General features: G+C 29.6%; 1 long non-coding RNA gene across 1 annotated transcript; it reads left to right on the forward strand.

Annotated features, from left to right (window-relative positions):
- The first annotated feature begins 26,501 nt into the window (after positions 1–26,501).
- On the forward strand, positions 26,502–42,378 carry LOC111033101. Its single transcript, XR_002604370.1, has 3 exons — positions 26,502–26,650; positions 39,663–39,743; positions 42,301–42,378. It is a non-coding gene; the product is annotated as an uncharacterized LOC111033101 (long non-coding RNA).
- The last annotated feature ends 29,711 nt before the right edge of the window (positions 42,379–72,089 follow it).

The raw sequence follows: 72,089 nt of genomic DNA on the forward strand, positions 1-72,089 counted from the left end.
TTTAGTTACCATAAACCGTTCATTAATGTCATACCTTTAGAATAAGAAATCAATCAGAATGAAAAAACAATTAAAATAAATGAAGGGAGTAAATAAAATAATAGAATAAACAAATTAATTTTGTATTACAAACTTGAAACTAAGCTCGTATTAACTAACGCAAGTCCTTGATGAGAGATTGTTCATTTTCAGAAAATTAAAAAGTAAAAACTACGAAAGAAGTTTCACTTCATCCTCGCTTTACCTCACCTTTTTTTTTAATAATAATAAAATATATAATTGATAGGTTATTAAACCTTCAAAATCATTATCTTCAATAATTATTTTAATTTGTAACCCATGATTTTATACAAGATTACTTAAAATCATAAAGAAACTATTCTACGTTATTGCGTTTAATCTTTGTATCAAATGAGAGAGAAAACAAATAATACACTGACATCCCTCTAAATGTCAATATTAATATTTGAGGTTTTTTTTTGTCGAACTTAAGTCCGGCGACTAAGGCCATTAGCTGTTGTAGGGGTAAGGTGGTACGGAAGGTTGTTTTTACGATTGTTATGATTGTTACGGTAGATAGCAAACACGTGTATGTGTGGCAAGGTTTTTAACATCTATGAACTCGGTTGGTCACCCATCCGAGAGCTAGTAGCTGTGGTCGTTACTTACTCTCAGTCGTATTTAACGACTGTTAGCAGCCAACACGCCACACCAAGCCACGTAAATAGGGTTAATTCTGTAATAAAAATGATTATTTTAGATTCTGAGTAGAGTGGGGCTACATAATTGTTTTTTTTGCCATCACCGTTTGTTACAGTAAAAGTGTTTCGATTTTCTTCAACAGCATCTTTTCTAGTAAGAAAGTGAATCTAGTTGATACGTCGGGAGGGTAAAAGTAAAAAATTCCCAATAGTTTTCAAAAACGGCATGAAAAACAGATAAAAAATTAAGGAAAAACGGGAATTTTTACGGAAAACCGATTTTTAACAAAATTGATTTGGATTTTTGGTGTAACTCAAAAAAAATAATTATCATTTATACATGACATTTTCACTGATTTTTTATATCCATATTTTCTAATACCATACAATTTTAAAAATATTTTGACCCGTGTTAAACTTTTTATAGGCATATTAAATTTTCGATTATTATTTATTTATTTTTAAACTAATATTTTGAGTTAGAAATTCATAAAAGTTTTTCTTTTTGTATCTAAGATTTAAAATGTAATGCAAGATTCCTTATTATATGTTTGTCTACTTTTATATAAAAAAAAATGTCTACCAGAAAGTCAAATACGGCCGACAATATTGACTTTTGTTGTATACTACCTAACCTAAATATTATAATTGTTGTAATTTTATTCATCCAGGTATAGAGAAAATTCATGCAAAAATAAAAATTGTTTGAATGATTCGCTCTTATACTATTGTTATAATATAATGATTAGTATTTACTATTTAGTACCATAGAGAATAAATCAAATAAACAACATTTTAGTGTGTTTTCTGAACATTTTTGGCAATTTTGGTGGTAAAGTATTATGGAAAAAATATAAAAGTATTCTAGAGTACATATACGTGACTTGAAACTAAAAAAAAAAAGGAAAGTTAACGGTCAGAGGCTTCATAGTGTTTGTTCTTTCACATGCTTAAATTAGATTATCTAAATTATAAGGGTGTTTCGAACGCCCAGTGAGAATATTATGACCTGCAAGTATAATATGTAGGTACCCAGTAGATACACTCGACTACGTTATCAAGTACTTTATCCTGCTGCACAATAGAATAATTTTCTTTAGCAAATACACTTTTGATATTATACCAAATTATTCACTAAGTATACCAATTCACGAGTTATTTTATTTTAATAGTACCTACATTCATTGAGGAACCTATAGTAACGGTTGGTCGTAATTTATATATTTATTTATACTCGGATAATAATATTAAGAGTTATGACAGTAAACTAGTATTGTTTTAATAATATCCATATTATACTGGTTTAAATAAACAGAGTTTTAGCATAATATTTTAACCGTTATTTCACACTATATTATGTTAACTCCAGTTGATTTAATATTTAAATTATAATATACAAATTATAACATATTTTATTGACTGGAATATGTAGGTACTTGACTAGATATTACAGTACTATACTACTATCCTATTATCATTGTAATCATTGGATTATTATAATTCATATTTTTGAATCTATATAATATTGTTATAATCGAAAATTTCATGAAAAAGTTCCGCTAATAATCTAGGACATCTAGCAATACACATTAAATAAAGTTACTTAATACGTGATTCAAATATATTATTAAGTTCGTTATTGAAAAATATATACAATATAATATATTGTAGACAGTTTGAAACTCTTAATGTACAGTGTGCACAGTGCACGGTTATAAATCTTTAGATCATAAAATTAATATCAACAGTAATGTGATCGTTTGTACATAATATATTATTACTAATTGTAATAAAAGTATTTAATCAATTTTCTACTGTTATAAAAAAGTGAGAAAGATATTAGTTTTAAAATTATTTTTTCTGAATAATTCTCTTCTCTATGCTTATTATAAAACTAATTGTAAAAAAAAAAATAATAATAACACTTGGTGACAATATAAGCACTTACTGAAATTCCCATACAAAGAAAATGTATTCAATTATATACCTAAGTTCTTACCCAAGATTTATACTTTAGAATTTCTCACCTAAATACGGTTTTTAATTAAATTTGTCATGATAAATAATATTATAGGTGATACAATTAATATTGTTATAATTATCACAACAATATAATTTATAAGGTATGAACCTGGTTAAATTGAGGTAAGTGGTTTTACTAGACATAATTATAATTTATAAGCTTCTGTTTACTCAACTAACTGATAAAATAAATATAAACAATAAGTATGACTTAGTCAATATAAGTCCATTAAAAGTTTGAAAAGCATTTATCTAAGTTAATCAATAACTGTATTATATATTTATATTTTATTCATATACATTATAAAACAATTTTTGTAAAAAATAATAGTGTTAGACGGTATAGAATTATGGAATATTGCTTTTATAAAGATACTAAATTATTTAACGATTTATCTCTTGTTCTTAGCATCATTCATACACATTATTATTATTTATGCACTAATTAATTTACCATATTATGTTTATTTCCACAAACTACCATGAAAATGATCACTATATACAACTATCATATGCTACTCGGTGCCACCCATTTCATCCTCAAATGAAATGGATCTGATAAGTTTGAATTTATAATTATGTGCTCAATGCCTAATTTAACTACTTATTATTTATTTTAATTTGGTAAAACCGGTAAAAAGATAGAAATTTTTAAGTAAAAATAAAACTCCTAAAAAATTATTCAGGCACTGAAGCACCCACGGAGTAGTATACCGATGGCTATATTATGTGTTATGTGTATACAGGTTGAAACTATCCAAGGGCCATAGTCGTTGTGGGTTTAACGAAAAGTGGTTACCTGTCGAATATTTATGACTGCTGAAGTATAATTATTCATTAATTTAAAAACTATGACTTAAAACATACTGTCTATCTGTGGAGGCTTCAGAGCCTTGTTTTTTTTTGGGGGGGGGGGGGGGGGCATTGAAGTTTTAACGGTGCTTTGCGCGTCGGTGCGTATTGACATTGACTAGTAAACGGTTTACTTAATCAATGGTATTGGACAAAGACACGACGCGCGACGAGACCTATAACATTATTTATAGAATAAGATTAAAAGTTATGACAAATAATAATTCTTATCAAGATAATATTCTTAGTATTTTCGTACTCTGTACAGAAATGTGTGCTACGCAATTCATGTTTCGAACGTAATAAAATAATAATATCATAGACAGTATCTTACTATAGTAATATATAATTTATTTATAGCCTTATAGGTTCTACATAATGTAGATAGCAGGTACATCGTACAATCGTCATAACTTTATCTATATACATACTTGTGTATGTCGTAACTCATAATATGATAGCTGAAATTATAATATGCTTTTTTTTAACAAAATACATTTATTCATAAATACGGGGTTGGGGGGGGGGCGGTCCCTAAGCCCCCTGGAGCCGCCCCTGCTGTCTATGGGTAGGTAATATGATATAAATAATCAATATATACGACTGACTGAAAGTTATTTTCCTACTAAATTATTGGTTTTGATTTATTTAATAGAAAAGTGGAGCAACGGATTGTTCAAATGTAATCCAAATTTAAATGTATCCGGTACACTCATAAATGCATTTAACTATCAATTACATTTCACATATATTACACCGGTAATAGGGATCATACTATAACTTGTTTCGATTTATAGGAGTATTAAGATTTAATAATATTATGCTTTAATTAGTGTGAACCTATAACATTCTTAACTATTAAATTACAATTAGTATAGAATACCCAGTAATTGGTATTCACATCTGTGTCTATTTTAAGACAATGGGTTCTATCAAAAACAAAAGTATCTGTCTATTGCATTATTATTTTTATATTTTTATCGATAATAAAAACAATCCCGTTAACTAATTCTCTCCTTAATATTTAACGATATCTAAATACATGAAAGTTCATTTAAGATGAATTAACTTGTGTATATTTGTTAACTTTCTTAAAACAGCAACGGAAGTTTCAAAACAATCGTCAGTCCTGACATAACCGAATAATTGCTTGTAATTTATGATGATTTTAGAAAGCAGGTAAAATTATTATTTAATTAATCCTACCTTTATATTTTCTGAAAATACCCCAAATTACATCAAATATTTTTTTAATTGTCCACGTGGACCCAATTTGTTCAGATTTGTACACTAAAAGTAGTAAACGTTGCAGACGAAAAGTTTTTTTTTTTGTTTTTACCATACTGGCTAACATAAAAAACATAAGAAGATAGTGTTGTAAAACTGTTCAAAATATCATATATATTATAAATCCAAATATTTATTATGTAGAATTTAGTTGTAAATATATATTATGTAAGATCGAGATAGGAGGAGCAGTGCCAAAGTAATGTTATAAAAATCGTCAAAACTCTTTATTCTGTAAAAAGAGAAAATATCGTACGTGTTCAATACCTGACCTCGCGATTTTTTTAAAATCAAAACAGTCTTTACACTTCAAGTTACATTAAGTTCAAATTTATTACTTATGTGATAAAAAATATATAACTTGTCTTGTGTCTACACAATATGTGAAAGATCAACAGTCAAAATTGATGTTCTAGTAGGATTTTTGTGAAGTATGAACATATTGTTCAACCATTGTGATGAGAAAAAAAATGTTAGGTTTTGTTCGTTTGGAAAAATAATACATTCAAATGTAACCTTTCTACATAAAATATTAAAATGTCATCTGGAAAAACATTTTTTTTCTTTTTAAGTCTTAGTCAACTAAACATTTTTTTTTTATACAATGTTTTTTTTATTTATCTCCTTATAACTTCAAATGTAAGAAATGCCATTCGTGTGATTGAAAGTTTAAGTTAAAAAAAAAATATATTAATTCAAATTTACTACGTACATGGCTTTTACAATAAATTTGAATGTTATTAATTTAAGACATTTTACCCACCTCCTTATGCTTACTTTAAATTACATAATTTAAAATAACAAAAAATAGTTATGAGTAATAATTACTGATATCAGAATTTAAATGGAATAATCGTTAAACAAAAGTTCGCTACATGGAAGTTTCACCGTATAATTGTGTATAAATAGATTCCCACTACCAAAAACAAGTTGTGATATTATAATAATATGAGGAATTATGGGGGGGGGGGGGAATATCATTAAATAATATGCCAAGAATTACATACTGCTTTATCAATTGTCCATACAAATAAAATGATATGTATTGCCTCCCCCGATGTCATAACGTCATCAATCATCACATCGATAACATAATAGTGTTCAATAAGTAAGGGGATAATAAATAAGACCAATATACAATATTATTTCAACGACACATTTTTGAATTTTTAACCAAATTATAAAGTTATATAAACAGCGATAATTGACACAATAATATGTATACTCATTACACCCACAAATGTGCGTAATAATTTAAAATTAATCGTCAAAATTAAATTCTAACTTCTATATTTATGTAGGTAATTGAACATTTCAAATTTGTTTTTATTCATCTAAAATTCCAGTACAATTAATTGATTGTTACCGATGTTGCAGGTTGCAGTAAGTTATATGAAGATTTTCTAGACAATTTTCTTCTTGTACAAGGACATAATATTCAGAGTAGTTTAATATTGAATTTGTCACATTAGTTATGCAATTAGAATTTATAAATTGTTTTTCTTTTATAAAACCCAAAGACTATCTGATACAACTTAAGTGTCTTAAATTTAAAAAAAAAATCGCTGTCATAATATTGCAACTATAAATAACCATATCCTCACTGAGCGAACGTTAATGCAAGTGATGATATAGGTTAGGATATGGTCTATATCATGCATATAGCGTGCTCGTGTACAGTATAATTCGACAGTGCATTGGTCATATCTGCAGGTCCGGTGACGGAAATTAATTGCTTATGAAATTGTCCAACCTTTAACTAGTATCTCAACTACCAGGGCATTACAAATAGAAAGACGTACCCAATCTTGTACCAGAAGTCCAGAACCGTATTTTATTTATGAGTTTATGACACTCGAGTCACGTCGAATCACACTCACGTCGCGAGTCTGCTTGCTATATATTATGTGTTGTCGTGGCAACAGCGATTTTTATTTTTCCTTATTCCGTTAACAATGGAGAAATAATGTAATATTTGGCTTTACTACTACCACAGTTTGGTTATCGGGGTGGGGAGGGCATTTTAGGGAGGGGTTTGGGCAAGCTTCTTGTTTGTCACCGCACGCATTCACTTAAATCCACCACCACCACTACTACCACCTCCACCTGCAGAAAAGCAGCGTCTCATCTACAGGTCGGCGAGCGATCAGTAGCAGTGGCTGTAGGATTTATTCTTAAGCCTTCGTGAGTCGTTATAATAATATATCCTCTACACTTTCATCAGTTTAATAATTGCCGGGACACGCAACCCTCTCCCCTCTTTCACAACTGTTTGTTCAGTTAATCATAGAATAAATTCACACAATATATAATTGTATTAATATATAATAATATTTATTAATAGGAGGCTCTACCTCGTGTTCACTTTTTTCAACAACCTTCTAGTGGGATCGAGCTCTAGAGGCTTTACTAAAATTTGCATCTCGGAGTTAAAAATATTTAAAAATAAAATGTGCAAAACTTTTTTAAATATTAGATAGTTATAAGAACTTAATTAATAATAATTTTTTTTGTTTTGGTTACCATTGCAGTTATTATGTGGAAGATGCAAATACACACAACTTTTACTATTAGAAATATAGTCGAGTAAAAGCCTTACAAAAAGTTAGGTTAGGGTCTTATCGTCCAATTTTATAATAATAAATAAATGTACCTATCAATTACTAATTATTAATCAGACAATAATAAGTTTTGATTATTAACCACCAAAATATAAGTGTAATGATAGCATTGATAAAATATTTTATACTACTATCATTTCAACTTAAAATTGTGATCCAGGTCAGTAAAATCAGAGTAGGACGTATTAAAAATTGGACAGCAAGATTTTAATGATTTAATGTTATTAGCAATATTGTATTATTTAACCAGTCTATAAAAAAATTGTTGTTTTCGAGTAATTACTTATTTATGATAAACACTATATATCTATTTACTGATCAATAAAAAATAAAAACCATTGTAGATTGTACTTAAAATACGTTTTGATGCTGAAAGTGAGTCTCGGGTTCAATACCAGTGCGTAATTGTTTAATTCTCGATATCTTTTCCAACACCAACCACAGCACATGTGGCCAAGTGGCCGAGTCAATTCTCATACACTTCATACGAATCATATTATATTTTAAGTTGTGATTATATTCAACGCCATGATACGAGCTGCTACTACGAATTCGTCGTGGTGAGACATCTATCTCAGAGATTCAAACTAATGGTTCACAATGCCACTGGTTCTTTTCATCATTTTATTCATTTGAAAAATTTTTTTACTTAAAAATTAAATAATTATGAAATGTACGTAGATAAGTAAATATTTTTCTGTATTATTTACTACTATATATACGAAATTTTTCCATCCTGGTATTGCTGTAATATTTGTACAAATATATGACTTGTGTTGTTAGGTATTTAATAATAAAAATATTATTTGTTTTAGATTAATATATATATAATAATATTAAATGCAGGAAAGTGGTCGAAATGAAAATAAATATATTACGTAATATTTTAATATAATATGAATAAAGTGAGCAAAATAATCTATTTAATAAGTACCTGGGGGCTCTCTACACCACTTGTCTTACTTATTTATGTATAGCCCTCCAAGTAAAAACTAATATTGCTCCTATGTCACGTTATTTCGTTATTTCGCTGTGTAATGTGTTCACTTTGTTTCATAAGTATCATGAATTTAAGTGAACTGACGAGGATATGGCTGAATGGTTTGTTATTTAAGGTATTTTGATTTTAAAATACTCTATGAGCTTACTGTAATGACGACGTGCTACAGTTCTCTTTAATAATGCGTTTTTGAGTGCTATAAATAAACGTGTCTCCGCTCAACTATTTTCGCCCTCTATATTACTTACCCGGGTTTCTAGTTATTTAAAAAATCGAAGTTTTTTAAAAAAAGACCTATAAAAACGATTTAAACTACCTTAGTTTTCCAAACTGTATGTTGCATCGACAATTGCTGTTTGGTGTTGCTATTATTTATGAAACATAATGATAATAATACTCGAGTATCCGAGTATGCAGCAAACGCTCACAACAATTATTGGCCTGCGGACCATCGATGACGAGATTCCTATACATTTTTTTTTCGGTAAATAGAGTACGCGCGAATAATAAATTTTACTCTTTTGGGTGCAAGCCTACCAGTTTCATAATTGTTCGGCTTACATCTGTACATTACATTTTATTGATTATTTTACTTTAAAACGGAATATGTAATCAAAGATGATACGCACTTTTATGCCACCCTAAAGATACATAGCCGTATAACTATATTACTGTTGCTTGAAATCACACGCATCAACGACCGGATACCGGTGAGCATAAATAGTATTTATTCGTTTGCAGTTCATCTAGTTATGGTATCATAATAATGTGATGTGCATTTTACGCATTTTCGCCAGCTTATCATATTAATCATATAGAAATTAGAATTAAAGGTATAATACAGCCTACACGTATACATATATAGGTAGGTACAGAATGGTGTTCCATCAAGAATGCGCAACCCCGTATTTTTTAAAATCCTAGTCATTTTTATGCGTTTTAATCCTGTAGCAACACAAACGTATTTTCAACGAGAACTTTTTTTTACTGAGAGTTGTTAAGGATATATTTTTTGCCAAAATGTTGATGTTTATAAATCAAAATTCCAACTGGTAGTTTCTTACAGCTGTTTAGCTTTAGGTACTTAAGATATAAGTCAATGATACTATATTATATTGAAGATATGGTTAGCTATGACAATTTGAAAATTATTGAAGGAAATTTAATTTCTTACAATTTTATAATTTTTAAAATTGATTTATTAAATCTTACATCTGTTTTATATTTTACAAGAAATCATTGTTAAAGACCAATGGCGATAATACATAAATGTTAATAAGTAATAACTTAAAAAATACTCGGTTAATATCAATTTAGATACATCAACTTAAAAAAAAAATCATCTCAATGTACAATAGTAATATTTTCAATTGAAAAAAAAAATTGAAAACATTACTATACAGGATACTGTTTGAATTGTAAAAAAACCTAAGTATTTAAATATATGGTCTTTATAAGTACCTATACATGAAAATTTAAAAAATCTGTAACAATTAGAATACACGAATAATTAAAGAATAAAAAAAGTGGGGCGAACAATGAACATGCTTGGTAAAAATATATATTCGTACTTTGATACCATGCTTTAGTTACAAAAAGGTAAAAACTGCCAGATATAATTAATTAAGTAACTTATTATTATTAGGTAACTTAAATTTAAAAACAAAAAATAAAAACAATTTATTGATAAAAACAAAAGTTTTGACTAAGTTAGTTAGTTACAGTTAGTACATTAGTCAGCTATTTATATTGCACCCTATAGGCTGGTATATAATAATTACGAGTTAATAACCATTCTAACGAAAATAAATTCCGAATTTTTGGGCGTTCTGCGGCCTGTGGACCGGTCGGGCGCCTTTAAACTACGCTACTCTTCAGTAGAATTATTATCATTTGGTAGGTACACTACAGACTGCAGACTTGTATAATATAATGTAGTAGATATTATTCATTATCGATCTACATAATAATTAACAGTATCATGAATATGCATAATATGTATATATTGTATGTATGTATTTATTTATGTATGTGTGCTTGTATGTTTGAGTGTATGATGTATCTATTGTACCTCTATGTATAATATAATATAATATATTAGGTATACAAATATTCAGTGTATATTCATCCCGACAACAACCTAATGAGAAATAATATTATGGTATATGAATACTATTGTATAACAATAAGATCATATGGTGTAAGTGTCAACTTAGTTTTGGTCAAAATTGAGACCTTATTATTTGAATTAATCCTTCTCAAAAACACTGGCCATCACAAAATCTACTTAGTTACTTATATACAAAAAATACAATTCAACATTTCTAATTTTTAAGAATGGTTCAAGTATAATAAATACTAGATTCATTATAACATCTATTTTATATTTTTGTAAAACCGTTTTCAAACTATTATCCCGATTAAAAACATTTAAAAAATTGAAAAGCTTCTAGTTCGCATTTTGAATTAGGTACTTCAAACTATTTTAAAAAAATTATCCGCTACAATATATTTTATAGTAAAAAAGAGGGGTAATCATTGAAAAACAGAAATTGTTATCATCCCAAAACACATTTCAAGAAGTATACAAAATCTCAACGATTTTAGGATATAGTCTTTATGTAAAAAATAAAAAAAAAATTTGAATTTGAATAAATTCATTATTATAGGAAATATGGAGGTGAGCATGCATGGTGAATTGCCCTATATATAGACATTATAAAAATAATTCTTCCGGGGACAACACTTCATCTTTTGATTTTGATTTTCTTTAAAACATCGGAACTGGACACAAAAATCGGGTGTTGTTCTGAAGACATTATAATTTCACTTGGGTCATCTAGTACAATACGTGTGTTGAGGTTAGAAGTATTTTATACCAAAAAATTATTACGTTCGGAAAAGAGAGTTAAAAGTGGGTTATTATATATGCATGAGGTACCTAAATTAAGTATAGTGTACAATAGTTCGATTAAAAATATGTAATATCGTATTCACTTGAAAAAAATTCAAATTCAAATTTATTAATTTCTTTGTATATTTAACACGATTGTATATCTAATAGTATTTTATGTGTGTAAGTATTATTTATTTACTAAAAAAGTACCTTTTTAAGTTCATTTTCAGATTTAAAATAATTTTAGAGAAGAACTGATGAGTTTTATTTATTCAAGTCTTGTACATGACTAAAATGTAAAGCTAGTTATTACTTACTATACTTTATAGCACACGACGTTGGGCCGAAAATATTTTAGAGTACGAATAAAAATCTAAATAACCGTGAGTTTAGTAGCATATATATGGACATTTTAACCGAATATAGGAGACAATTTTACGTAAGCCCGTAGCTTTTTATCAATATTTAAACCTAGGTTCTCAATTCTCAAATCGCCGCCTAGCTCCACCAAACATAAAAAACAAACGCTTGAAAAAGCAATTTCCCCGCAGCTAAAACATATGCTGTTACTTTGGCAGTGGGCACCGCAAGAAATTGTATGACATAATATTTTCAAGTAAATTTTGTTAGTACATAACATAGTATAAGGTATTGCACAAATATACATATCAAAATCAATGTATAATATACAAGGTGATTCGTAACCCTGATCTAACCAAGCATGCTCACTGCAATTTTTCCTTCAGTAATGCTGTTGTTCAAAATCTGATTTTTTAAATTTTCAAACATTCGGATAGTAGTGTTCTGTAGATGTACAAACTTCTGTTTTTTAAACGATAACCACCCTTTTCTACTGTACATTATCAAGCAATTAGTTTTTGAGGAATTTTACTTTGTGTAGGTACGAAGGATATAATAGATTCAATATACTCATTACTCATAACATACATTTTATATTTTTATAAAACCATTTTTAAGGACTATGGTCCTTAGCATACACATTTTAATTATTCATTGAAAAAATATAGTCGTTTGAATTGTTATTTGGCTACATTAGCATTATCAAATAATTTTCCCCTACATAATTTAAATTGAAATGAGGGGTGTTACTATTTGAAGTATAAAAGTATAAATCGCTAAGGACGATGTAAAAAATCACCTAGGTTATTTGAAAATTTGGTCTTTAAGTATGTTATATTTAACAATTGTAAATACCAGAAATTGAGTAAATTTATTACTATAAGAAAAAGTGGGAGCAATCATACTTGGCGGTATACAATCTGTATTTATTTTATGAATAATGTTTTAATGTTCTATGTATGTGGGTAGGCGTTCCAGTATTTGAAACTCCAGTAGAAAATACACATCATTCCGGGTAGTTTATAGAAAACCCCCACCTTAGTCTATTCAATTTTTTATCGTATTCATAATACAATTATTCGTAACTATTACTATTGGTTGATATGATTTAGATTGTTCTATTGTCGATTTGCATCGACTTGTATATTATTATGTCAGCTGCATACTTATCTAAAATTATTAGTAACAATCGCAGAACGCAAAATATAACATAATTTCAATAATTTGTTGAACATGTCGTTTGTAAGACACAATATAGTAGTAATGTAGATATTAATTAAACAATTTTAGGAAATTAGGTATTCGGTAATATTTCATTTTAATATAAATATAACCTAATAATATGAAGGGAGATAGATGCGGCATCATATCCGGGATACTTGGAACTTCAATTTGTGGAATAACTAAGCATTTCTAGCAAAGTCTGTACATCAATCATTTAAGCACAATAATTAATAGCACTACAATAGTATGTTCACCCACGGTTGTACTCTACAGTTATTTGATATAACAATTATTGATTTCAAAACAACGTTTACTAATTTAGTATTATAAATATACGAATGATGTGCAATTCGAGAATATTAAGTAAATGTTTATTTTTGATAGTTCTTAAGTGGTGTGGTATATCGTCACATACTTTAAATTATAACGAATGATGTTCATATTCAAAACAACAAAACGCCCATAAACGAACTCCTATTATTATTCAACAAATTCATTAAATTGTTTATAAAAAAAATGGTTAGTTAGGTTATCATTTGAAAAACAGAAGTTTGTATAGCCACAGGACACTCCTTGAGTAGTAAAAAATATCTCAAAATGTTGAACTTAATAATATTATGTTATTTATTTTTTAAGTATATTTAAAATTGCCAACAATTAGAATTCGAAGAAAAAATGGGAGTGAAAAGTGTGAAAATTCATGACTGGTTATTCAATTGGGAATAATCAATAACTTTCCCGTCTTTAATGTCAATGGATATCAATTCTGCGATCCTGTTATAATAATTTATTGTATCTAACCGTGATTCTGTTTTCACCATGTTATCCGTTAAGTAATCATACAAATAAAATCAGGACAAATATTTTTCGTTTGCTTTACATCTTGTTATTATTTATTACATAATATATTATATTATATAACAATGATGATGACCCAAATTTTTTACTCATCATTATATCTCTTTAAAATGTATTTATTTATTATTTATTATTTATTTATTTACTGACCCTCGATTTTTGTAAGATTGGGTAATTTTTATGAAAACATCAAAAACTTTATTTTTTGACGTAAATTACAATAGTAAGTCAGTGTAAATAATAATAATGACAGACGCGATTGAAATAGTTAATGTTCTTGTGCACATTATGTTATAAAATGTTATTTTAATACTCGAATAAATCACATTAACATGTATGTATTATTATTTCATTTTACATTTTTTATCATTCAATTTCATTCAATTTTCTATAATTATTCAATACCTACTGTATAATTATAAAACACGTATCTAGAATGAAGTACGTGATTTTGATGATGTTATTATAACACTTTAAAATAGTTACTATATCGTCGAAAACCGCTTTTGATGAGACTTGATGTTTGACTAGAGTTTTTTTTTAGAATCTTTATTTTAAAAATTAGTCCGTGAAAGAAATACGTATGATAATACAATGACTTTAAAACGGTTTTGTTGAATATTTTACTGTTTTTCACAAAAATCAAGGAGATACTTGAATATAATATTATAAAAATTTACTAATGAAATGTGTTTTGTTTATTTAAAAAGATAAAAATAAAAACTTTAATATTTATAAAATTCATATTTATTTTCATACTAAGAAAATAAGAACATACTAGATTCAATTATTTAACCATATGTAAGGACGTTAATACTTTGGTTTGTTTGAATAAATCTATTTCTAGACGATTTTTATTTTGCTTTCAGTTTCGCTATGGCGATGGCGGCCACTTTTGAGTACACTTCACTTTCTATTATCTATTCACCCTGCACCTAGCACCCTCGATGGTGTACACAAGTTAAACACTTCAAAGCATATTATATTAGATTCATAAAATTCACGAACACCCTGATTGTGAACGTACACGAATACAAGATAAAACTGTGATGGTATAAATAGTATAATACTCACAACGCTTCACCAACCTGCGAAATATATCCAGTGTGTATATAAACTGTACATGTGCCATTAAATTAATTTTCTAATAGTCATTCTACGAAATCTCTAGGATGAAGTTTTTGGATTTAAAACTGGACACTATTATAGAATTATTTTAGGTAGTATACCATCTATTTTGTTTATCATAAGAGCCGACGATATACTATAAATTAGTATAGAAACTATAGTCAGCAGTCTTGAATTAACGAAATGAAATTACTTTTTTTAGCTTATTTTATTATTTCTTTTTTTTTTGTAATTTTTCTTCGAATTTTTCGAATACAAATATTTACTTTTCTACGGTTGTCAGTTATTTTAAACCGATGAAAATACGTAAAACGATCTTCGTACTATACATCTCATAATGTTGTACATATGTTAGTAGGTACCATAATTAATGATAAAATAACAATGTTTATTCATATTTTACTTTTGACTTTTGAACTACAAACATGGCCTCAAATCCAATGAATCTAAAAGTTGTTGATTTTTTGTTGAGTAAATAGTTAGGTTTTTACACTTGCGAAAATTCTCAGCAGTCTCCACTAAATTTTTACTTTCGAGCAAAACTTACTGATAACGTCCACGATTGTTGAATAAAACAAACCGGGCTGTAGGTACACAGTATGTAAATTAATTGAAAAGTCAGTAGCTCTATTTTAAAATATAATGCAAAAATATTTTAGTGCAGTTTTTTTCAATGTAATATAATATGACTAATACATTACAAACAAAACAAAATGAAAAACCTCTTAAATTTTTTTTTGATTTTTAAAAAAACAAACTCTTTTGTGGAGTACTTTATTTGTAATAATATGGAGAAAAAAACAATTTTGAAGTCTTGAATTTTGAATGAACGGAATAAACTTCTATATCCAAAAATACACCATAATATTATTGTACAATTTTATAGATTTGGTACTTGTAATGCTCATTAGAATATTATTTCATAATAGTTTTTATAATATTGTTCAATATGTCCACTATATACTACTAATTATACATCCAAGTCAGTTTTAACTTCATCGTGATCTTAATCAAAAATAGTCTAATCTGAAAAACGTTTGAATACCTTGTATTTAAATTATAATTTTTGTAGACATTTTTGAAAGTACCTAAATAATAATACTGATATAGTATTATAAATTGTATATTCTGGTGAGGTTATTGATACAGTAATGTGTCATTAACATTACCTACCTATTTTGTTAAAATTACATCAGTGCATTATGCAGGTGCTCCAATAACTTAATTAAACATTTGTTAGTCTTAATTTTAATTGTATTTCATCTTATTTGTAATTTATATATTTGCATAATAATGTATTTAAATCCTAACTCCCATGGACTGCAGACATTAACTATCGTTTTGTAAACGACCCTTTATTATAAGTATTGCGGTAAATGTTGACGATTGTGACGGGATTTCAATTTCTTGTAAAGTAAGAGTTGTATAATGTCAGGTAGAAAAATCTTATATATTTTGACTTACCGAAACACGTTTTTAGCAAACCCATTATTTTTATTTACTTGGATTTTACGTAATTTCAAGCAGTGTATTTTGTACGTTTCGCTCAAAATCTAGTAAGTAAAATAGAATCTTGTCCAAAATAATTTAACGTTTAAATAGTAAAGACAAATAAATTGTAATATTCAACTATAAATGTTAAAAAAATATAATATTATAACTATAGATAATTAGCAACTTAAAATATCTCAACAAACTTGAGTAACTTTGTGATTTTTTTTAATATAATTTGTATTTTTTACTAGAAGTAAAACTTTATATTTTCTAAAATAGTTATGACTCATTTTTATTAATTTCTATATTAACACAATATTTTGAAAATGTTTACTCTTAAATTTAAGACTTTTTAAAGTTTTAAAATATTCTCGACATACATAAATAATAAATATATATAATACTTTATAACTAACCTAGTCTCGTTTAGAGTTTGTTCACAATACGATTTTAAATTTGAATCATAATAATAAAACAATAGTACAATACTTTTGTGGTAATTTAAATGGTATCCATCAGCATTTTAATTGTATGATAATTAGTGTAGTGTACAATTGCAAGTAAATGCATATTGCATAAGTTTGAACATTTCGAGCATAATATTGAACAATGACGTATCATAATAAATTATAAAATATGCACAATTATAATATTGTCGGCCATACGTTTACCTGTAGTGGTCAGTTAGATATACAATTGATATAAATATACATAAATGCATATTAATATATTATAATTCGTATAGGTATTAGTGTATTACCATATAATTTAGTTGTATTGAATGGTATTGTAATTATTATTAAAGTTAATTTAATTTGGACACAACTTACTATATACAGGTTGATCCATTTAAGAGGGTACACTAATTATTTCAAAAAGTATTAACTTATTAACTAGATTTATGCTTTTCTAAAACTGTAATATTATAATTTTTTTCACCCTTATATTTACTGGTGAAAACACTATCAACTTTTGATTTTCAAACGGGAACATATGAAAAAGAGGTCATAAATTAATAAAACCACTTTTTTTTTCATGAATTTTCCCATTCAAATTTTTATTTTTCGTTATTTAGTTTGCAAGATGCAGTTCCTTAAAGTTTGGTGGTTTAAGGAGGTGTTATAGTCGGTAGTGCTACAAATATCCAGCTATCCAAATAACCAGTTTTCTACTAATCATTCATCGTAATTAGGTATGTCTAATTAGTCGATATGCTAATATATTTTTTGGGTTCAAAGTACAATGGTTATCACTTATTAATTGTTACCTTTGGTTGAACGGTATCGAATTTATTACTTATAGCACCTGATCTTTACAAATAAATAAATAAGTATAATCAACACCTGCTTGAACCACCAAACTTTGAGGAACATTATCTAACAAACGAAATAACGAAAAATAAAAATGTTTATGTTATATTCACGAATAAAATGGTTTTATTAGTGTAGTTTGACCTTTTTATCATATTATGTTCCTATTTGAAAATCAAAATTTGATAGTGGTTTCACCAATTAATATAAAGGTGAAAAAAATTAAAATATGACACGGTAATAGTAAAGCATAAATCTAAAAGTTTAAAAAAAAATTCAAAAAAAGTTAATACTTGTTGATATAATTAGTATACCCTCTTAAATGGACCACCCTGTATAATAATATATTTATCAAATTAAAAATGTTTATACATATAACTAATATTTAGTTTAACTGATAGTAATATTATTCGAATTCTGGGGATGGATCTAGGTATAAGAAAGCGAATGGAATAATATGCACTTTTTAATCCATATAATTATAAATTAAATTGTACCTTTCTACCTATACATATTATTAAAGTATTAAGCTATAAACACAACGTTGACGGTATGTCAACCTAGGGTCAAATTATTTATTGATGGAAGAAGGTAATTTGATGTTGTACGTTCAATGGAAAATCTATACTAACATGTAGTTTGAAGTAGTAGTTTAAATATCAAACTAGTTCAAGGTATTTTCTGTTCATGAATGCATAACAGTGTAGCTGAAATTAAGTTAAATGTCATGCAATGTACTGTATTTAAACTATACCAGTGTATATCATGTAGCATAAAATTGATCCAGCTTAAATGATGCCCATTTTTAATTGATTTTAAATATATATAGAACAAAACTGGGCCAATTTTTAAACGGATGGCCAAAAAGTAAAATATCAAAAAATAAAAATTTGTGGTGGTAAAAAAAATTGCATACCTAAATACATTATATATTTGTTGTATCTTGTTAATATATTTCATAGTAAAATAACTACTTATGGGCCGAGAAGCAGTTATAGTACAAATTTGATCCACGGTACGTAATTTTCCCGTCCCTGGTGCTTATATAGTTTGCCCATTTAAAGTATAATATTAAATATTGTACGTGAATGAAAAAAAATGTTATTGTATTACTTCAATAAGTATTAATATTCATACACTTAAATTATTATTCAAAATAATATTTGAAAAGTTATCTGATGCTTACAACACTGTAAAGTGTTACGCATTTTCAGGAATAATGTAATAGGAACTAGAAAGGTATCGTTAATAACAGCCTCTTATTTACCCCCGTCATCGTGTAACTCATAGTTAAAGCTAAATATGTATCATTACAAAAATTTATAAAAATACGAGAGTAAAATAATAAAAGTATCCATAGATTCATACTTAAATCGATGATATTGTTTTCTACAAACAATTTACGGAATTTTAGCAATAAAAGTGTAAAATGTGAATGATTAGTGGAAAACATTTTTTTTTTTAAATTTCGGTTTGAGGGTATTTACTATTTACATACTATACAGAAGAACCATTGAACTGGCTGAAATTAATTTCATACCGTTTTGGTATTGTGTGTTGGTGTGAGGGTGGAGGTGTCGGTAGGGGTGACTTGGAAAACGACATTGTTATTTATGATCGAAATGAAACAACATTCTAAGAAAAAAATAACACCAAAAGTCTCAACAATAATAATAATAATGAGATATTAACGTACAAGAAACTTTTATCGGACTTCTCGGGTTAAATAAATTCTTGAAAGTATATTATATATTAAGTAAAAGTTTTATTTTTATTGAAACTATATTGAGTTGCCTACAACAAACTATATTTTGTTCCTAGTCAGAAGAGCCCAGAGGTCAGTCGTTTGTCATGAACTTTTCAGAATAGCACAATTTGTTTTTAAGCTGAACAGTAATATTAATTACAAACTACTAATTAGCTAAGTATTTTAATATATTATTAATGTATAACAAGTATTTATAGAAACCCATTTGATATAAAAAAATGCAATAATATATAGATTGATACGTCATAATTTATAATATTGATTGCAAAGCCTTTAATTTGGTATGTATTATTATTCATGAATTTTCAGTATTATGCAACACTGAATACTTAAACTTTAATATTATTTTAATTTTTTAATTATTTGATTTATTATTTCATAATGAAATATGTTAAGGGACATAATATAATATCTTTAATTACCATTATTTACCCAAACTAAAATGGGTTCTATGGTTATTACTTATTTGGATATCCACTTCTGGTTTGCTTTAAAATGAATTGAAAAACCTAAAATATATCACAAAATACAATTTTTTTGTTTTTAAATGTGAATAGGTTATAACTATTTTATGAATGGAGTAGTTTTCGTTATTATGGTATTAAATGGGAGAAGTGTAGGTACTAAGTCTATACATAAGAAATGTTTGATACAATTATCTACAAAGAAATCTAGTTATTAAATGTGTTGATTTTTTAAATTAACTTTAAAGATAGGTATATTTTCATAGTATATTATAATTTATTAAAATATAATATCCATGCGATATAATATGATTGGTGCATCGTTTTTGGGTCAGAATATTAATTGCATAAAAAACAATAATTATTATATCATAACTAAAAATAAATCATGTTTAATTAGTATCTATTACAATTTTTAAATTATTTTAACACAATATATATTTTTGACAATTAATTGTATATTAATTTATGATGTAGTGATAAAACATAATATACAAATATTGTCCAATGCAAACTTAGTGTTGATTAATACAAGACCTAAAATATTCTAATTATTTTTTTGATTTCACTACCCATTTATAAAAGATTTATTTTGGTAATATTTATCTTCTAGGTACTCAGGTCCCTATGTATTAACTAAGAAATATATTTGTAGGTAAAATAAATAGCTTATGTAGTTTTATATTCAATTAAAATAATATTAAATTCAATATTAAGATAATACATCCTAATTAAGTAATATCTGTTATTCAAAAATAGATACAACATGACTATTTATTTAGTTTAATAAAATTCAATATCATCAATAGATGAATTTGTTCAATTTGTTCATCTACTATTTGTTTTGTACAAAAACAATTTTCATTATACTTATTATAAATTTCTAAAACTAAAAATTAAAATAAATCTCGAAAAAACCGATGAAAAAATATGGCTGAAACCCAAAAAAATCTGTGTTTGACGTATAATAATATTATAAAAGTGGACAATCGTATATCTTACCTTGGGAATTGGCTATAGCGATTATCCAAAAGCATAGAGCGCTTAACTGTAGAAATCCGCCAGTCACTGTACACATGTCGTATGATCCTTATTTATTATTATTATTATTATTTTTTTTTTTTAGTCCGGACGTATAACGTTCAGCGGAAAATCCTTCATGCCGAAACAATAATAATAATAATAATAATAATAATAATAATAATATATGATGATGAAAAATCACATAACTGAAATAAACACTCTTAAATTAAAAAATAATAATAATAATACAGAATGCTAATAGGTATGAATTATTTTATTTCAAAGTACGAACTCGCATACCGCACTGACGATTCGATAAAACTATAATATTTTGGTTTTTATTTTCAAAACGAATTTTGTTTTATTCTTTACCCGCGGCAGCGAACGGAAAATTGCAACGGCAACGGCAACGGCAACGGCGGCCGTTACACACTCTACGGGGATTTGTGATTCACTAGCCGACTATGCCGGTCTCCGCGTTTGGCGCCGCCCGAACGTGGGATATTTTCTCGATTCTGCGCTCCGGTTCGCGACCTCCGAACGCTAAAAACAACACTTACATGCTCCACCATGGTCACCCCCAAACGTAAATTATACGTACAGATGCAACAAAAAAATGTACTTAAAAATGATAAACTTGATAATCATTTGCAACATTTGAGTTTCCAATATACTGTGTGGTTGTTTGACTTAACAACAATGTTAATGCATCACGATAGTATTATAATATTATTATATCGATGGTGAATTATTAAATAAACGATACGCATGGATAATATTAATAAATTAATATCACGTGTACCTGTAGTAGGTATTTTTCTTTTACGACTCGTATTATTTTTTATTATTGTGTAATAAGTAATAACTAATAATGCATGGCTAACTTTTTAAGAAACTTGTTGGTCTTAATTGTTTATTGGTTTTCAGAATAAGTAAATACCAGACTTATTACGACTATAATACATCATATTATAAATTAAATATTTGTAAAACAGTTATAGTATAGAAATATTTTAAATTATATAATATAAGTAATACTCGTAACATTTACAACAATACAAATAAAACATAATTTAAATAATTCTAATTATCAGTTGAGAAATCTAATTGTGACCAAAATCTTAGTCAAAAAAAATTCAAATTCGTAACACGTATAATAATAAATTACCAAGCAATTAATTTGATTATTAGAAGTAGGTACTTACTAACAAAACGGTTTCAAATTATTATTAGTTCATGATTACCACTTTAGACATTACGAGTTTTACTTTAAGTAACTAGGTAAGTACTTTCGTGCAGAGTAAACACGTGCAATTATTAGAACATTGGAAGTAATTAGAACGATACTGTGTTTAAGACTTGAAGAAATGTAATGCATTATTTCGTAGTACTATACCTACCTATGTTCTTGTTACAAAATACCTTTGGACATTATTTGAAATATTTGAACGAAAATATATGCAACTACACTACCATATGCAAATATATATTTTACTGATATTTGTATATTTTAAATACGAGGGTAAATGCATTTCAAAAATAATTTCAAATAGTTGAATCTTAAAATTTAAATACTTCTGTATTGATGCCTTCTGGCACAGCTTATCCAATCGATTTATTTACTAATGTTCTGAGTATACCTTATATTATTTTGAAATTTGCTATTATTCGTGTGAATATTTGATCGTTGAAGTATTGAGCACGCCGGTCACCCTGTTGTAATTAAGTTCTTTTCTTTGCATTGGGTGCATAATATAATATTTTATTTCATACTTCATAACACTATAGGTTCTTAACAATTATAGCGAGTTTAATCATGTCAATTTCAGTTTTAAGATTATTAAATATTTTAAACCAACTGGTGAGGTATTTTAAATATTGTGAAATCTCGCATTCTATGTTCATAATCACCCCTTATACAGGGTGAACACATTCAATTATTTTAGTTTTTCAGACACTTAACTAAATTATTGGTACTATTGCTTAATTTAAATACCAATCAGTGTATTTTGAATTATATTTGTTCACTTCTATACACTTTTTTACACGGCTTTCAATTGTATGTATATACTTATTATTTATTATTGAACTCGTGTCCTCATCAATTCCTGTGTGGCAATTAAATAAATAAATAAATAAATAACAATCTTGGGCACACCTGAACCTACCGGTTATCTACCAGTTCACGTGAAAGGGATTAAGTGTGCCACGTGGTAGCTGCAGTAGCTATATAGGTTAGGTAAGCAATGCGCAGCTCATCAGCTACCGTACGTACTCGGACTGCCGATTTTTTGTGTAGTGCTAAATGGCTAGTTATAAAATATTTTTATGACGTTGCGAATGGTGAATATGTGACAATGTATATCGTGAAGAGTACTTAAAGATGGTTTCGTGGTATCTATTTTGGTTCATTCATTGTTTTTGTCAACAATTTTTTTTCACGTTCAACTAGTCATAAATAACAACTTAAATGCTTTTTAGTTGTTATTCATAAATGTTGGTGAAAAATATTATTATTTAATGCATTTGTTTGAATTTAGGGTTATTTGCATACATTATTTAGGTTGCTCCAGTGGAAACTACTGAAAACAATTTTTGAAAGTTCCCCACTAGCTTGTAGATCAGGACTGAAATGGGCAGTAAATATTATAAAGGAATATTATTGTTATAAAACACACAGACATGTTTGTGGATACAACCCCGAATTTTTCGTTACTGTCTTACAGCCGTACAACATAACACATTTGTATTCAGCAGAACCGATTTTCTATTGTCATTTGTAATATTAGAGTGAATCTACTAATGATCAAAATCAAATTTATGCAAAATGTCTGTTTTCGAAACTTGTTCCTTTAAGATAAATCAATTTTAAGTGATCTATGGACATTTCTATACTGTGTAATATTTTACATACCTACTATTAAATCATAACTCAATACATTATTCACTCTATAATATTTTATCACGAGACACTTAGTCCAAATTACTTGTATTATATTATTTCTGTGAGACTTATATTATATAATATGTTTAAAGTTCACGCGTATGTGTAAATAATTATATTAATTTGTGAATAATTGATTATTACGGCAAAAGTCAAATTTTTCAGGTTTTACCATAGGGGCTTGTATAATTTATTTTTTTAATTACTTTATAACACGAAATGATTATAATTAGTATTATTTTTATTTGATATCATTAATATAATGAAATTAGCTAAATCTAGAGGAATATATATTATAAAAAGTAACTGATGTGCGATATTGATTATTCAAAACAATTAAATCTAAAAAATGGGTGTATTATTTTTCGTCCAACTATACTTACTTACTTATAGTGCTTAACTAAGGATAAATATTGAAACTTTCAAGTATCAAGAATGTTTAAAGCGACTCTGTATAGGTAGTAGGTACCTATCCCTGTTTGAACTTGTTTATCTCTTCAAAGCACGTACTGCAGGATAAGTGGTATAATAATGGTATATAATACAATAATTCTACGATAATAGTTCTAATTCGTAACAACTAACAGATAATTTGCAATAAGCGTTATCTGAGATTTTGAACAATTAATTTCGACTATTGATATTGTATTGTCCTCTTTGTTTTGTATACCTATATTGTTCAATATATACTTCAAATATTTACATTATTTATAACTATAAATCAATAAGTAATTCATTTTTTTACTTTTCACCTTAAATATCTTAAAAATTAAAATTAAATCAATCGCACGAATTAGTAAATTATTTACTGTGTACATAACCTTACTTATATAAATATATATTTATATTTAGCCCCATTAACTTTTATATTTAAATAACAAGTTTTAGTAGAGTATCGTGTAAAATGTCGCTGTTTAAACTTTAGATAAACGTTATTCTGCAGTTTAACCTTTTCACTTATATGTTTCTTATTTTGTATTCAACTGTTTATGTTAGCCTGCAAAGGTCTTTTTTAATGTAAAAATCTGTATACTCGTTTAAAAAATGTTGATACTGGTTTATAAATTGTAAATCCTCTATGGACATTAGACAGACTTATTTAGTTAGTTAATAATATTACAAGGATTCTAAGATATCAAGGTTAAAATTCAAAGGCGATAAAAAATAAAAGAATAAATAGAATGGTAAAATATGAGGGGTATATTATGTTTAAACGTTTATTTCTGGCTATTTTCTATCTGGGGTCTTTCATTGTACCATTATCCATGAAATTCGTTCAGTGGTGCGTCGTATAAATTAAAACGTTAAAAGTGAATAATGGTGCTTGTGTGATTGGATCGAACAATGACTAGAATAAATTACCCTAAGGGAACTGAAGATGTTTAGGCTTTGGTGTTAAATAAGAATGCATCTCAAATGAAAAAAATATATGATCGGTCAATTTTCTGAGTTTAACTGTCTTATGGACAGTAAATTTAATATTTATACCCATATAAGTTGTATTACTTATTACATATTTGATCAACATAAAAGCATCATAACAATTTTTTTTTTTTTTTATTGATCTTAAGCTTCGGCAACTGAGGCCATTAGCTGTAGTAGGATTTGTATTGTAGGTTTGTTTGTATTGTATATTTTGGGACGGTAGGGGGGAACACGTGTGTGTTTGTTTTTGGCAGAATTTCGAATGGGGCACCCGTAGGTTTCTGCCATGCCCCGGGGGTGGGGGATGGCAGCACTTGTTCTCCGGTCACCGCGACTTGTCCGGAGAAAAATGCCGCCCGGTAGCCGAGATCGAACCGCGACCGGCTGCGTCGCAGCGGACGCGTCAGACCACTCGGTCACCTCATCCCCCCATAACAATTTTTATAATTTGAAAAATCGTATATAAAGCTTTTTGTAACAAATTATTCAACGTTATTATAATATATTATTATACCCTAGTAACTTGTACATCGTTAGATAATATGTTCAATATTCATCAATTATTATCATATTATGCTTAATCAAATGTATCAATTTCATATAACAAAAAAAAAATTATTATTATAGCATATTTTCTTCCCAAATGTCGAATTGTATTTTTTCTTAATATCTAAATGCATTCGATTTTCTCGGATAAATATTTTTTTGATTTAGAATATAATGGGTAATTTTAAACCTGGGGGTATTTTGCACTACAGCGATATGGATACATTTTAAAATTTTTTTATCGTGTATATTTTTATTTTTCCATGTTGACATTGAATATCCTTATCAATTGTATCTGTTTTTTGATTTATGTAAAATAATATTTACAATGTATTGTTAGTAATTTAACATTTAATACAATGACATTTGCTAATAACATTGATTTGTTTTAGAAAAAACAGTTTGAAGGTAGACAATAATTTATTATATTTGTGTGAACTAATGCACCTTTTAACAACTGTAATATTAGTATTAAGTACCCAGATGGCATAAAAATTGTTGTTAGATACATATACATTGGATAAGATCGTTTTTTTTTCAAGTTCCTAACAGTTTTTATTTTATAGGCATGATAAGAAACTCAGATTTTGGATGTTATGTGGTCATAATTATTGAGTTTATACTTCCACGGTTGAAAACAAAATTACATTTATCAGTCATCAGTCATCGACGTCAGTGTTTGAAGAAGCCATTCTTTTATTTTTAAGTTGTTGTCAACATAAAAAAGGTCAGTATAATACATTATTTTAAATTTCACCTGAAATTTTTAAGTATAAAATATGTCTACGTAAAGAAACATACACTTGATTTAGAACTGCAAATTAAATTATTATAATATTATTTAAAAGAAATCATGATTTTATACAGCTTACTTTTTTTACCGCATTATAATATGTAAATAGTATTTTTTTTTCTAACGATTGTGACACGTTAAATTATTGCATATTTAATTAAAATATCAGCATATTTTAGATTATTGACTTTGTCGGCATATTAACATAATGTGACCAACCAGTCGGACAGTAGTTATTGATTCCTGGTTAATATTTTAATTAAAGTAATAACATAAACAAGTGTGGTAATAATATTTGTTATAACACATATATTTAAGTTACATCATTTATAGTTCTAATATAATTTTCATCGATGATTGAATTAAAATATTGTTCGTTCAAGACTATTAAAAAATCGGAGGGGACTAAGATCTTTAGTATGATACATTTATGTGAGACATCTGGTTCACTTTTACTGTTATAAAAGTTACAAATTTAGCGATAGAGCAGGCTGGACTCAGGCTGTAAGAACCAGAATATTTAGTAAATTATTATAATACTTCTTCAGTCCTCTCTACCAACCTTGCTAGTCTCGCCGGTCATTTTAATTAAAACGATTTTATATAATTTTGAAATTTTCGAAATAATGTTTTATAAAAATTAAATTAAATGTGTACCAAAATAATGTACTAATAAAGTGCTTCATGCTGTATACAATTATTCAAAAGGTCGAAACCAATGTCTGGATGTGTTACTTGGCAGTTGGCGCCTGAGCTAAATAATAAATTACATATTAAAAGTGATATCAGACATGATTTAAAATAACACAAAATATAACCTATGCTTATTTTGTTAATGTGTTCCAAATATATCACCAAATTTTAATAAAAAAATAAAATACAGTCTCGTAAAATGTTATTGTCTGTGTAAGAAATAAATGTTCTGTTTTAATACGTTAAAGCGTATTAAAATCACCTAGACTCATTAACTCATTCGATCATTTTATAATATATGTATAAGTTAACAATTTTATAATAATTCAAAAAGTTGGGTCTGGGTAAAGAAAAATTAATTATCGTACTATTAAAACAATGAATACACTGTAAATTATTAAAATGTTGTATTCATTCAGTATTCAATATAATAACTATTAATAAAAGTTTTCTTTTTTTTATCATTCCATTCTAAATTCCTGATAAATTTTGATGTATCAGTATTATTATTTTTTAAATATTTAGTCTTCAAAAGGTTATAAACTAATATATTAGTTATCTATAATTATAGCATAATCGATTTAATTATGGTAGTTATGTATAAAATATTTATATTAGAACGTTGAACAATTTAATAGTACGTACAATATGTTTTGAATTTGGTAGTAGTATGATTAATTGTGATGAATATTGAATATTTTTTTTATAAACTTTACTTAACTACAACCGCTTAATAAATATAATATAATATAATATAATATTGTATGTTAGTTACAGTTATCAGAACTAAAATTATTTTCTTAGTTTTGAATTCGTTTTACGATTTTATTCGTATGTTATTCCATGTCCAAACGAGGTAGAAAAAATATTCATTTTAAGGCGTGTGTGAAACAATATATTATTTTGAAAAGTCTACCTTTATTCGGATAGATCCCATCGAGAGGACATAAATTGTGTGGAGTCTACTTCAGGAAGTAACCATGCAACGATTTCTACTCAAACCACTATAGCTGGTGGCAAATTCAACAGCTTTAATAGTGCTCTTTAGTATTTGGTTAAACGTCTCTTGTACACGCCATGTACTATGCCTACCTACCTAGTAATTTTAGAGTGTTTCAAAGGGACATTAAATGTCTTAAACCAACATTGCTTATTTATAAATAATGTAAGAAGCGAAGTTTTTAAAATTGTCTACGTAGGCAGCTTGCCAATTCTACATTAAACAATTCTAAATCTTTCATAAATAATATTGGGTTTACTGAAAAAATATTTCGTGGTTTTCAAATTAAATTGTAGAGATCTTTACATTTCTATTGTAATATCGTAATATTTATATAGAAATACGGAATACAATTAATTCGATTTAAGTTACACCAAATGTTCACATTTATATTTAGTCACCAGCTCATATGCATTTTTATAACTAGTTTCAAGTGAGTGTGTAATTTTTATCAAAAAAATTGTTCAGCTAAAGCTGAAACATAAATTCTTATAAACAATGTCTTGTTATTTTCTCATTTATACTTGAATTGTAACTTACTGACCCATAGTTTACATCATACAATATTTACAATATATACGTATATATGTGTGAAATTATAAAATTATATATTATCATAATAATATAGTTAGTTGTAATTTGATTACGTCAGTTGGTTTTTTAAGACGTTATTGCCCACATTTTTTTTTTACAAAATATTTAAGGCGTTACAACTTTAACTCCATTATTCATTGTTGTATCAATGAAGGAACTTGTGGATCGATGGTCGTTCAATTATAATATTATGTAGTATAATGATGTTTTATACATTTATGTATATAGGTTAAATTAGAAAAATAATATAGGTATAAATATTATTATTATCTTATGTACTACGTACCAAAATATATTAGAGTTGAAAAATGATATTTGTGGTGGACAATGTAAAGTTGACGGTGTGTATGATTTAAAGAAAGTATATGATTTATATTATTATGTCGAGTGAATTGTATCCAAGTATTCCAAACAGTTTGTATTATTAATATTATTATTTGGATGGCTACAAATAATTTTTATTTAGTTGGGTATATTATTCATCTCGGCAAATTTACTACATTGTATGATTATGAATTGGATCGAAAACAATTTTCATTTGACTTATAATATGTAACACGTACTTCCTACGATTTCTATTGTGATTGTTTGCAAAAGTGGTCTGACGTACTGCTAGGGAGAACGATAAAATGTTTGCTTAAAATAATAGTAAAAACTCACGATGGCCCGTTTAATAAGACTGGCGGTTTATTTGTTATTATTTTGTAATATTAAATCCATCAACAGTTTTAAACTGAAATGGTATCCTGTCGAAAAATTCTAGGAATACTGTACATTTTTTTTTTTTGTACTTTTGAATTGAAACCTGACATTATGTTGTTTCTACGGAATTATTTAAAGTTTATATCGAAACTTAATAAACATCTCAATAATTTAGTGAACAATTTCTTTTTCTGTATTATAGTTTTTGAACCACTCAAGTACATTGTTGTTTTATATACCTATTGCATTACACATCTCTATTTTAATATTATCGACAGAAATTTTTTTTTACTTGTTGTACGTTACTGTAAGAGCACAATAAGTCTCTATTTCACTATTAATTTATTTTATCTGAAATATAATATTTAGTTATTTGATTTTATAGATGTCTGTTCCAAGTAATATTATTTGTTGGTAGGTAATTCGTTGAAATTGTTATGTATCATAAATAATTTTACTTTTAAAATTACTTTTGAGCTAGTATTATACTATAATAGTATGATATTAACACAGTTATAATATTTTGAAACGTACATGGTATTTGTATTAGGTGTTGAAATGTGACATTAAATCGTACGGAATTTAAACTGTCACGATGAACAAAAGCTGAATGAATTTTGAGTTGAATATGGTCTTATTTATACTTTCAATAAACTATTGAATGATGGATTTCTAAAATGACAGCGTGGAAATAATAAATTGATAAATTATTAAGGCAGAATTCCGTAACAAATCCAACAGCTATTACAGGGGTAATTTTCAATTCTCGTAATCATGGTTCCCACCACTCTTCTGTACAAAGACAAGATCATCGACGACGCTTTTCAAACTAATGTTCTTAGAAATATATTTTATGCAAAGTAAAACGAAAAAAACAAATTGAGAATAACAGCTCATATTACAAGCAAAAGTATTTTGAAACTAATGTCTTTATATTTTAAATAAACCGGAGAGGTCGCTCTGCTGTATAGTAGGTTTTGAGTGTATCTCGTCATTGAGTCGGTCACTTAAATAGATGTGCTCAATTTTGACCAAACCAAAAATTCAGTTTGATGTCAGAAACCACCCATAATATTAGAATTTGAAAACATTTTAATGATCAAAAGATTATTACTGACATTTAAAAAAAGGCATATAATAACTGTAAAAGTAATACACGCATCACTCTGCTCCGAATCGTACGCTAAGCCTATTGCGCTTCATAGTGTTTTTATTATTTAGATTTGTTTTCAGCCTGTTTGTGATTACAATATAATAACTGTGAGGGCCGAGATAAGGTAATTTATAAATTATTACTCTGCTGCGAAACTCAGTTGGGTCATCGGTGGAGTAGGATATTCGAAAGAAACCTATTCCGTCGACGTATATTATGTATTCGTAATATATGTATGGGTGTATAATATATATATATATATATGTTTAATACGTAGGTAGCTGAATGATGAAATGAATACATAAAAGATCGTCGTCGAATTGCATTTCGAATACCCACTGTTCATCTTTTGTGTGACCACTCCGTGGTGTGTACCAATATATTATACACATGTTACAACTGCTTTTCGTTTTAGTAGTACGCCGCGTGCAGGTATGCATATATATATATATCATATATACATATAACTTGTATACGAAATCGAGCAGCCCACATATTCCCTCGAATAGAAAAAAATAAAAATAAAACATTTAGGTTTTACACCCCCGGATATGTTCAGGTGGAAAAATCCTGTTATACGCGACCGAGAAAATTCAATTTCCAACACTATATGTATTTGTACACATACCATACCGGCGCGGACGGGAAAGACTATTATATGATCGAGGAGCGTGGTGCGGGGCAAAGGAAAACATGGGTGGTGGCGCGGTGGTGGGTTGGGGTGTGTGACGGGGTGGATTGTGGTGTTAAAATAAAAGTTACCCCGGCGGTAAGTTATTTATGTGTTTATTTCGTTTGCGGGCCGAGTGGAGGTTAGATCCGCAACAGCAGCGGTGCAGCGCACAGCAGAAAAAGAACAAAAACAAACCCGATACGATTCGGCATTGTAATATCGGCGGCGGTAATTTTCTTTTTAATTTTGATGACATCGGGCGTGATGATAATATTTTAATGATTAAATTGTTATACTATTTTAACATTTAATGATATTTTATACGTGCGGGTGCGCGAGTGTATAATAATAATTATTACTATTGTAAACAATACACTTCGTGCTATTCGGTGCTTGCGTATCGTAGATCACAAATAATGTGGGTACATGCATATAGGTATATCGTATATGAATATAGGTACGGTGTTAAATGTGTCCAAAAAGTTTCGATGCCCTTACACGACATTAGCGGTGGTGAGGATCACACGCACATTACTGCAGTATTGACATAACGGGAAACGATCGGACATAACAATAATACTTATTGCGGCCAGCAGATAATTATATAGGTAGGTACACTTCGATCGGAAAACTTTTACTATCACGTCGTCACCTCTCGTCACTTCGTGAGTAATTCGGTCGGGTACTGCTGTATAAACATTATACGTGGTTGTTTAGTTTCAATCTTTACACACGATTTATCTTATTGTTTTTTTCATAAACCGCGACAAGCACAAATTTTATTTTATTCCTATTATACAAACAACATTTTTTTTTACAATAATATGATATTTCAATGATAACGGGACCACCAAAACATTATAAATTATTGTAATTTACCATGTTTTATAAGCATCATTACAAGTCTCAAATTTAACATTTTTTTTTGATCAATATACCTATTATAGTACACCTGATTTACGACTGGGTAATTAAAGTTTGATTTTGGAAATAATCACTGTGTAATACGTTGAATCGAAAGAAACTTTAATCGTTCCATGTTATCTAAATGTTATGTTATGACGCAGGCAGATTAGTGTACAAATTGAGGATTTCCAAACTTTCTACTCCCCCCACACACACGCAGACACACGCACACACGCATTCATTGTACCGGACCTGAGTATAGAGTTTTGTTTTTGGGCAATCGCAATATTTCAGGAGGTAAAAAAAACATCACCGGATGTATGGTGAGATTCGTCGGCTCCCCCTTTCCCCTGACTCACTAAACGTCCACAGACGGATTGTCCGTTCAAATGGCCGAAAATAGCACGAGCTATAGTACCTGACCTTTAAAGAGAACGAGTGTTTCCGGCGGATAAATGTTCGAATTCGTGGAAAATAAATTGCGCGTTTCCTTGGCATTTCACGGACGTAGTTTTCGATCCCGCTGCAGTATTATTCGTTATATGTCCGAAACTGGTATGTTGTTGCGTTTACGTGTTTTTTTTTTAAACGATCCAATTTATCTGCTGAGTGTAAGCTATGTATAGAAAATTTGTTATATTTGTATGCAAGAATGATTTTGCATAATAAAAGTGTTAGCATATTATGATAGTTTGCAATTGTTTGTGTTTGTCGTTTTTATAGTATTCAACAATACTAAGTGGCTGTTTAAAAAATGTGATAAATATTAAATTCAAAGAAACATACAATTTAAATTTGGAGACATTTTTTGTTATCATTCAATTAGTCATAACAATAATCCATTGTTTATCAATACCTATATCAAACATTGTGTTTTTGAAAATAAAACATAATGCTGCTGCTCGATTTAAAAAAAAAATAATATTATTTACAGTAGCGGTTGATTGCTATAAGTTAATCGATTAAAAACTAAACGATTAATTAAAAGTGCTTAACATCGAAAATTGGGTTTTACTTAAATTTTTCATTTCAGCTGAACAATAGAGAAGTTTAGATAACACAGCTCACATTGGAGACTATCGACTAAATTTCTTATATTATCTGCTCCCCATACGCCGAATCTATATAATAGCTGGAGAAACAATTGTTTATACAACACAAGATGAAGTTTACTACTTACAAACATTTTATGACAATTAATTAGTATGAATGTTGAATACAACAATTATTTGGAACACTCAATGTTTAAAATAAATAATTTTAACCACTTTTGTTGATTAAGGAAATTAAAATAAGAGGATAACTGGTTATTTTTTTTTCTAAACTTTTCAGACGAATTAAGTTTATTTATTTATTTGTTTATTAATAATTTAAGTAGTATTGTCATTTAAGTTACAAAACATTTCAATTTTTTTTTAAACATAAAAAATATATATTAAAATTACCTAATTTTTAAATGATAATAAGTTTTCACGTATTTTCTACACATACAATAATATACATTTTAAAATTAAATTATTGTCTATTCCGGTCTATTTATTTTACTCCTACTTATATGGTCAGAATGTCCCAAAATCTTTATACTATGCCAAATGTTATTATTATTATACCCTGCAAGACGGTTTGAAATTTTAAATGTTCAGTGTCATTATAATATAATATGTATTCTTTTTTTAAATTTCAACCAACGTTTCATTTTATAACTGGGACAGTTGTAGGTGGGAGTTTCACTAGTATAAATGTAAACTGAAGTGAGTTATTTGATTTCTATTATTCATAAAATTATGATTATCATAATATAATTGAGTTATAATTTTTTTTTACAGTTAGGTAAAGATGATATTATTAATTGTATTCTGCTGGTATTATTTTTTTAATTATTTTTTCTCTTATATCTGCGTGCATATTATTTAGATTGACAAAGTTTCAATAATTAAGTAAACACTTCTGTTCTTCTTTATCTTTTCTTTCTCCCGTTTCTCATTCTCAAGCAGGATTATGATATACTCGCAGCACTCACTCTAAGAATTTGTGTCTTCATTACAGCTGCACCCGTTCGATGTTATCTGTATAGTGTTATACTACAGACTACAGTCTATCATCTAATCACATTGCCTAAATGTATAATATAATGTATTTCTGGTTGTATCTATAATACCTATATAATCGATATTTACATTAGACTACCTACGTGAGGTATATTCCACTTCGAGTTTCATAATAGGAGCACTCTCGAAATCCGGCTAACATAAATATTTACAGTTCGATATAAGGCTATAACTATATATAACTATCTAATTAAGCTACGATGAGTTTATGGCTTACACATTTAATATACAAGATGAATCACCATGCATGCTTAGCTTAATTTTTCCTTTAATATATAACGAATTTGTTCAAATTCTGATTTTTTTAATTTGAATGTATATAATAATATCTTCAAATACTTAGAATTTTTCATACTATCTACTTAAACAGTGTCCTGTGGTGATATAAACTTCTTTTTTTAAAACTAAAACCCAATTTTTTACTGTAAATTATTAAGTGGATGTTTTGAACAAATACAAATTTGAACGAGTAATTTTATTGTTGAGTTATTTAACTTTGTGTGTTAAGAATAATTATAGGTCCGTGATCATGGGTTCATATGTGATCATATGGGACCATAGTGGATCATATAAGGATTATATTATAGTTATTTAAACATTTTTGGTAATTTAGATTTTGTTTAATCAATCAATGTATAAACATTGATTGATGAAACAAAAACAGCCCAATAAGGTAGGTAGTCGAAATACTAGATACGATATTATAAATATTTTAAAAACCATTTTTAGGTCTATTATCCTTTCAATACATACTTTAATAACTGAAATACTGTCATTAGAATTAGATACATCAAAATTTGCAAGAAAATTATCCACTAAATAAATTATATAAATATATGATAGTTTAAAGCATTTGAGAAACAGAAGTTTATATCACCGTAAGACACTCCTTAAGTACTACAAAAAATCTCAAGAATTAAAAATATGGTCTTTAAATATCAGAATTTGAATAAATTCTATGTTAAATGAAAATGGGGATGAGCATACTTGGTGAATCGCCCAATATATTATTTAAACTAATTTGAAAAATAAAGAAAAATATTATATTGAATAATTTTATGTATGAGTGATTTTTATAACACAATTAATATTTTATTTGATATTAAATTGGCTACATTTGTACTAATTACCAGATAACAAACTGCAGTCTCGGTCTGATTGGATAATATTATTTCGAACCAAATCACATGATAGATAGCTCTTTATTTTTTGACGATAATAATTTAATATTGATTATGTATATATATTCTTTAACCATGTGAAACAAGACAAGTAACATATTGCCACTCCGTTACCTATTGAATTTCTTCACACACTGACTGCAAATATTATTTTTAATTAAAATAATAATACTAATGCTTGTGAAGTGATATAATGTATCGTTTAATCAAAACATCAAATCAACTCGAATCATTATTATGATTATATACGAGTAATTTCGCATTAAATTAGAAAACACAAGTTATTGGAAGACTGAAATTAGGTTTTCCAAGAATTTATATTACGCTTCAAAGTAAAAAAATCCAATTCGATTATAAGTTATAATTATAAACCATATAATATTATGCTATATTATTATATTTTATTAAATTAACACAGAAAACAGAATCCATACAGCAAAACACCAAATAATATATTTTTCATGATATAGCTGTAAAATAATATTACAATTTATAACTAATTTTAATGTTATAGTAAACTTTTATAATTTTTGAGGATTCAATAAAATAAATAATAAATAAATAAATATTTCTTATTTCATAACAGCCGTATAGTGTATAAAATATAATTTATAAAATGTCGACGCATTTAAACATTATGTAACAAAAATTATTGATCATTTCTTATTTTCTTTTAATACCGATTTGTATACTTAATATAATATTATGTATTTATGTATTTATGCAGTGTATTATAATCGTGTTATTATTTATAATTATAATAATAGAGTGATAAAGTTGTAACGTTAGATAAAGTATCCTTTACAAATAATTTCATCGCAAGTATCACATGCATACAATAAATAAATACGATTTTTACGAAAAATATTGCTGGCGCAAGCTGAACATTTCATTAAATTATTGGGTGTAATTAAAACAAAACGCAATTAAATCGCTAATCATTAAATTAAAGACGAGCACTTTGCGCCCGCTGCCTTTTGTGTCGAGGATCAACTCGAACCATTGATAATAATATAATATCATCGTTCCGGGTAGCGATGTTACTTTTTCTCTTAGAGAGAAAAAAATCCTTTTAATCGCTCCGTTTCGTTGTCCAGAATTGTATATGTCGGAGACTTTTCATAAATCGATAATTTTCTAAAAAATAAATTATTTAAATACCCCCCGCCGACAGTGATTTGCATAATTTGTTGGAAAAAATAAGCTACGGTGTACAAAATAATATATTAGTTGAAATAAGTCACGTTCCATAGAGTTTTCTGAAAAATATAATATTTTTCATAACGTTGTTGTGTTTTTTTAAAATTGTTCTCAGCGTCTTCTACCATTAAACCATCACATATCCTTACCATGCAGGTAGTCTATACACTGTGCTGTAGTTTATTCGAACTACCCATTGAGGTTTGTCTACGAAAAATTCCAAATCGTCTAAATCGATTTATGAACTTGAAACTTAAACTGGGTATATAATTTGAATTCGATTAAGCCAGGGTAGGCATAGGCAATAAGTGAACTTGCAGGTTGACAAAATGTAGGTAGGGTTCCTACATCATTAGTATGGTATGAGTTGAAATTAAACTAACGCTTAATGTTATTTAATTGATATATCCTTAAAAAAAAAAAATGAAAAAGATGTCCGTCAATAATATACAGACAACCTGACGTCAGTAAAAATCAGAATAGGTAGAGTCTTATTTCACCGGGGTAGTAGAAATATTTATAAATTTCTTTGGTTTGTTGAATGATATGTAATATACACTGGTTAAAATTTATTGAAAATGAAAAATAAAATGAAGACTTATATATTATTATATATATGTGTAATTGAAAAATACTGAGATCCCACTGGGACACTTATCAACGTTTCTATTCTGTCGGCGCGTTGTGACCTATACTGGGATCTATATACGTGGTATTGTAAGATTTTCTTTCAAAACTTTTCATACCTGAAATCCGCAAAGTTATACATGTTTTTTTAATTTAATATTACTGCTCAAGGAGAATTGTTAAGCGTATTCTAACGTTGCCATAGATTCGTCGTTCACCACACGACATCTCACCAACTAACCTAGATTCAAGTACCTATTTTATATCTCAATCGTTTTACCCGAGAATCTTGTAAACCGGCGGATATCATCACCTCTGTAGTATGTATTAAGTATATTTACTGCAACACTATTAGAATTAAATTCGTCACCGGTTTATTGCACATAAGTCACGCACTTTATAGTATCTAAATCTAATGAGCTTGAAGTTTTTACCGCAGAATAGTCTAACTGATTTCCAAATCCAAAATGCGTCAATGTTAATCATTTTGATTGTAACCTCGAGGTTGCCGAGTTTGAAAATTCTGGTCCCCAACGATCGTGTACTTGATATTTGAACCTAAGCGTTTTGCACATTGTTGTAATAATACACGTAGGCGTCATTTTTTACGACGCCAGTGATTTAAAACGTGGACTAAGTTTAGTCGCATGCAACACTTTAATCCAACATGCAATAGCATACTTAATTATCTTTATTTTTTTTTCATAAAATGTTACCCTTTTGTATTCATTATATTGCATACGCGCGAGAGCGCATGTGTGTGTGTGTGTGTGTGTGTGTGTGTGTGTGTGCGCGAGAGTATGCGAGTATGTAAAAAATGTATTCCCTAGCACTGTACAATGTTGGACAAAAACAAATACTGCTGTAGTGTATAATTATAATTTTTGAATTTTTATTCACTGCTCGTACTTTTGTTAATTTATGTACATTTACTATATCATAATATGAAATATATGAATTTAATTGCTACGTGTGATAGTTCTTACAACTTCACAATAATATTGGTATCGTGGTTAAAATGTAAGTAAATTTAACTGGATTAAATATTGTATTATGGAGAATAATCGTTTAGTTGTATACGAACAAATGTGGTAACAGGTCTTCTAAATCGTCTGTGACAAAAATGGTGGGGATAATTTTAGTTCTTAACATAATCCCCATCATTATTATCACTTTAATTTTGGAAACCATGGTTTTTACATGCATGTATAACCACTATTATTAAACCGTAATGTGTATGTTACATAAAAAGGTACTCGTTAAAGTATGCTACCTACATCAAAAATGCTACTCTCCTCTTAAATTAATTCTGTTAATTATATCACCGACATAATATTAATGTTCCAATAACGGTCTTTTGGCTTACTTATAAATTTTGTACGGATAATATTTAAGTATTGTTTCTTTGAAATAATTATATTATATATTGTTTTTTACTTTTTAGTTATATCAGTGTCCATTTGATCGAATAATCGGTAGGATAATGTACATTATGACTTTATATTTATTTATAAGTTTTCCAGATTTCTAAATACTTAGGTAATACGTTAATACAATACAAATGCTTAATCACACATTATTCAAAACTAAGACACTAAGTTATTTAAAATGTATCCTAATGTGCATTATACTTTTAAGTCATAAAGGTAATAAAATCGTAAATAGCAAATTTTGTGAAGCCGTGTAGATAACATATAATGTACGATTACTCTTAAAAATATAGATCAAAATAATTAAAAAAATTAATTCAAAATCATTATAAGTAGAAGCCCCACGTATCAATGAAAATAAGTTAACAACAAAATTAATTAAAAAAATGAAAGAAAAAAACGTTTGTGTGAAGTTGACACTTGTTTTAAAACTGATACCATGACTTTAATCGAACGAAGAATAAATAACTCAATAATAACAGCTTTTTACACAGTTAACCATAATATACCATGTAAAATATATATTTATATATTGATATTTATATCAGGGAAAATTAACTATCTAATCAAATAAAGTTACCTGTTCTTGTCATATTATACCTAATATAATATAAGTATCGTTAAACGGCAAACTGTAAATATTAAATACGAAGGTTCTTAAAAGGTATTTATTTTTCAGTGTTATCTTCTCAAGGCATATGACATCACTTCGCTTTGGAGTTTCCGTCAAATCCTCGGCCTGAAAAAAGAAAATGTTAAGGTAAATATAACATTATTACAGGCCGAATGCCTGATGTATTCTTTGCTTTTTATTCAAGTACATAGGTACGTACATATTTTACCTTCTACGCGGAAGAATCAAAACTAAAAACCTATTTCGACGTTTGTGAATTATAACTCTGTTCAGTGAACAGTCTTATTTTTAATTAGAATGTTGCTTGGCTGCTCGGTGTTTAATGGAAGTACTATCTTTTTTTCTACTTCCCATTTGCCGTCGTGGGACTCCGCCGGGTAGAGACGGTCCAATTTAACAGCGTCTGCGTTTCTTCACACGTTACAAAGCACATCCAGTTAATTTAGCCTGTAAAATCGGTTAATTCGAAAACGGCCTTCCCCGTGCCACCGCGTGATCTGCAGCCAAAATTCTTGCGGTATATATGACTTGGACTTTGGGCCAAGCACGCACGGTCCCTTATAATCAAGAGACGAATGCAGGCAGCCAAGGAGATAATATCTATTATTATAATATTTTCGAGGTTGCCTCCAGTTTTTTTGGTCCATATTGGTACACGATTCACAAAGAACATGCAGTTTCACGTGTTTGATTCCCACGATCATTCCTAAACGACGTGGCATTGCCAGAAGTGTTTTGGGTAATTTGAATTTTTTCTGTTATTAAATTCGTATTTTAAACTACTGGCCCATTGCAATTGTATGAATTTGATGAATATTCCGTTATCACTACAACATTTTTTAACTCGTTTCATTTTTTTGATTGCCATTAATAATTCATCACCGTTGATGACATGTTTATTGTTACTAATAAATACCTATGGGAAACATTTATTTTAATCCGTATTGTATATCTTAACATCAGATTCTTACTAACTTCTAGTGAATCTAATTTTTGCAGAATGGTTCTGCTGTAATGTATAATGAATAATGATATAATATAATATATCTACCGATAACAATTTTAATACGAAGATAATAATATTAGGGTACAAATTGAACGAAGCGTAAATCCATAAATTTCGCCTTCCGTGTATATTAATATATATAATTATAATGTGTATATTATGATACTATAATATAATACACGCGTTTGATCATTATTATTTGATTAATGAAAACATATTCAATTTCTCCCCGTTTCAAATATAATCCGAATTTAAATACACGCACGATTATTTTTTAATTGATTTCAGTCTGTGTGAAATGTAGAGTAAATATATATTATGTTTTTACAATATGTTTAAGTTCGATTTTAATACTTCATATTATTTAATATTAATAATATATTATTGTATTTACTGCAATAGCACTATGATAGTTTAAGATATCAACAAATATAATATGCATAGTAAAGTAGTTGTGATTCGTGATCATGAATAAATAGAGTTAAAAATGCTAATAATTTCTAAGTACACCTACGTTCAATTTTTTAATCCAATTAATTTAGTAGGTATAATAAGAGGCGACCGACTACACTTACAGAGAAGTATGACTTTTAGAACAGTATAGAGACAATTTAAAATTAAATTAAGTACATAAATGTTAATGTTTTATTTAATAATTTCTCTATCAGTAATAAAATTAAAATCTGAGATTATAACCTTTTTAGGTTAATTTTTGCAAATTTTTAAAAAATGTAATTTCTACCTATTTGATTAGATCCAATGTGGTTTTTTATATAAAATGTTTTATTTAGGCACCTACATTTATTTTTATTAGTTATAATTAACAGCTATTTAAATACATTTCTATATATTGAGCTTCCACGCCGTAATAGATGTGTACACTGTCACAGATTTCAAAACGATTCGTATGTAAACATAGTCAATTATATGCCGCACATTTTGATAAATATTCAAAAACAAAATAATTCAAAACACTAAAATACGTCTGTGTTTACAATGTCTTAAAATTATCTGTCAAAAACCATTTTATGAATTTTTAAAAGTTTAATATATTTATAAAAGTTGTATCAAGGAGGAATCGAAAGAACACTAACATAATGAATTTTTCATAGTCTAAAAGGAAAACTCATGTCTCATATATTTACTTCCAACTGACACGCTGACACTATATTAATAATACACTATTTCATTCGAATAAGCTTAAATATACGAAGCTAAGATATTATTTACATTATGATATTATGCAATATTAAAAGTCGTTTACATTAAAAGTGATATTCGTCTGACATAAAGTACAGAAGGTATATCGATGGAAAAATAAAAATATTAATATATTGTTTCTATAAAATAGGGGAGTGTTATTCAAACGCGCTATCCTCCTTAAAGTATTCAAGGGGCAGTGAAACAAAATAAAAATATATTAATAGTAACTATTTTTGTAAAACGTTTATCTGACTGAAATTTTCGTCGTTTTGTTTATAATGTTTATTCGTATGTTCTATTATAATAATAAATATGGTATTTAAATCGGTATTGGTTTAAATCACTAAACGACTTTCGAAATACGTAATACATGTAAAAAAACCCATTGAATCTTTGCTATGTGTTTCCCGAGTTATAATTATTTTAACTGATTAATATTAATATAATATGCTTATGTTTATGTATACGATTTAGAGCATTTGGCGGATCAAAATGGCGCCTAAAATACCATATACAGATGAAAAGTCATCAGAAGGAATAAACAATAAAGCTGGCTGGTAAGTAATTGCACCCGGTAATTTAAAAAAAATAAATATTCACTTTAAAACAGAATGCAATGCGTGTGCGACGACTTCAAAGCTGCGCACAGTTCTTCTTTTGATGTACTCCGTCGTCGTCGTCGTCGTCGTCGTCGTCTGTCTGTCGCGCTCGATGAAACCGTCGGATGATGATGATGAAAAAAAATCCTTTAAGTTTTTTTTTTTGCCGTTCATATTATATACGTTTTTTTTTTTTTACCTACGACGAGAACAAATCGTCGTCCTCCGAGCACTATACAGACTGCGCAAGTATTATCGTCCGCTCTTGTTTTCCTCCTCGCTCTGCGCCCTCATCGCGTATCACGATCCGTTCCTCGACTTCATCATTTTATTCACCGTGAAAAATAATATAATATACAATATAATAATAATAATAGTATATTATTATGATATTATACCCGCTGCAGAAATTGCGCATAACACTTTTCTGTATTTCCGAATCGATTGACGACTGTACGGGATTTAACCCATTTCTATGTAATATATATATATGTGTACGCACATACGCGTTCTTACCGACCGTGCTTCCATTCGTTTTTTCACCTTTCAAACCCATCGAGAACCGAAATTTAATCGCTTTTTTTCTGCAAGAGCCTCCACGCAGCCAGCACGAATTCCCAGTAAAAATAATATCGCCATACTCCACGCACACTCTCTCTCACACACACACACACACACACACGCGCGCGCGCGCGCACATACTTAAATATATGTGTGTGCACGCCATACATTTTTATATTCCAAATAATATTTAAATCCCATTACGGCGTTAGGGTCGTAACGTTGCCGGTGGTGTTCGTCTTCGGGATTTTTCGATATTGGTTTATCGGTTCGGTTCTACCACGGTGCCGAAATATCTCCTCTCGCTTTCCATACACGACTATACCTCTGGCTACATATTATTTATACGTACGGCGTAATGCCCGTAACCATATAATATTATACGCATTTTCAGCCGACGACGCAATGCGGACACGAGCGAACAATAATTATTATTATTACATACCGTACGGGCGGGTGGCGCGTAATCGGATTTCCTCAATAAATTACAATATATGTACCTACACGGTTTTCGACCGTCACATTTTACATTATCAATAATAATATAATGAGTATTGAAGGTACCAGATACGCGCAAGAATACCATATAAAACGTACGCCAATATACGCCTCAAATGATGCGTTTAGCAGTGCACTCGACCTGACTAACCCTAGTCGTTCTCCTCGGCGTGGGATACGTAATGGTATTATGTGGTACGAATTGTACGCCTAACGAACCGTCGCGTTTAAAAAACGTTTCTGTACAAAGCTTCAATTGTAGAAATAATATCGATGATGCAAAAATTATGATATTAAAATCGTTGTCGAAATGTAACTTAAAACGCACTCGTAAAAAGAACTCAACAAGTCAGTATAAAATAATATTACAGAACGCTCTAATAAATAATCCTTTACGGCTCCCAAGCATTGTTGTTTTCAGAATAACCAAAATCGATTTTGTTGAAAACTGTTATCCGCCCCCAAATGATAGTTGTTATCCATTGCGCTCTGTGAAAATCGGATGAGATTTTCTGTGCAAAATATGTTGCAACTTTAAATTCAGCCTAATATATTGATAACACGCTCTGCTAAAAGAAAATATAATTTAGCTTCTAGCTCTACTGAGATATAAAAACAATTTTAAAATTGTATTTCGCAAGGCGATTTGGACACAATTCGGTGAGCTGGTACCTATTATTTATTTACTAAAAATCGTTTTACGTCATAGACTGTACACCGACGCCAATACAATTTACAACTGAGTTTTTTTTCTACAGAATTTTAGTGATTTTCGTATAATTCTTATTAAAAATAAAAAATGTCCAAGACTACTCGTCTACGCAAGTACTTGTCTTAGCACAGCACTGCAAAGTTTTCAGTCTATATAGAACTGTAGAAGGGACTATTTTAAGGGATATTGTACTGTGAATTTTCGATTTACTCGAAAACATAATACAATAGAAAAATCAAAAATCATATTCAAATGATTAATGAATAGATAACATTATGAATCCAAGATCAACAAATTTTATTGTTACCAAAGTTGCAATCAAAACACGTTTCGTTCGTGTGAGTTGATACTTTTTGTAAGTAGATTAGTTTTATTCCGTAGGCGATGGTTAAGCGTTACAAACATGAATCTTATGGTTTTATGAAGTAATTATTTAATACTTTTGACTAATTTTGGATTCAAACGAACAGTCTGCGCGAGCAATGAACACAATATTATAATATCATATTGCTCACTAAAACTGACCGCCCATAAAATATTATCGCATGATATGTGATGTTAATAAATTGACGAGCGCTTAAATTTCAGCTGTCAATTATGTCCGTAATACGCTCAAATGACACGCAGTCACTCGTCATATCAGATTCAAATTGTGTCGGTAATTATTATTCATCTAGTTTTTAGCTGGAAAATCAAATTTAATTATTTATCTCACTCGATTTTTCGACAGCGTTATACTATATTATTATTATTATTATTATGTTGTCACACTTTTAGCGAAATGGTTTTTTGGGGCTATTATATCGAGTGAAAATTGTCTAATATTGATGTTGGCTAATGGCTGATTGTTGATTGGATTTATTCGAGTGCATATAGTCTAGTCGCTCATTAGGAGAAACGACTCGGACGTATGGATAAACCAGTATACAGAGGTGACTCGTTAGCTATGTATTATGCGTATTAATATAATAGAAAGATAGGTACCTACAATTTATTATGTAACTTAAAAAGCTTTGTGAATTTAAACACTTTTTAACTTTGCCGCTTCGTAAAACACTTTGTATATGTGTGCAGGTGTGCAACATAGAGTTAAACTATACATCGGAAAATAAACTCACCTGTAATTGTTGGTACTTATTTGAAAGTTACATAAGTATTCATAAACTTTTTTTTTCCTAATAATTTTTGTTAGGTATTTTTAATTTCTAGTGTTTTTATTTGGTTTTTTTCCCGTTAGGTGGTGTTTAATACATTATTTTGGATTTTAAGCGACGCATTTACATTTTGGGTTAAAATAAAAAAATAGAGCAACGTTTGTAAGTATTTTTGTGCACCTACTACATAGGTAGTTTAGTAGTCGAGAAGATAATAAATACTTTACATAATTAAATGTCATCGACACCTACTAATGTGCAGTGTTTATCTCGGTGAATGTTTAATATTCATTATGGTACCTATTTTAACACTAAATCTATAGTATAAAGGGATTGTTTAAATAATAATTTTCCTGAATTTGTTTCTATTTACTCGGGCATTTCTATTCAGCCGGTTTTACGCATACGTTATTACGGTAATAATTAATACTTCACCATTAATCGTTTCCGCATACATTCTCATCGTGTCAACGATAATAATATGTGAGCGAAACTGTAGTTTTTCCGGTCGATTGGTATTTGGCGTAGGTATTATAATTACCTACCTACAACCTTACACGTCCTTATTGTAAGTACACGCGTGTAACATTACAACGTGCAATATTATTGTATTCAAATATTATATTAATTTTAAGTTATTAATTTTCAATATAATATGCATTTACGGCATTGACAACTAGTATAGGCTTATAATAGCCAACATTTTTAAGGAATTTTTTTCAGAACAGAATGGTAATATACCTTGTGATTCATTTAACGGAGGAAACTCATTATTTAAAAAGTATTAATTTTTCTGAAAAAAATGTTTTCAGTGGTTTCAAGCCATTACTATTTATTCTTATAATTTTTTAAATATTTTACTTTTTTGGATAAAAATATATAATTTTAATTTCATCTTCAAATGCAGAATATTTTTCAAATTCAGGATGAATAGTTTATAAGTATTAAGACTTTAGAGTACAGATAAGCGGAGTATTTGACTATCATTTTGCGGAATAATCGCGTACAACTCCACTTCGCTCATCTAAACTTTAAATACTTATAACTTATAAGCTACTTGTCCTAAATTCGATTTCATGAATCGAAATACTTAGAAAAATATTCTGCTTTGGAATATGAAATTAAAACTGTATGTTGTCGACGAAAAAAGTAAAAATTTAAAAAGTTAATGTCAAAAAATATTGTTTTTTAATATTAAAAACTAGACAGAAAATTGTACTTCAAAAACATTGTATAAGTTTTGGAATAAAGAGTGTTCAATAATATAATAATCAGCCGGTATATATTTGCAATGTTTGATTTGCTTGTGTTTACAAATTACAATATTCAAGTTTGTTAAGTAAATTAAATTATTAGAAATAAAGGTGATCATTTTTATAGCTTCGTCTTTGCTGAGGGCTTATTTTATATTATGCGAGAGATTACGAGTGCTTGTGGTGATTTTTATCTTTTTAATTCTTTGAAGATATATTTCACAATTAAGCTATATTTTTATTTGTGTCGCAAGGCCCGAAAACATGTTTCGCTCAAAAAACCCGTCACAATAATATTGATATATTATAGTAAGTACCCCCGCGATAGCTTATTCATATTATTGAATGGTAGACAAAAAAAAAAGTTGTCATTATTATATATTGGTGTCCACAAACGCGAACTGTTGAAGAGTAGTTATACTTGTCCTTTTCAGGACTCTGTAAAAATCGCTAGACTAGTTTGGCCATTTTTACCTACTTGATTAGGAACGTTTTTGGCAACATAAAATGTTCACCTACTATTGTACGTAGTGCATTATTAAACGCTTATTTATACCTGCTGTTATAATATTATTATTATGATTGTTGTTTTCAAACTCACTTAAACCCGATTCAACGGCGGTGCTTCCGTTGTTGTTGTTGTTATTGTTGTTGTCGTTGTTGTTGGTGTCGTTTTGTTTTTATTTTGTGTTTTATGGAGTTGACAACTAAATGCAGCACCGAAAATAAACAAATACTGTTCTCATAAAAACGGCTAACCAGTGCAAGAGTTATACACATTATACTTGATATATTTATACACGTGAATATAGGCATGTAACGTCATAACAATATTATGTCATTCGACTTGATAGCAATCGTATTTCGCACGGTTAACGATAAAATATATACTGCGCGTATATATTATATATATTTAATACAATATAAATATATATATATTTAATATAATATATATATACAGTATACACACATGTATGTGTGGCCCGGTGTGGGTGTGTGCACGCATTCCTGTTTTATGATTAAATATGTTTCAAAAAGCCGACTTTACCTGCCGACTAAAAAAAAAAAAAAATGTTCACATTTATCATTGTAGGTCAGAAATAACTTTTGTTCAGTGTACTATACAATTAAAATCACTCTTTTTAAAAATATATATAAACGCACATGATATGTGTGTATGTGTACATAATATATTTTATCGTGTCTAATGCGTGAACGCAGTTTTGTTTTTTTCCAGAGTTAAAAAAAAAGGTAATGCGTTTGGACGCCGACAAAATATTATTTCTATAGCAATATAACAACTAGGTAGGGATTTTGTATAACATATTTTAATTATTATTATTTTTTTGGCAACAATTTAAGTACAATAGCTATAGCTATAAAATTGTGGATTAGTTAACGCTGATGTTATGTCTATTTGTAGTTAGTCAGTGTAATGTAGTTAGTGCTTTTTAAATGTTTGTTATTAATTATTATAATTGTTGATTTTTATTGATCATTAATTATTGACTTCATAATTATTTTGATCATATCAATGAGATGATCCACACTTAGGTAGAAGAGTAGGCCATATTTTCATATGCACCTAATAATTAAAATAATCTTATATAGGTGTATATTTTTTGTATGTATTCACAATATTTCCAAGTTTTTTTTTCAACTTGTTTTTATTGTATTTTTGAATTTTCAACGAACATAGAAGTAACCGCATCGCATGTATGGAACGTCTACGGTCCAGAAAAACTGAAAAACCAAATTGAAAAAAAAATAAGTTGTAAAATTGAGCTACTAACTACCTTATCCGCTGACCATGTCGAACACAATAAACAACTTTCGGTTTAGTTGCGCCACTTGCAATTTCTTGCAAGTTGCAACATACGAGAACCTATAATCGATCATCTTAGCCTTTGCAAAAACAATTGTCGTCCAATTGTTCCACGAGTTGATTTTGTATTTGATATTTCAAAAAAAAAAAAACATCGTACAGGTCCACCATTGATATAATAGTTATAATTACACAGAGTATCATCACCCATACATCTTGAATACAATCGCAGACAGCGCTGCAAGATTTACAGTATCATGCGTATGCGTGCAGGAGTGTCTAATAAACGGCAGGTTTTTTTACGTTATTTCCCGTAATATGGGATAGAATTTATAAATCGTTGTAAATTGTTAAAACACCAAACGAATAGAAAACATTTTACGTATGCTGTGTATATGTATACACGCATGTATATTTACCGGCTCTACTGGATGCCCCTGCAACACACCATCCTGTCTACCGTTGAAAGCCCAATTCGCAAAAGTAATTTCCTGTTTCGAGATTAATAGTATTCATATCAGCAGTATTATTATTATTATTATTATTATTATTATTATTATTATTATCAACATCATTATACACGTAATAATATTCGTAATCAAGATTTTATATCTGCTGTGACGTTTGTCATATTTTTTTATCGTCCTCGTAGTATATTTTTCATTTGTTTTTTGTGACTTATGGATTTCAGTTGACATTTCTTAATTCTCCGCCTATTAACTGCAAATATTGACTGTACCATTTGTCAGTCGTTAGAATTCTCATATATTTTGGAATCTAGTGAATCACTCGATATAATTACAGAAATATTCACATATTTTGTTTGTTTTGTTTCAACAGTATACATTAGGTATAGAATACAGATATAAAAAATATTATTTTACATTTTTAATTACATTCGTTGTATTATGCACATGGTATGGAATATCATCATAAAAACTACTTACATTTTATAAAAAGTCTATTTTTAATATTTATCTCTTTTACAAGTTGCTATTGGGAGAGCAGGTTTTCTGTCTTGCGATATATTTTAAACGGATTTAGCAACTCCTCAGGTCGAAAAAATTCAAAATAATATTTGCTCAGGTGAATATGTCAATCTCATTGCATTTTGACGAATATGCTATTCCTAGTTTACTATGGTATAAGGTTTAATAATGTTGAATTATTAGTATGTGAACATTTAAATAAAATATTTTTCTTTGAAAGCCAGTAACGACTTGTAATAGTTATATAGTTTTAAAAATATTTTATGAGTAATATAGGTAATTGTTTCTTTTTTGACTATATTATGTACCAAACACTATTCCATCCAATAAGGTTTATTGAACATATTGATGTGCCCACCCACTCTACACTTAAATCTCGTTCGTTGCTTGGGTGAATTAAATTAAAACCAAAAACCGTTATGAAACGAGTAGAACAAAATTTACAATGTAGGTATAGGTATTCGCACGACTTTTGCATTATAAAAAGAAAAAACCCTCTTTGCGTTCGGCGTCGGGATATTATTTTTACACGGTACCCGTACAGCTACAACACATTTACCGTGTACGAGTATTTTGCAAATTGCAATTAGTAGGTTAGTAAGCGCGTACCCACGGAAATAGATCTTAGGGCGGCAATTAAACGTTCGCGGGCTTTTAACTCGCTATATCACCGGAAATCGTGGAGCTGTTTTTGTATAGTCTTAATAATCATTTTTAACCGTATTCGATGGCTGCTGTGTCGTGGCGGTACTTGACAGCGGTTGGCTTATATATTTTTTACCTCTTTTTTTCTTCTCCTTATCGCCAAGTTCTTATCCTGTCCTACCCCACCATCACCGTGACACATTACACGTATATTATGTGTATATACTTTGAGATTCAACGCCATTCGCCCCTCACCTCGCTCCGTCGCTTAGTTCCTGTTAACACCACAGACTTAGACCTGCGAGTGCAGGTGTGTGTGTGTGTGTGTGTGTGTGTGTGTGAGTATCATAATATTGTGTATGGGTACAGTTGATTTTGAAGCATCAATTAGGAAACTTTGTTACCGTAAACTGCTGCTGCAGTCTCGCTGCCGATGTTTACGCTGCGGTAATGCGCTCAGCCGGGAAGGAGGGAGAGCAAAAAACTGAAAAAAAGCTCGTCGTATTTTCTGTTCGTCTCTATCCCTCCTCCCTCTATAAATAAATACTGTTATATTATTATATATACCTGGGTGGTAGGAATAGGATTGGTGGAAGGAAGAGTGTGAAGAGCGCGGTGGACGCACTTTCCCCCTCTAGAAGCCGCGAGATAACGTTATTGCCGCCTGACCGATCACCTGACGTTGTTTCGTAATTAATTAAAATGATTAATGCGCCCCCCCCCCCATTTGCCCTACACACAACCATGATTTTCCCGTCCGGAGTGTAGAGCTTGTCGTACACACAAAAAGTGTGTGTGTGTGTATAGGTGTACTTGTTGTTTTTGACTTTCCGACGTTTAAAAACATCTGCTCCGACGTCGGAGACGTTCGACGTGCACGAGACGCGGATAGTAGTCCTATATATATGACGTATAATTTATCTCCGCTCCCGCCGCACCTCTCTGAGAGAAGGATTTTACACTGTATATTCGAGGAGTACCTATGTATAGCTATTAGCTGCAGATAATATACACCTAATTATATTACATCATATAATTTACACGACCGTATTTCTCGCGAATTTGCTCAACGATAATTGAAAAGCAAGAGTACACATTGTATTTATATATATATGCAGCTGTATGAACGTTATTGGGAGACTTTGTTTTTGTACAGGTCATATAATATTATAGGTATAGGCCATAGGGCCATGTATTATGAATGGACAACGTATTATATATTACCTATATATTAAACTGTGCCAGATAACGGCAGTAAACCTGCCAAATTGTATAAAACCATACCGACCATAGTTAAACTTGCAAACAGCTTGGATGACTGTAAGCAATCAACAGAAACACCCGCCATACATGAAACGTATATAGTCCTAGGTTAATATGATGATAGGTCTCACCCTGACATCTCATTGTGCATACTTTTTAGCCTTTTTGCAATGTACGTATACTTACGAGCATTTCGAAAAGCGCCATCAATAAATTTGAAAATTCTAAAAAAAAATGTAACTTGTTAAGGGCTCCACCAAGTCGATATGTTAAGGGTACCGAAGAATCAGTCCAATGACTAGGTGTTTGCAGTATGGCTTAGGACTTAGGTGGAGTATATTATTCACCAAGGTTTTCAGTGAAACAAAATGAGAACCTTTGTTTCTAGCTATGTACCAAGAAAACCTTAAGTGGCTCTGTTACCAGAAATTGATCCGAATATCCGATTCCATCCACATGAATCCGCTATAAATTCAATATTTAAATAACCGACATTTAGTCCATTCACATTCAGCATTCATAATCATGAGTCATGACGATTTATCCACTTTTTAGTATAATATTTGGTACTGGCTATTGCTGTAGAGTCGTTTTAAATTTGTGTAAATAATTTAGTAATTTGACTACCTCACAAAGTTATTTATTGGATTATTTTGTATGGACAAGATTCAATGTATTATTTCCAAATTGTTTAGAATTTGAATAATATTATTTTTATATCTATATGATATTGCATAACACTCGCTACCGATATCATTATGCGCAAACACCTCCTTTCTAAATCTATTTTCAAATGAACACATTTCTCATGCCCGTGGCAGTCTTCCCGATCTAATTTTTTCTAACTCCAACCAACTATAAACGTTTTTAGCTGCCTCAACTATAGTCAATCCTAACACACCTATCATCTCCTTCTTCATAATATAAATTCTCCTATGCTAGCCATTCCATTGAAAACCCCACATATACTTTCTATATTAATTGAAATCAGGCGTTTTCGTCCTGAAAATATACTGTTACTAGCACCCTTTCTTTCACGTCTTATATTTTGAAAAGCTTCGAAGAAAAACTCCAAGTAGATTCTTGGTTCATCGATTTAAAAAAAAAAAAACTTTTGGCTCGGTCAATTGTGGGTGTCTCGTGTCTGTGCTTGACACACTTGATACCTACTGCCGTATTTGTGGTTATAAAATACATTTCATCTTACACACTATGTCACTAAGTATAACTATATTACTTGTTAGAAATTTTACAACTTGCCAAAGGCCACAGAACATCAAATAAAACAAATAAATCGCATTACCATGAGTCCAGATTTATTGCACGAGATTGATTCGTAGCCCGTTGTGTCAACAAATTAACAAAGCAGATCCATTGTTTTATTTGTCTATTGTCTGATGAATATAATATTCTTCAGTATACTGTTATTTTACTGTTATATTATTGACTTAAGTCTGTAAACATATTATTATCATTATATAAAATCTTCAGCTGAAACTGGTAAAAAAATATTGCAGTTTGTATTATAGTATTATATATAATAAATCAAAGAAACGAATTATTGTTTGACTCTTTACGACATGCGTGTTATAACTTATAACATTGTATAATATAGTGTAGTATCCAATGTAATGCATCATTTGGGTATTTAATATTGACTTCGAGTTCCTAAAACTCTCGATTCGAGATTAAAAATTATAATAATACAACTATAGAATAGCTGTAAAAATATCACGTTTGTAAAGTTTATCATTATTTACGTTGAGAAATATATCATTTTTATCTCAGAGCTCCGACACGTCACATACAAAAAAACCAACAAAAAAGTTGTTTATTTAAAGACAGTGCGTATAATATATTTGAAAAATAATTGGAGCACGAATAACCGTTGGAAAATATATGTATACGAGAATGATACTCTCAAGGATAATTTTTTATGTTTTCCCGTTCAACTTTGAAATTTGTAAAATATGATTTCAATTGAATATACATATATAACAGTACCTATATAATAGTGTGTTTATACGCAGGAATACAGAAATAAGTAATATTAAAATGATTGGTTTTTTTTTTTTAATAAACAATTTTATGTACAATACATTTGCCTTGGAGTTTATGTGTGTGTAACCAAACAATCTACAATTTTATTGCGTGTTGAAAATAAAAAAAAAATGTTCATAGTAATATTTCATAAACATAACAAGAAAAAAATGTCGTCTAATTTTCACATAATATGTTCTAGTAGGTGCTATGGAATGAAATGAATAATAATATATTTCTATTTCTAAAAATGTGAATGATACCAAAACACAGTTCACAGTCAAATATTGTTTATGTACCTATTGTACCTATACCTATTATAAGTTAAAGGTGTGTGACTTTTTTCAGAAATCGATTGAACATTTTTTTTCAAATCTATAATATGTGAAAAGATCAAAACAGAAAGTAGAAACTGAAATAATATACATTTGACGTATACATTTCTAAAAATGTCGTTGAGAAAAGTGTGTCACTGCAGTATTACTACATTTTTACCAATATTCTGTACGTCACTTTACACTCGTTTGATGTTGATAAAATATATTTAATATTACATAATATGTGATTGTGATAGGTTACTTCATAATTATGATTGGGAATGTGTAAAAAGTAAAAGTATTACTAGTATTTATTGGGGTTAGGTGGGGGAGTGAATTCCTGAAGTTCGAATATTATGAATATATTTTGAATAATTTTTTTCATTATACCTATAGTTGCATAAAACTCGTCAACTTTTTTCTTTACTCAGTCTAATCGTGTGCAGGCGAATCGTACCGATATTATTTAATTGAACGATTATTGATCATCGACCTAGTGTTTAAGTTGATAGGTATAGAATTCTATATATGGCGTGTTTGAATCATGGGTCTTATATAGTAATACAATATGTTTGATAAAATGTGAAGCTACAACACCGGGTCATTGAGTAACCAATTGATAACTATAATCAAGCTGACTTTCTGATGTACGTATAAGTACATGATAACTGCAGTCGTGATGAGCACATTGTAGATATTAACATTTACCATTTATGACTTGACTTCGAATTGTCGCCACGTTTTAAGTTAATATTTTATATTGACATCTGAAAATAACATACAAGGGACATCTTCTATTCTTTTAGTATAGAGTTTAACAGCATCACTATTTATTTTGTATGCAAGTAAGACTTCTAAAATATGAAATTTAATTGTAAATGTAGTGGAAAATAATTGTACATCTCCCAAAAAATGTTATTAAAACTGCCTATCATTTATAATAAAAGGAATTTTTTATGAGATACCTCCCCCAACATGGATTTTCAAGTAGATAAGTACTGCGACCTAGTGAATCTTTTAGTTCAGCTTTAGCTGTTGTTAGTATTTTACCTATGTAATAAATTAAATTACATATTTATAATTAAATACTTGTAGGTTTTATGTGTACGAGTTAGAAGTATGAAGATTGATACATTTTTAAGTCTATTATAAAACAGTAGCTATCATAATATCAACTGTTGATTAAATATTAATCAATATTAATAAATTAAAACATTTAAGTTTTAATGTACCTATTTTATTAAATGCAATTGTACATTATATCATTCCATCGAAAATGCTCTGTTCCCAAACACACAACACATTTATAATTAATATTTGTTTTGTCTGTACTGTTAAATGTATATCAATTAAAAGAAAAGTACAATTTTTTTAGTTTTCACTTCTAATTTAACTGTGTAGGACGTAGGTACCTATTGTATTCCATCATAACATTTAGTTACCAATCATAAAATATCATTGTTAACTATCAATAAATAGTAATTAATTTTCGTGAATTTTCGATAGTACTGGAACTACAGAGGCTAAACCATCTTCCCAGAATTTATCAACACAAATTGTAGAGACTAAATAGGTCATCCTACATTATAAAAAAATTAATTACATAGTTCGTACCATGAAAAACAAAATGTAAAACCAGTTTGATTATAAAGTAGAAATAGTTTAGAATCTCTCATTTTCTAAATATGGGTCTGGCATTATGTAAAATATAAGGTTTGTGCACCACAACATATTACCATATTTATGTGACGTTAAACCGTTTTTCTTGTCAACTTTTGAATTTTATTATATTTTTGTTAAATTTAATATAATCAACACGTATTTGAAAATGCAATAAATATTCGATGTAAATTAAATATTTTCATTAAATTAACGATTAATATAGGTACCTAGGTAACTTTAAATATATAAATGTGTTATATTCTGCGCATTATTTCTACTTGTCGAAAAATCTTTGACGTGGACCGTTATAATATTAACACTGTTGTATCTACTACAACTTTATTATAATAATTAATAGTTCGATATTCTACGAAACGACAATGATATTTTGATTTACAGTGCATAATATTATAATATTATTATACAATAATTATACCGATAACTGACACGGGTTGTTGGTAAATATCTCCGCTTGTCACAAGGCCCTTCCGTTTTCTTTGACAATTTATTAAGCCGGGATTTGATTTAACTTTATGTATGCATCGTGTGGTTGGAAATAATTCTAGCCTTCTGTCCCGGCGGCTTAGGATTATTGATGGCCGAAGTATTTACCAAAAAAGCTGCACTCAGTCTATCTGCTGCAATTCCGTTTCTCGTAAAACCCTTTTCTTTCGAAGCGGAACACATTTTCCTCATATGATGTATATATTCAAAAATCATCCGACCGCATCCTTTTCGAGGTCCGCCTCGGTAAATGTTACGTCATATCCAGATAAAAATATTTGCTAAGTTTACTTCATATTATGATAATAATTGATAGGTGGTTACTGGTAATTGTTTTTGAAAAAAAAATGTTGCGTATTACACTCCGTGCATAATTTAAATACAATATTATGTTGTTATATATCTGCCTTATACGAGTCAAAGTTTCAAACCATTATGAGATTTCCCAGCTCCCCATGATTTTCCGCATGCTGGTTAGTGGTTTTACTGTTCAGGCGGTTTTTCCACGAATTTGTATGTTGAACGAAACACTACGGTGCCGGAACGACCGACGACACCGTGAAGATATTATTATTACTCATTAATTAATATATTATGATGTGATTGGAATTTATGAAAGTGGTGGTTGAATGAGTTTGTAAAGGGGTAGGGGTGTAGCTGATTGCTTAACATTCACTATTTGATCATTAAAAATAATACAATTTATGGTTATAAATATTTTTAAAATAATAAGGTCATAAAGGGAGATTTTATCCAAATTTGACATCCACCGTATGCAAATGCGATTTTGTCATTGGTCCCTTACCTTCATAACTGCATATAAAATAATAATGCACATAAAAATATAAGTGGACCACAAAGGAGAGGTATGAAAAAAAATACGCATATGTATAATTTACAAAGTTGACTGTGGATACAAAAAATAAAAAAATACATTGTTGTAAAAACAATATTATATATATTTTTTTCTCCACTCGCAGAACCTAAATATAAGAAATCCAAATTAATTTAGGTATTTCAATGTTTTACTTTTATATTTTCTGTGAATGGTTTCGCAAATTTATCAATAATAGTATGATATATTATTTTAGGTGCCCATTTCACTTTCAATTGCAAGTGTGATTAGTTTGAAATAATGCGAAATTGTCCAATAATTTCGGTTTTATTCAGACACCAGACTATTAAATATGAGGATTGGGAACCTTGTTGACCACCTATAATGAGTACATTTACATTAAAACTATATTAAATCAGGACAAACAAATTAATATAATAATGCACGAGAATAACCATATTATCCAAACAATTTTACTTTTGCACGATAAAACATTTCGTTTAATATAATTCTATAGAAACCTGAGAAGTATAATCATAATAATGATAATAATAACATTATAATATAATAGTAATAATTATGCATATTGAAAACAATTCGAAATTCAATCCGACGTTTCACTCGGGTTTTTATTATCATTTCGTTAACGAGACATATTATGTTATGATGTCAGGTTTGGAATGTTTGGATAAAAAATATAAAATATTTGGGCCACCACCAATCTCTATTGTTTACCGGCGGCAATAGGTTGGATCTGCCTAAATGAAAAAAAAAATGTTGGAACATATTATTATATACTATATACAGTAGTTAGGTATATGAATAAAAAAAAAAAGTAACCAGCTGACTACGTTTATTCGGCGCGGAGAAACCAAACACACGTCATTACCTCGACGACTACGCAGCCCATATAATATATATATATATTGTACTCTGGGCACCATGTTTTTCAGCGATTTATTGTTGTTCCGGAATCTCTAGGAGAATAGGACCTCAGCAGATGTGGCTCGTTCTCATTGTGCCCCTACAATATGACGGTAGACCGGAGTTAAAAGTGTATGTACAGTACGCACACACCGGTGATTGTAGGGGTGGAGGGTGGAGAAATATGGCAATATTGTGTTTTGGCCGCCGCCAACTATTCGTATTCATAAACTGCTTTGAATAACAACGAATATGATACTATATTATGTACGTACGCGGTATGTACACACCACTGCTACTGTAGCACCACCACAATAATAATTATGGCCATATTAAAATGTTTATACTATGAGCAAACATTTATATTAAATGAATACAGTGTGATCGTTTTAAAAACTAGTGTTAATACTATGTCTTTACAAATAATATTGTCTACTTCCATGTTACTGAAATAGTTATGATTGGATATATGATTTTCGAGATGCGATGAAACGCGTTTCAACTATGAATTACGATGTGCAGGGCTTATGCAGTAATGTTACATACAGTTGAATAAAAACTATATAATTGTTACTATTTATTGTGCTTATATCGTATTTAAAGTTTTCACGGGTTTTCGCGATATATTTTTGTTTTTATTTTCTCATTCCCCGGATCAGAATATTTTTCTGAGAAATTTTATATATGTATATAAATCGTATATCGAAAAAGTACCTAGTCAATTAAAATTTATATGTTTAGATGAAAGTTGTCTAATGGCACATGCAGGGATGTCCCTTAATATGATTGGTCCATCACTCCGATTATATTCTAAACTTTAAATAATTTTATCTAGGACACGGATCTCAATGCCAAGTGCATTTTTTGGGGTGCTATAAAAAAATGCATTTTAAGTATAATATACTTCAGTTTGTGTAAAAGATACTTCAAAAGCTTTTATTTTGCATTTTTAAGTCAAGTTCATTTAAACATAATATATTTTTCGAGTGTTTAATGTAAAACTAAGTAATTGAAAATATTATTACCAGAAATGTTGTTATGTTTGTTACGTCGCGCGTCGTAGTAACTATAAAATATTAAAATGTCTATATCTATGATATGGTTAATCAGTGCCTTATTAATACCAATAAGGAATAATACACTTTAATAGCAATAGACTACCTATGGAGTGGGAATCGTAGCTATATTATCAAGGATCAGTATTATAATAATATAGTGCCAATTAGTAATAATTATTAAATATATTTGTGCTTTTCAGATGGAGCAACGGATTCCTGCTCGCTACGGTGTTTTCTCCGGCAATATAGCGACGAAACATCAATTTAGTAATTAATTATTTATATATAAATGCATATTATTATATTTAGTACTTCCCTGCTCTGTATGAGAATGTGTATGAAATAAAAAATCAATTACTCTCTAAGTAAAACGAGTACAATGTAAATGTGCAATACAATATAATATCAATACGATTTCGCATTATTTGCATATTTCATTAAATTAGACTTTTTTAAATTCCACCAAGTAAATCTATTAAGTTTAGTTTCGATATGTAGGAATATGAAATATATTCGTCCGCCATATTTCGTAGTGGAAATAGCGTTGTATTTATACAATGAGTTACGCCCAAGTTAAGCAATAGTGAATACAATTAATTAATTTTCTATTTATTTTATTGTTTCATTTAAGAAAATTATATTTTATATAAATAATTCATTTTTCATCTTTTATTTCAGAATCTTGGATGCTTTTGAGTTTTTGAATAATTTAAATATTTTTGCTTGTACAAGGATTTACATAATTATTAATACATCAACTAGAAATTGTATTAAACTAGGTCACTGTGCTAGCAGAAACTAAATTGGACAATTATTTATTTTACATCTAACAATATTGTAATATTTTGATAATTTATAAATATGAATTTAGTTAATTTAATTGTTTGATAAGAAATGTTTTTATTTAGTTCTATAATATAGACTATGGTTTATAATTATTATATTTATTTTCTGCAAATTTGAACTTCTTTGGGATAATTATCTATACCCGATTGTATCTTAGGCGAGGAGTAGGTGCGCAGGTACACTTGAAAAATTTAATTATATCTATTATTATTTATTTGATGAACTGGTCATTTTGTAGAATGATACAACAAATTCAACGGATATTCGGGTATTGTCTCATATTTTTAACTAGATAGTATAATATACTAACATGTTTGTTCAAATCAATTAATATTTTTAATCAAAATTAATAATAATGTTGTGAAGGGCCACTGTCCAAGATAAGGCCGTCGTAAGTGGCAATCGCCGAGTTTTCCGAAGACCTTTCCGTGGTTAACAATATAATGAAATAGTTATGCGCCCACTCGTATATTGCTGTGTATCGACATCGGTTGGTTTCCACTTTTAGACGGCGAGGTGGGTGGATTTCGGTGGCCAAGCCCTTTTGAATAATTCCTAAGCCTCCCAAAAATATTCAGAGATTAATTTTATTAAAAACTAAGGGTTTGTTTTTATGTTATTAACAATTATTGTATTCAATTTATGTTTATATTTAGAGTTAATACAATTTTTACCTTTAGCCCTAAAACCAGGGGAAAAATAAAATACATTTTTTTTTATTACCTAGGTATTGCAAAGGTATCCAATAAAAAGTTACGCACATATTTTTTAATGTTTTGTTGTTATAGAACAACATGATAATAATAAACAAGCATCATAATATCTACCTGTACAATAATATATTAAGTTATAATAATTGTTTATTATGCAATCTTAGATCATACATTTATGATAAAGGGAATAAGAATGTTTGGAACATTGCTTAGAGGGAGTTTAAGGTCAGGAAAATTGATGTTAGTACCTATACCTAAGTATTTTTTTAAAGAAAAATATTCTCACCTTGCAATATTATATTATATCACAACCAAATTCACATAATATTATATTTTTATCGTTCAGGTTGCCGCCAAAAATCATCGTATAATACGGGTCCATTTCGCCAGTCGCAGACCTTATACTCATAGACGGAGCATAGTGGTAGTTTCCAGATTTTTCTGTTAGTTGTTACAGAAGCCTGTGCTTGGACCACATCAGTTGGTGCATAGTTAAAAACAAAAACAGCAGAAATCTGTAATAAAATGTTATCGTATTATATCATTATTAATTAATATTTCTTAGAAGTTTTTAAACGAATCAAATGAATTTTAATTAAACTTATGTACCGAGTATTACTTTTCTGGTTTTCGATTTCAAGGAATTCGTTAAATTGACTTATTATAATAATACATCACTGTAACGCAATTTGCCGGCACCGCACCAGGCGTACCACCCTGCAACCCCATCGGCCTGGAATGCTCAGTCAAGTATATGTGGTCATCTTCCGATTAGGTTGCAGGTATTTTGCACCTATAGCGACCCAATTTTGGGTGGCAGGACTGCGAAATGCACGTCGCGAATCTCACACTCAAGCATAGACGAGTGCTGTTTTTTTACTCCAAGTTGGCGTTGATGTTTTCTGATTGGTCGTCGACAGCTTTTTTCTAAGTCTGTGGGTATAATTGTATTTTATACGCGTTAGTGTTCCGACCGCGATCTAGACAATAATTATTATTATTTTTAGTGCATTGTTTTTTAATTTTTTGACCTGTTACAAATGAGTGAAATATTATATAGTGCGATCGTGTATACGTCAACGGCGTTGGTCATAGTTTTCGAGACTCCTGTGGACTGAACAAACGGCGACTGCGGTGAGTACTTACAAAATGATACAATAATAGGTAGTGTGCAGTCTTATTATTAGGATTATTAGGATCATTTCAGCACGCCGTTTACCTCAGCGATTCTATTTCACAGAACTGTTATGCCGTCTAACTTACATGCTCTAAGTAGTGTACAGAATATACTAAATATAGGTACCTAGCTATAGCTATACACTGGATCAGGATATACGTATCTCTATTGCCATTATAGGTACGTAGTATATAATCGTTAGTACAGTCGAACTTGGCTAAACAGAATTGTTTTAACTCAAACTTTTTCCCGATCCCTAGAATTTCTTATAATTGTATTTTCCATTGGATAACTCAAATTCCTAGATAAGTCGAATTTTTTGGACGGTCCCTCTTTATTCGAGTTAATCAAAGACCGATCGTTCGCTGTAATGGCGCATCGCTCTACGCCTACGCGATACGACCGTGAACATTTGGGCATAATATTTGACGATTCACAGCACGAAAAAGGGTTTTTATTTTGCCCTTAAGAACAACGAAACACCGACGAATTCGATGCGTACTGTCCGCTGGACACGGCTGTCGACGCCTCGGCGCCACATTGGCGGCTGTACGAGATGTCGATGGCGCGTCGGGTTGATGGAGCGATTTCGATTGTATTGGTAGTGTTGTGATCATGGTATAAATAATATGTGATATTATAGACACTTTTACGAAGCTGAGATATACCACCTATACCGGTACCAGAGTATACCAACTACCGGGACAGGTGGCGCGCTGAGAGTAGAGGCTCAAATTGAGTTGCAGGAATTGCAAAACCAATTTGCTGATATTATTACCGCTGTACAACGTTTTTAATAATTACCTGTAAATCAATTTTGGTAAATCGTAACTTGCTATTAGTGTCTTATAAAAGAGTATATAAAAGTACTATAAAGTATAGTATTAGTATTATAAAATATAAATCAAAATACATCATGAGAATTTATAGATTTATCAGAACCCTGATGGTAACATTTAATTTGTTCATTCCACCATAACCAACACCTCCGTCATCGTCATCTTGACGATTACCTACCTAAAATTAAATTATTTACTGTAAAGTATTCCTATTCAGTATTACTGATCAATATAAGTAACAGTAAATATTATAGATGTATTATGTAGATATTGTACTTATTATATTACTTGTTAGTCATCTAAGGTTGTCAATAGCTATGAACGTAACCGGTTATACACCACAACAGTAACGAATGGTAGTAATTATTTTGTTTATTTTTCAAGAAGATAATAGACCCTACTGAACATTTTCATTTTCAAATTATAGAGTAATCTATATATATAAGAATCTAACTTGATTTTGGAGACGAAGGAAACCGGTTTTGAACCCTCATTATAATAATAATAATAATTAACTAATTACCAATTATTTTCATATATTCACCGATAACGATGTCTGTTTCTTTTTTTTATTTTATAATCGTTGTATTATTTGTATAGCCAAAAAATAGTCTTATGTTTTTAAATTAAATTATAAAAAAATAATTTCTTCCGGAGGAAGGTCGAGCAGCTAGTAACTAATAACTGTCTACCTCTTTCCAACCTCACACATGTCCCATCATCGTGTTTTTAAACTGGATTGTATTCATAGTTTTATATAACAAGTTAAGTTGAGATAAGATCAGTTAATACAAATTACGATTATAACAAATATAAATCTACCTGTAGATTATAATAATTACCTTTAATATATTTACAGTTAGTTGCTGCGCCCATATTATTTAAAGATTTTAAAGTGTAAGGTGCAAATATATTATATTGATTACAAAAAGTCATTTTGATAACATTTCAATACCAATCAAGATAAAAGCTGTATATCTTTATAGGATTCTTATACTTTAGAGTAATCATTGTTTTGATCTTTGGTTGATACAATCTGATAAAAAAATGTGTACTATTAAAAACACTTTAAAATATTAAATTGACTAAATAAAAGAAAATAACTTTGTTGTGAAGCTTATATAAACTAGATACTGATAAAAACAATTAAACATTTTACTCGTCGTTCAAAAGCTCCCAAATAAATAACTCGATCATTTTAGGACAAAACCAGAGCATTTGAAATGTGTGTATCAATTTCTTAGTTAATTTACATGTTAGAAGTTTTTTGAGACTTTTCTATCCAAATAGGAGGTTCCCGAAATGACAAATTTTTTAGAAGGCAAAACGCATATGGATTACTCACCGCGAGTACGATATTAAGTCAAAACTTAATTTTAACCAGGGCTTGCATTTGAAAAATAAATTTTGTTTTACGTTATTTACAATCAAAACGTTATACAAATTTTGAGTTTATCGTTATTCAAAATTTAAACGTTATTCAACTTTTGTGTTTATCGTTATTCAGAATTAAAACGTTATACAATTTTTGCGTTTATCGTTATTCATAATTAAAACGTTATACAATTTTTGCGTTTATCGTTATTTAAAATTTAAAAGTATTTAGATACCTGTTTTAAAAGTACACAGGCCGCAATTTAAAAGTATACGACTATGACCTTTTTTTGGGGACATAATTTCCCTAATCTGAGTTTTAAGTAGGTATTGTTTAATTTTATTTATTTAATTAAATGGGTTAAACTAATATAAAGAAAACGTATGCACGTTAAAACTAAAAGTATATTAGTATAAAATATAAATATTAAACATTTGACAACAATTAGACAAACACTGACGAGTGAATGAATCTGAGCAAACTGAACACCGAACACAATAGTTGAATAACTTGAGTGGTATAAATGTCGACCGTAGTACAGATAGTACAGTACAATATTATCAGAGCATCACTATTATTAGATATTGGTAATTAAATTATTCTATTAATAACTTCTTATTAAGTTTTAAAATAATATCTAATACGGGATCTCCCGGATAGACCGGATACGGAATAAAATTAATTCTTGGATTGAATAAATAATTGAATACTACTAAGTATTATTAAATAATTGGGAATTAATTATTTCGTTTAATGGAATACAATATATACCGTTTTGCGTTATGTTTTGTTTAATGATACATCATATATTTTGTTAAACGTTACGTTTTGTTTTATGTTATTTATTTATTTACGTTTATCGTTTTCCGTTATAATTACGTTTACAAATTTCAATCGTTTTTTATCAAATATAACGTTATAATCATAACGTTATTATAACGTTTGCAAGCCCTGATTTTAACCAAACCAAAAACATGTGCCATATTAAACTGTTTTCTTCTAACATTCACTATAGCTTTGTTATCTTTCAATTTTATTTTACACATATTTTTCTACGATTACTTTTTGAAAGTCGGAAGACTATGCCACCGACGTGTCTTCGTAGTTAACTCAAAATGTTTGGTGATATATGAATGTATTACCTACATATTATAAATTGCCAGATAAATTGGGTGTGATAACCAGCTCTAAAAATATGAGTATAAATCGTATAGTTAATTAACTAGACCGTTTATGCGGATAACTGTCTTTGTATCATCTCCGAAATTGATCTCGACCCGTACCACTGTAATCTGTATTGCATTCTGTTATTCACGTTTGAAGACATTTAATACAATTATGATTTTTGTTTTTGTTTCCGTAAACGTTTTTAATGAAAATGTTTGCGGGATCCTAATCTTATTGTTATATAGAGTTTCAAAATTTAATCAACACTAAATGTGGTTTTTATTATATTTTTTGACATGATGAATTTAGTATGTTTTCTTGTATAAACGAGTTATTTTTAGAATCTGAGGGAAATGTCACAGATTTGTGAGTTTTTTTATTTATTTTAAAGCGTTTTTTATTTCTATAGTACTTATAGTAAAAGTTCCTCCATATAACATGTACTACATCATTAATTTTGAAAACAGGCGTATAAATTGTGTATAAGTATCTACAGCCTACAGGGTGGGTACCTTGGTTAGGTAAAAATTGTAAATATTTTAATTTTAAATACAAAGGTAAGTCAACCAGAAAAATATCTACATTTAATTGTTCTTATATAGGAAATACCCGTATCTAATGTGAAAGATTTATATTTTATTTTATAATTTATTGAAATATTTTTATTTTTCAATAAAAATAATAAACACTGAAATGTGTAATTAATTGTTCATTCTATCCAGATGCCTATGTTACAAGAAAAGTATAGTTATATCACATTCCACTCTAATATTTTAAAAACGAAACAAAGAATTCTATCGACTATTATAAGTTAAGTGTAAATAATAAATTATTAAATTAAGATTAGTGAAAAAAAATAGTAAAAAAAAAAAATGAAACAGTATTGAAAAATGTATACAGTTAACAAAATGATCGCAACTCACTTACTATCTATTTAAAGAAAAAATATTTAAAAGTAGTGCATCTTATAAAAAAAAACTACTTTAAAAAAAAATAAGAAAAACACTGACATAATTTTTTTTTAAATGCTGATGATTTTTTATTTTTATCGTCAATGAGAAAATGATACAAGCAACGTTCTGTGGTAATCTTATCTGATAAATATTGTGATATTGTACAACGCACTCGTCCAGTGCGTCTACGCGCGGAAGAGGGACGTTAGTTACCCGGTCGACCGCGATGCGAGACGTTCCCTTAGTAATATTAAAATATAAATTGTGAAACCTATACAAGTGTGTTGTTCTTTTATTAATTGTTTTGCAGTACCTACATAAACCCAGCTCGTCTAAACTTCGACGACAGATCAGGTGTGGGGTCGTGCGTATGGGTACTGTTGTAAACTTTTAAAGTTAACGTGTTTCGTGAGATCGGTAACCCTCTTTGTTCGTTTTTCTCTGATCAACGATTGTAGACCGCGTGTGCGCTAAAACCGTTCGTGTTTTTTTTTTTTTTAAGTGCGTATAGCGCGTATAGTGGCACGGATGGTATATGTGTAATCCGTGTTCGGATTAGCGTATTACCATATTATTACGGTCTGTAGTCTGTACGGATATATTGGTTGTGCCGTGCGACGTTTAAAAAAAAAAAAACCTCGTGGTCGAAATAAAATACGGCGTGTGGCTCAGTGTGTGAGTGACGATATTTGCTCAGTGTGTCAAGTTGTCGAGTGTTCCTGGGAGCTTGTATATTGCCCAATTATTGTGGTGCAATGGCTAATACGGACGACAATGGGATTGATGGTAACACTGAAACAGTATCACAACACCGTCGATGGATTGGTGATATGTCGAACGTATTACCAGAATTTGACCCAATTAAGTCGATAATAACGATCGATCAGTGGATTGATAAGATCGAGGAATATGCTATCATGTACGAGTGGGATGACGTATCAGTGCAACATTTTGCGTTGTCAAAACTCACAGGAGTAGCCAAATTGTGGCGTGACAGTCTACCTCGTGCGGAACGAACGTGGATAGACTGGGTTCAATTGTTAAAGGATAATTTTCCAACTACGTCTGTTGAAGATATAGTAAAAATTAAATTAGAAGCACAAAATTACACTCGTAAAGCTGGTCAGAACGTAATTGAATATTTTTATGAAAAAATTTCGAGATGCAATCGTGCGAATATGGATGACAATGAGACAATTCGATGGGTAGTACGAGGACTAGGAAACGATAGGTACCGTGATTATCTAGGTCCTCTTGAAAGATATAAGCGCCCACCAGAATTATTGTCACACTTAATTTCTGCCAGCGAATACATAAAAGACAAAAACGAAAAAGAAATTAGTGCTAATAACGACAAAAATACAGTAACAAATAAAGAACGATCGGCGAATAATCAAAACGCCACGAAATCGACTGTTATTTGTTTTCGATGTCGAACCGCTGGACATACAACAAAAAATTGTAAAAGTAAAACTACGTCACAGATAACTTGTTTTCGGTGTTCTAAAGTCGGACACAAAGCAAACGAATGTAAAAGTACGGTGACTTCAGAACATAATAATATCACCACAAGTAACACTACCGGAAAACAACAGAAATCAGCGGTGTTACAAGTGGCAAATTCAACGGTGCAAGAAAAGTATTTTAAAAATGCTATCGTGAAAGACACTTGTGTACGTGCATACATAGACATGGGAGCATCGTGTGTAGCGATGAAGGAAAGTGAAGTAAACAAATTAAAAATCACATACGATGCCGAAGTTTGTGACGAATTCATTGGATATGGTTTTGGTCGAGTAAAAACGCTAGGTCGTTTCGAAACTGTTATTTCTATCGATGGCGTTAGTGCTTGCGTAATGGTTAATGTTGTACCGGACGATGTTCAAGAAATAGCACTACTAGTAGGACATCCGTTCACGGAACAACCACATGTCATGATTACCAGTATGGCGGGCAAATTGAAAGTCGAAGAGATAATACCGAGTGATGCTGTGAATCTTGTTTCCAAAACACCAATGTGGGCGAACGATGCCGTTGTTATACCAAAGAATCACGTGGGACATATTTCGGTAAATACAAATTTTTACAATGAAGATTTATGTATCGAGGGCGGTATTAGGGCGACACAGCAAATGGTTCCAAGATGCTTGGTCTCGACAGATGACCGAGGTTGTGCCATTATACCAGTCCTAAACTTATCGGACAGTGATTATATGGTGAAGAAAGGTGACACGGTGACCAGAGGAGTGATGTTCACTGAATCGGATATCGCACCAAAGGCTGAACGTGAAGTAAATACAGAAGCCGTCCAATCGCAAGAAATTAAAAGCGATATTGACGCCGACGAAGTTGAACGTGTACGAGATCTTTTAAATGAACACAAAGGTCTCATAGCTCGAAATTTACGTCAAGTAGGGTGTACCAATTTGGCAGAAATGAAATTGATTTTGAAAGATGACAAACCAATTGTGTATAGACCGTATCGTTTGTCTTATTACGAAAGAGAACGAGTTCGGAACATGGTAGACGAGTTGAAGAATGCAAACATCGTGGAGGACAGCAATTCGGAGTACGCCAGTCCTATACTCCTCGTTAAGAAGAAGACGGGAGACGTACGTATGTGTGTAGATTATCGTGCAATCAACAAAATAACTGTTCCGGACAAGTATCCACTGCCGCGGATCGACGATCAAATCGACCGACTTCATGGTAACACTTATTTCACCAGTTTAGATTTATTCTCGGGATATTACCAGGTACCAATTAATGACCCTGATACTCGTGCTAAATTATCTTTTGTAACTCCCGACGGTAAATATACGTTTAAACGCATGCCGTTTGGACCTACTAATTGCCCAGCTATATTTTCCCGTATGATTAATACCGCGCTAGGCAAATTATTATATTCGGTGGCATTAGCGTACTTAGACGATATCATAATACCAAGTAAAGATGTAGAAGAGGGATTACATAGATTAAAATTAGTTTTATTGTCGCTAGAGGACGCAGGGTTAACTATAAGGCTGGACAAATGTAAATTTTTTATGAAAAAAATCGATTATTTAGGATTTGAGATAAGTGGACATGGTGTCGAACCGGGACAGTGTAAAATAATGGCTGTTAAACATTTCCCTGTACCCGAAAATGTTAGGTCGGTGAGAGGTTTTATTGGTTTGGCTAGTTACTTTCGCAGATTTGTAAAAAACTTTGCAATTATAATCAAGCCTTTGACTGATCTATTGAGTAAAAATAAACGCTATGAGTGGGGGAAATTACAAAATGATGCATTCGAGACTATTAGAACGTTACTGAGTAGTCGACCCATATTGGCAATATATAACCCGGATGCACACACGGAAGTGCACACTGATGCGTGTATAAATGGTATAGCAGTGGTGTTGATGCAGGTCGGATCGGACAATAAATTACACCCAGTGAGTTATTATAGTCGAAAGACGTCCAATGAGGAGTCGAAATATCATTCTTTTGAACTAGAGGCGTTAGCCATCGTTTGTTCATTAGAACGGTTTCGAGTTTATATAATTGGTATACATTTCATAATTAAGACCGACTGTAATAGTTTAAAATTACTTGCCGAAAAAAAAGATCTAAGTCCTCGTGTCGGACGATGGTTTATGAAGTTGTCCGAGTTTAACTATACTATTGAATACATAAGGGGAGATAGACACTTGGTTCCAGATGCGTTGAGTCGAGGACCCGTAGAATCAGCGTCAGATACGGAGGTCGCGAGTTTGCACGTATTTAATATACGTATCACGACTGATTGGGTGGCCGCACTACAACGAAGTGATAAGGAAGTTTCTAATATAATTACCAAAATTGAAGCGAAAGATCCCACCGTCGAAAACAAGTACATAGTAGAAAGTGGACGCTTGTATAGACTTACGGAAGGGAGATGGAGACTATTTTTACCTGAAGAATTACGGTATGATGTGGTTAGTATAACGCATAGAGAATTGTCGCATTTAGGTATAGACAAAACTTTGAACAAAGTGAAAGAGTGTTTCTATTTTCCAAAAATGAGGGACTTTGTAACTAAATATATAAATCGATGTGTTAATTGTATGTTTTATAAGACGCCTAAAATTGGGGATGTGTATTGGCACCCTTTAGATAAAGGTAACGAACCTTTTCATACAGTTCATTTAGATCATTTAGGACCATTTGTCCTGACTGAAAGAGACAATAAATACGTATTAACTATTGTTGACGGATTTAGTAAGTATGTTGTATTAAAGGCCGTTAAGGATGTGACTGCCGTCGAAACTGTAAATTGTGTGTTAGAGTTTTTGTGTAACTATGGTAAACCGACGAGATTGATAACCGATAGAGGTACAGCGTTTACCGCGTCAGAGTTTGAGCGTTTTTGTCGAAACCACAATATGATGCACGTTAAAGTTTCGTCAAAAAGTCCGCGTAGCAATGGTCAAGCAGAAATTATAAATGGCATAGTGGTACGGTGTTTAGCAATGACCACGGAAGACGAGGAGAATAAAGATTGGGATTTAAAGTTAATGGAGGTACAATGGTCTTTGAATAATAGCGAGAACCGTATAACTAAAATAAAGCCATTCGAAGTAATACATAAGTATACGGCTGAAGGTCCCGTGAATAATCCGCTAGCTGCTGAAATCGCTAAGTTAAATGAAAGAAAGAATACTTCTGTCAAAAACATTAATCCCGCAGAATTATTAAAACAAAATAGATTGAAGGAAGAGAAAAAAATATCGAGTCGTATAACGACACCAACGAAATATCAAAAGGGGGACCTAGTGCTAGTTAAATGGGAGGCTCCGGCGACTGGTCAAAGTCGTAAATTAGAACCGAAGTATAAAGGTCCTTATCAAGTAAGACGCGAGTTACGTTTCGATAGGTATGTCGTAAGTGACATTAGTGGGGAACAAGTAGGGAGAAGACCATTTAGTTCAGTTGTAGGTTTCGATAGATTAAAATTAATTAAAAGAATTTAGTAAATGTATTTTTGTAAAGAAAAAAATGTTTGTTCTTGAATCACTTATATTATATCTATGTTTATTTGTAATTTGCAGAAGTTGTCATTTATGTCATTATTATAAAGTTGTGATAATGTTTAATTAATTATTTTTAATATTACCTTTGTTAAAATTATTTTGTAATAATGATGAGTTATTTTGTTTTGGTTTTATAAAAAAAAAAAATGTAAATTTGTCGAGACGACAAAATGTCAGGAGTGGCCGACTGTGGTAATCTTATCTGATAAATATTGTGATATTGTACAACGCACTCGTCCAGTGCGTCTACGCGCGGAAGAGGGACGTTAGTTACCCGGTCGACCGCGATGCGAGACGTTACCTTAGTAATATTAAAATATAAATTGTGAAACCTATACAAGTGTGTTGTTCTTTTATTAATTGTTTTGCAGTACCTACATAAACCCAGCTCGTCTAAACTTCGACGACAGTTCTATTAAGTAAATTGTCAAGTTTTTCATTAATATACTGTTAATTAACCAACAACTTTTTGTCTCGGTTTTTTCCTTATACAATAAAGCCATTTTTTTCACCGTAAACTAATTTGTATTCGGTGTCAGATCAGGGAGTAACCGCCAAAGGGAATCGGGAGGAACGACAAAAGAAATGTCTCTTTACAGTTACCCACGGCTCATTTGACAACCAACTATATTATGAAACACGAACTAAGTCTGTTAATCACATTTTATTTCCCTCCAGTTACTGTGTGTTCATTATTGTAGTTTGTCCACTGCAGGTTAGAGCCAGTTGAGAAATACAATTTAATGAAACATTGGCTTACAGCAAATCCGTGGAAAATCGTAACGACATATTATTGCAATGTGTAATTACATGTAATACATTTTACTTCCCGTATCATTCATATCAATATATCATCAATTGTTACCTAGTGCATTAATAGGCCGTGCGTTTAAAATATTACTATAAATAATAATAAACGATCAATACTCAGGATAGGTATAAAAAAATTAAAAACTGTCGACCTAACATAAATAATATAAAATATAAAACAGAACATTATTTTGATTTCAAACGTGTTTTGTACGTTGTATATTGTTTGCTGCTCTGAAACTTGTTTCAGAACCTTTATAGAGGTCTGTGATCCCAGACAATTATCAATTTAAATAAATATACCCGTGTGTGTAATATTAACATTTTAGTTTAAGTGTAAAGTACCAATCATTCTGCAAAAGAGTATTATATACTGTTCATGTTCTTATTTATCATTTATCATAAACTACTACACCTTTTCGCATATTAGTGCGATCTTAGATTTCATCATTTGGGAACGACGAAAACGATGAAAACTACAGCCAAATAATAA

The sequence above is a fragment of the Myzus persicae genome, unplaced genomic scaffold, assembly GCF_001856785.1.
Source record: "Myzus persicae strain clone G006 unplaced genomic scaffold, MPER_G0061.0, whole genome shotgun sequence".
In the NCBI taxonomy this organism is placed as follows: domain Eukaryota; kingdom Metazoa; phylum Arthropoda; class Insecta; order Hemiptera; family Aphididae; genus Myzus; species Myzus persicae.